At 38.3% G+C, this 51,761-nt stretch overlaps 2 protein-coding genes across 2 annotated transcripts; both read right to left on the reverse strand.

The window, feature by feature from the left end:
• Positions 1-6,126: 6,126 nt before the first annotated feature.
• CUNH5orf15 (chromosome unknown C5orf15 homolog) lies at positions 6,127-13,362 on the reverse strand. The gene is made up of 3 exons (XM_015824159.1): positions 13,208-13,362; positions 9,070-9,644; positions 6,127-7,798 (listed from the first exon to the last, which is right to left on the reverse strand). Exons 1-3 carry the CDS (start codon positions 13,344-13,346, stop codon positions 7,667-7,669), a joined length of 846 nt encoding a protein of 281 aa, XP_015679645.1. The 5' UTR covers positions 13,347-13,362; the 3' UTR covers positions 6,127-7,666.
• Positions 13,363-15,542: 2,180 nt separating this feature from the next.
• On the reverse strand, positions 15,543-37,013 carry VDAC1 (voltage dependent anion channel 1). The gene is made up of 9 exons (XM_015824170.1): positions 36,784-37,013; positions 27,134-27,203; positions 24,220-24,269; positions 23,659-23,811; positions 23,509-23,561; positions 20,582-20,809; positions 17,676-17,826; positions 16,918-16,975; positions 15,543-16,488 (listed from the first exon to the last, which is right to left on the reverse strand). The coding sequence occupies exons 1-9, from the start codon at positions 36,904-36,906 to the stop codon at positions 16,397-16,399; spliced, it is 978 nt and encodes a 325-aa protein (XP_015679656.1). The 5' UTR covers positions 36,907-37,013; the 3' UTR covers positions 15,543-16,396.
• Between the last annotated feature and the right edge of the window lie 14,748 nt (positions 37,014-51,761).

Genomic DNA, 51,761 nt, shown 5'->3' on the forward strand with positions numbered 1-51,761 from the left:
AACTCTCAGAATTCTGAGCCAGCATGGCTGGCTCAGGAATTCTGGAGGATTGAAGTCCGCAAGTCGTAAGGGGGCCGTAAATGCCCATCTCTGTACTAGAGGATCATCACTAGGCCTTCAACATCTAAAACTCAGAATTACGTAATGCTTTTTTTGGCTTGGAGCACCTTACCTTTCTAATTATATAAAATCTAATTATATAACTGTCCTTGTTTAGAGACTAATCTGTGTTCTAGGAAAATAAGTTATTGCAAAATATTGTTAAGAGTCCTTTCTAACAGCATATATATATTCCATTTTTTAAAACTGTCATGATTCTTAGTGCTTTTCTATGTTCCATTGTCTGTTTTAATGTTTTCTATTTGATCTACTTGATGTCAGAGGTAAAATATCTTAAAAACAGTTTACTTCCTAAGAATAGCAAGGAGCAGGCCAACTGTTCCCTTTTTTAACAGGCTGACAAAGTAGCTCCCAGCAGAGGTTGGATGTTCTTGGCTATCCTGTTATAAAGGAGGGGGGAAATGTATACTTCCATGCATCAACTATAGAATACAATTATACAGCAATTTGTGCTGCAACTGAATAGTAGTAATTCTCTGTTTACAACACTGAAAATATTAAAACAATCAAACAACAATTTTGATTCTACATTTTAGAATGTATTCCTTCACAGCTCTTCCCAGTCTCATTATATGAACCAAGAGTCAAATGATTAATTCCAGCATCAACTAAGACAGCCTGGTGCATTTTTTTACCCCCTCAGCAATCTAGATTACAGTGAATAAGCTCGTTAGGCTCCAGCAAGTGATTTTGGTTTCACACAGAGACCAAAGTTAGAAGTATTCATGGCCTGAATTTGGTTGTTTTGATCTCACTGTTGATCAATATAAATGTACAGAAACTGCATACTGCTTCATAAATTCTACAGATCTCTTCTTAACAAACAACCACTTGTGAAACATAGAATTGTTAAGCAGTGGTTCAATAAAGCTATTCAAAGTAATTGATCAGAATTATTTAACAGTCATTTTAGCAGTCTCCCTAAATCTGTATTTGTTACAGGATCCAATGATTACCCATATGTAGTATTTATTGAAAATAAAGATAAGTAAACATTATAAAATAATATTTAAGATGAACGTAGGGGAAAAGGTGCTCATAGCTTCTCTATTAGGTCAATTTACAGTAACAATAAATCTTTTTCAAGAGATTCCTCTCACTTACCCATAAATTTCTGTTTGAAACACAAATATGTATGATGTATATTTATGTATGTGTGTCTATTTGTTTATAAATACATTTGCCTGCCTCCTGGAAGCTAAAATTAAAAGCAAAGCCTGAGAACGATTAAAAAAAGAAATTGAATTGATAACTTCTGATTGTAAATAAGGTACCCCATTTTAAAATTAATTCCCATCTGCATATCATAACCAGTTATTTTTTATATATATGAACCATTTCCATGCAAAGTTTATACAGTAGCTACCCAGGGTCATACATTCCCTTGCCTCCTTTAAGCAGAAATCACAAAAGGAAGAAAACAGGGTGGAGATGAGGTCAGATGGATAGATATCTCCATGAAAAAGAGGTGAAGAAACACTGAATGGAAAAGTGGAGGTGGCAAGAAGCGAATAGAAAGGAAGCCATGTTGAGGCATCACAGAAAGGGTTAAAATTCACAGGAAGCAACTTTCCAGTAAGGGCTAATGCAGAGGTGTCTAACTTTGGTAATTTTAAGACTTGTGGATTTCAAATCCTGGAATTCTGGGACTTGAGGTCCACAAGTTTTAAAGATGCCAAAGTTGGACACCCTGGACTAAGATCATCCCAGAATGGTGACAATCAGAGTCATCATGCTTTTCAGTAGCATGTTTCATCTTCCACCCATTTGTCTTCAAGGGATTTTTCTATTCTTATTGTAATCAAAACAAAACCATCACCTCACCATAACGATTACTACTTCTGGATAATTACCTGGAGGGGGGGAAAAAAACCTCAGCCTTTTATCAGATAAATAAGGTGTTGCTTCAGAATATCTTGAGTGTTATTGCATAAGATTCGTCTTACTACAATCTCCTTTCACGCAATATCCAATTTCAATTGATTTTAGATCCATTATATAATACAGAATTTCATAGAAGACTGACTGAAGTAATGTTACTTCACTAGTGAATACAAATATGAACAGCAAGAAGTGGCTTGGAGAACAGCTGGCCTTTACAAAAATAGAAAGGGAAAGAGGATCGGCTTAATTCTTTAAATAATACTGAATCATCTTTCAAAATTCAAATCTGTTATTTATAAGAAGGTTATGCAGCCTCCACAGTGCTTGTTCTCCCATTCTCTTAATTTGGGTGACCTTCTTTCCCTGCTTACATCAGCAGAAGGAGACAACCCCTACCATCAGGCAGCAAAGGGTTTATTGCTGGTGGCAGAAGCTGAGGCACAGTAAAGGCAGATTCCTGAGGTTTCCAACTTTTCCCCTAAATATGCTAATCTATCTATGGCCCTTTATACTAGCTTTCTTCCTTGAGTTTGATGGAGGATGGCAGCCCAGTCAGCTTCTGTAGACAGAATAGGAAAGGTACTGACAGCAGAATACCTTGGGCCAGCCTAGCAGAAATCTTTCAAGGGATCAAGTGTAAAACAATGATGATTGCATTTTAAGACAGGGAGTAAACTTTAAAAAGGACACCCAACATCCATTATGAAAGTCATATCAAAAGTTTTCACCATAATAGTGTGAAAAGTAGGTAAAGGTCATCATAGACCAGTGTTTCTCAACCTTGACAATTTTAAGGCATGTGGACTTCAACTCCCAGAATTCCACAGCCAGCATTGGCTGGGATTCTGGGAGTTGAAGTCCACATGCCTTAAAATTGTCAAGGTTGAGAAACACTGTCATAGACCATCCCTTTGTCTACTGATATATGGATTGCTCTTATCATGGTCTCTACCACAATTGGCAGTCTGGTACCTTCCAAATGTTTTAGACTATCAAAATCTTTAGTTAGTAGATTCAATATTATAAAGTCTATTTTAAATAAAATTGACAAATATCTGATGATAGTAGGTAGAATTCGTATCATTGTTTAACAAGTTCAGACGTAAATTAAAAACTAATTTTAAACAAACATTCATTTTCAGGTTACAGCAAGATAATACCACAAGAAATGTAATGCAGCAACCAAGCAAGAGTTGAAATGTAAAAGATGTATGAACTGTAAAGTCAAATAAGAAAGTTCCAATTTACTCTTGGATTTAATTATGCCCATCATCCTTCAAATGCAACTCTTAACCTTGACAAAATGTTTGCTCTTATTTCATGGGAAGGACAAAATTGACTTTTCTTTCTTTCTTAATTGTGAATAGTAAGATTGAGTTCTAGTGGTAATACACTGCTTCCAGCTAGTTATTTTAGGTATCTCAACTAGATAGCTTAACAAACTATCACTCCATCTTGCCTCTTACTCTCTTTTCCAGCCAAATGTAAATTCTAGAGTGGGGCTGATGACCTTTCATCGGAGAGGACAGATGAAAATCATGCAAAACGGGAGTGCAATGGGGGACATGATCAATGCCAATTAGAAGAGACATTCAAAACGTTTTATCTTGCTTGCCAGAATTATTCCATCTTACCTAAACAGATGACCCAAAACAAAAGGATGTGTGTTGTTATGACACAGACCTATTGTCTGAACACCTTTCAGTCTGTTTGGAAACTTAATTCCTCTTTTCAGATTTAACAGGTTTTTTTCAGGTTTTAAAAGTTGTAATATGTAGTCACACTGCCCTCTGCTGCATAGTCAGCAGATATCTTTTGATGTAAGGAAACAAGCTTAGTTTTATCGAAGGACAAAAAAATGCATGCTAAGTAACATTGAACACTATTCACTGACGAATGAAGGCATATATATGTGTCCCAGGATCCTGCATTATTCACTGGTTCACCTACGGCACAATTGCATTGTTAATGTAGCCATGCTTTACTGACTAAAGCAAACTGACTTATCACACTTCATGCTATACCATAAACCAGGGGTAGGCAACCTTGGCTCTTTTATGACTCGTGGACTTCAACTCACAGAATGGCTGGCTCAGGAATTCTGGGAGTTGAAGTCCACGAGTCATAAAAGAACCATGGTTGCCTACCCCTGCCATAAACCAAAGGTCCCCAACCTTTTGACACCAGGGACCGGTTCCGTGAAGGTTTTTCTGCAGACCACAGGGGACGTGGTTTCATATACTGCCTGCATCCCGTGGATGGGGCTTTGCTTGCGCGGACTGGTTTCTGGCATGCCACGGCCCGGTGCCAGTCCACAGATTGGGGGTTGGGGACCCCTGCCATAAACCTTGATTTACAAAACATTGTGGAAAATTTGGACTTTTATAAAGAACTAAAACAAATGGAGATCTGTGACAAGTTTCTTTACTGAACAAGAGTAGTGATCACAGACGCCCAGCAAAGAGTGTACAAGCCCTAAACAGTATATATTAGGTAGGCATAGAAGGACAGTTAAGATATCATGAGTAATTATCATCAAGGGGCATCTTCTCAGATGGTAGAGTAGTAAAGCCTTGCCAATGGATGGTGCACCATGAAGCCAGCCCACATTGCCTCAAATTTTTGTAAGCTCACATTTATCATAATAGTATCCTCTCTCAAAGCTTGGCATAGCTACTCTGAGGCCTTTATGAACAGGCAAAGGAACCATTTGTACCAGGATTCCCTCCAATGTGAAGATTCTAGCAAGATTGTGCCTTTCAGAGATGCAACTCCCTTGATGCTTCAAGCAACATATCCAATGGGCATGTCCATACTTTTGAAAAATGTCCTCTCAAATACTTTATGCAGCACAAAAATTTGGCTTTTGAAGGTGAAGCTACAGTATATGGGTTTCAACTGATTATCCTAGTCACCATTTCTCCTTTTGAAACTTAAGAGCTAAAATATTATTGCTTATTATCACTAACAGTCACAATCCTGCTTACCTCATTGCCAATTAACTTCTTCACATTTTAGAAGAGCCATTTAAAAAATTCAGTTAGTCAGCATTTCACAGGCTAGAAGCAGTTTAACTATTCCATGATTATCAAAACATGGGTCTTGTACACTATTTGCTGAGATAGAAAGGAAATTTATATCCATTCATTAGTAGATATCTGTTAATTGGTGGTGAATCTGGTGGTATACAAAGAGAGGCCATCTTAAATTAGAGAATATATAAATCTTGGGAGTAAATATATGAGAATTTATTGATCTTGATCTGTATTCTAAAGCAGATGTAGAAAACTGACAGAAAATGGCAAAAGGGCAAACTGCTCATAAGGTACTTTACATTTCCTGTAGGAAAGAAATCTCTGATGGCTGTAATGTTTTTAAAGTCAGTATCTATACAACAACCCAAGTAAAGATTGCTATTGGTATGTAAACACTAAGAGCAAGGAAAGAACTGTCTAAAAATGTTAAGGATTTTCTTGCTATGTTATGAACTGTCAGATCCATATCTAAGGGATAATTGATGCTAAATAATACATTAATCCATGTTATTTGCACAGATCTATGGTTTCGTCACTATTCAGAGAAACAATGCTACAAGTATTGGAACTTGGAACTGACTGTCTCTCTACATGGTAGCTATTTATTTATTTATACAAACATGTATGTCCACAAACTTATTTCTCCTAAAGTTATCAAATCTATTTAAGCATTCCTTGCAAATTGAAGTGGCTTTCACATAAAAGTCTTCCAGGTGTTATTCTATCATTTGCCAGTTTTATCCTCCAGAAATGGTACTATGCTTGAAAATTTATCCAGGTTCTATTAAAAAAAAGGAATTGTTTCTTAATCTCCAGTGATCTATGGGACAAAATAAGCCTCACAATTCAAAAATAAAACTGTGACATAAACAGCTAACCTTCACCTTACTGAAATTCTAAACTGAAGCTTACAGTTAACTTGTCTCTTCCTTTAGTCACTTTTTTCCACTAAATTTTATGCTGCTCTAGGGTTAGTAGCAATTGTTGTTGTTGTTTTTAATTTTTATTTATAAAACAATTTAAAAAAAAACATTGGATTTGACGTGACATTCCAGTATATACATTCTTATCAGATTATATTGTTGTAGTGTTAAAACTTTTATGCAGTCATAGTGAAGAAAGTATTTTCTACAAGGTATTTTATACAAATCAAACTAGTTATAGGGTTTATTTGAAAGATCCTATTAAAAATGGGTCAAGTTCATAAGAATTCTGAAAGAAAATAGTCCTACGCATATTTCTGTATTTTACTTTCTCACATTTAAGAATATTAAATTAAGCTCTGTTACTTAATTTACTAACAGAAAGAATACCATGCTCACTGCAAATTTTCTCAGTCCAGAGTTTAAAAGTGTTCATAACATTGCATCACTTGAAAATAAGGTCATTAGTATTTACAGGTTTTTCAGCCCTATGGTAGTTACAATTCACAGACAATAGTATTTTTACAGTAAGTGAAACTGCTAACAAAATATTTTACAATTTATGTCAATCAATATAAACAGCAAAATATGCATTCAAAAAAATTGCAATCATATCAGTAATTTGTCACACACTTCAAGCAAAAGAAATTTTCAAAGGTAAAGAAAATGGTGCAGTATTCTCCAAAAATGGGCAGTTTCAAATCCTGGTTGTTTTTTTTAACTACCTGCAACTAATTACTATGTTGTATTTATCAATAAGTAATTTAAATTATTCGAATCAACATCCATAATAGTCAATTTGTACAATGTAATGTTCCATTCCTTTTACATTCGTATCTTTTTTATATCCATATATCCATACTATGTCAAATTTTTTCCAGAACTTTGGAGAGGCATAGAGAGGGAATAAAGAGAAAAAGGAATCAATTCTGCCATCCATGTTCATCTTGCACTTGTTGGCAGAATGACACCATTGGATGCAATCTTTGTTTTTCAGATTTACCTCCCTTCCACATTCAGATTTACCTAATACAAAGAAAGATATGCCTCCATAAACTTTACTTAACATGCTAAATGCATTTTTTGGCACTTTCTAGCCAGAAAAACTTTGTCTTCATTCTGAATGGTACTTTCTTCTAATACACTGCTAAGTGCTAAGAAAAACTAAGATCAGATTCATCAGACATCCTATTTCAGAATTGTGTAAGATCAATGAATCGGCAATTTGAATGTGAAAAAAAATCATACTCTTTTAAAACATATCTTTATGCAAATGTTTCAGAGAAGAAATATTAACACAATCTTTTAAGAAATCATTTGGCTAGAATTATATTGATACACTGTATGTAGTATTAAGCAGTTTGCATTAGGAGAGAAACAGACAATTATCCAAATAGGGAATCTGGTACATTCTTTAATATGCTGAATATTGATCAACTGGAAAAGTTGTAGCTAGGACTATTAACTGCTCCAGGCAGAGAATGCATGAAAAATAAATCAACTGATGAACAATAAGCTGTATATACAAAAATAATGAAGTCCAACTTCCACCTAAATAAACATTTACTTTGCATATCCTCATATAAGGCTAAAACTTTCCAAGTAAAAAGAGAACACGCACATAACTGTTTATGGCAATCATCCATATTATATTTTGAAAGGCAAAGAAAATTCTTAATTCTGCAAATTTGGGTCATGCTACTTTTAAAAAATATATTCATTGGTAATTTTTAATGAAGGCATAGCCTCATTCACATTTTGATCTAAACGTTGATATCCAACTGTTCTGGAACACAGACCATCTCGCCATCTTCTATTCTGAACCAACAAAATTATCTGAAAAGAAAAGATAATTTTAAAGTTAAAACATCTGCATGTTTAAAAAGATTTATAACAATATTTTCAGATTATTCTTTGCAAATTTTATATACTTTTCATCAAGTCTTCATATTCACGTCAGGTTCTTAATAACAAGGTTATTATCCTTGACTGATAGGTTTCATAGCATAATTACATAAAATATATTTTGCTTGATTTTGCCCATTTATGATTGAGCCAAAAATGATTTACAATAATTTTTCCTTATAAATCAGTGCCAGCTTTACACTTTTAAAGGACAAACCTGACATGCTGCAATTAAAGAAAAAGCAGAAATGAATGATAAACCCTGATACATATCCTTATGTCATTCAACAAGATCCCAATTATACTGAGACTATAACGATGGATAAACTACAATAGAAAATCCAATGTCCTATAAGTGAAACCGAGTGCAGATATGGAAGAAAGGATTTTTATTTCCATGGGTGCTGTACTTTTTAATTTGCCCTAGTCTAGGTTACATCTGTGAATCTAAAACCTAGTTAAATACACCACCAATAGCAGGTCTGATTAAAATTTTAAAAAAGCTTCAACAAAAGAATTTACTGTCTTCTTAACAAAGACTTGTATATTAGTACAGATATTGTAGAAAATATAACTACGGACAGAGGAAGACAAATCTCAGATTTAAATAGGTTTATAGACAAAATCTATTCTGCCACCTTGAAGTAGTTTTGTCATAAATCCACAATAAATAAAAGGAAGCTATGAACAGCAATGATACTTACATGTATCAGAAAAACAAATGTAAAATTTATGATAACATTTCACAATTTATGTAATATGTTAACCTGCACATTAATTCATAAAATGCTGGAACGTTTACTAGCTTTCTGCCTTAATATTTATTTTTCCTAGTTTGCTTAGACTTGTGTTTGTTGTTATTTTTGTAAAATATTAGAAATGCTGTGTAAAGATTAATTTCAAGCAGATTAACAGCCACTTGGAAATTCCAGGTGTTAAATTATCTCACTATTCTGCATTAGAAATCTATTTAATCTGAAATTTTCTGAAGTTTGCGACTTTGCATTTTATAATTTAGCGTATTCAACTTTTCTTAGCCCTTATTTTCCAGAATAATCAAGAAAATAAAAAAGATTTAATATCTGAGTATGAGATTTTCAGCTTATAAAATTTACCAATAAGCTAATTAACTCTCTAAATTTCAAAATAACAATATTCTAATATTAATATCAAACTGAAAATTGTTAAAAAGCCCATCCTACCTTTCTCTTATTGTGATATGTGATATAAACTATAGCAACCAAAAAGGCAAAAATAACAAGGTGAAAAAAGAAATGACTGTCATCTTCCAATCCTGAGACTGTAGTGTCCTTCATGTTATGAGCAAATGATTTTTTATTCTCGAAGTTTCCCATCCCTGAATCTTCTGCAAATTCTGACACATCTTGGTCATCTTGATTATTCTGAGAGTTAGAAGCTGCATCATAGATGACATAATCTTTAGGTTCTTTTGCTGTTGGTAGGGAACTAGTAAATATATTTCTGTCTGTCATGTCATATTCTTTGCTATCTGCATCTTCTGAAACATCAATATTTTGTTGATTAAGGCTAACAGTTTCTGAAGGTGACACAGGAGGCTGGACTACTTTATCTTCTACTAGAATGGGTGCATGTATAACAGAAGTATCAACTTTCAAAGAAGTTGCAAGCGTATCTTCATTTGTTTTATTCTGTATACTGTTCTCACTGGTTGCAGACATAACTGAGGATAAATTCTGGTTTTCATCCTTATGAATTGACTTAGCGTTCTGAGGTATTTCTGCTTTAGGTGTAGTATCTTGAAGAGGAAAAAATAAGAATAATTTAAAATCTTTAACAGATTATTTTACAGTATATAAGGATACACAAATTGATATGGTTTGAGGATTAACAATACCTCAGATGACAAAAATACATATATGCATACACACACACACACACACACACACACACACAAACGTATATACATATCTACATACACACATACATATATAAAAACTAACTATTGAGCAGCATGGAAATTTGTGAAAACAAGACACAGCTGCACAAGGCATTTTACCATATCAACACTATCTCATGGCTCATATGACATAGGTTGTATCTATATTACTATTAGCATTGCTTCTAGTTAAATGGTTACAACTTGATCCACACATAATTCATTGGTGGTTTGTATGACCCCACCTATAATGACATACCGTGTTTCCCTGAAAGTAAGCCCTAGCTTGATTTTTTGGGGGGTGGGCCTAATATAAGCCCTACCCCAAAAATAAGCCCTAGTTTTGGGGCGATCTACATGCCTAAAAATCAAGCTAGGGTGGGGTAGAGATTTCCATTGCAGCCAGGCTTCCCGTGGATCGACACTTGCTTCGCCCACTTCTTCTGCAGTTGAAGGAGCAGCTTCATTCTGTAGCTGAGATAGAGCTCCCGCCTGCATTTCACAGTCAGAGGCCTTTCCGGAAGACCTTTGCAGCCAAGAACCGAGCTATGGATTCCAATTTTTCTTTCCCAGAGAGCAAAAAGACAGCTAAGCTTGGAGTTTTTGGTATTCAGGAAAAGGACAAAGGCAGACCCTCCCTAGCAATCCAGTGTCTATTATTTTAAATGGGAACTTCCTCAAACCTAGGAATAGGTTTGGTTGCCTTAATCACTGTATGCCTTAATGACACAAATTGTGGAATGAAAAGGAAAAACAATGTCTATGTTAGTTCTCCTGGATCCTAGTGATTGTTAATAACAGGAGCTGGATTACTGTATCCATTAGGTTGGGTTGGTTTTATGGGCAGGAATATATTATCCATCCAATTTTATGTTGAGCTGAGGGATTCTTATTTTTGTGTTCTGACCTTTGTTCTGTAAAGCAGCACAAAGTTTCAATCTATCCCATGCTCCATGTATACTGGAATTCAAGTGTGTAGTATCTCAAATATATAAAAATAGTTTTAATTTATTAACATCAGAGAGACTGTGAAAGTCTTGAACGGATGGTTTTAAGATCAATGATAGAATTCAAACTGGAACTTAATATAATAAATAGTCATTCTTGAGTTAGAAAATCTGCTGATTATAAAGTGTACCAAATAAACATAAACAGAAGATTTATCACTATGGAAACACAAGTCATGACAGAAACTCTATATGTCTTTCATCAAATTAATGCGATTTTAGCTATGGCCTTAAATTAGGAAAGTGGACCTGGTCTTGCTGCACCTTGCTATATTCAAATTTGGTTAGTATAAAGTATATAGAACTACTTTTAAGGATGATTCCAAGACTTCAGCTAGGAAATATTTATATGTTCTGAAGAAAAACCAAAATATACTAGTCTTGAGCCATAATAATTAAGGTTTAATCTTACTGGACTTTGGCTACTACATAATATACATGCTGCAGTTAGGAACTCCAGTACTGCGCTAATTGTCAGTACATTTCTGCTCCTAATTCAAATCCTGACTTTGAACAGTAGTGTTGCCTAATGCAATACTGGTGAACCTATAACTCACACACCAGTGTTCACCAAACCCGACAACTATTCTTTGAAATCATACTCCATTACTGCACAATTTTTGGAGGCTGTCAAAGCCGCACAAGAATGGAGTTGTGTGCTTGCACAGCCTCTCAACCCTCTGAAAATGAGTTCTCATATTTCATTTTTTAAATTATTCGATGCTTCTTTATATAATACATAGCACCACACAAGATTAGGCTCTATCTTTTTTTAAAAAAATAATAATAAATCTATAAAGAATTGGTTTACTTTTGTTCAGGAGTGTTGGGGAGGGTGATATGCTAGCAGAGTCAAGTTAGGCATTTTCCAAATTTTTTGACAAGCCCAAAAGGTTTGCCATCACTGGTTAGCATCAGGCTAGAAGCCAGGAGACTGAGTTCTAGTCCTGCCTCAGGCATGAAAACCGGCTGTATGACTTTGGGCCAGTCATTCACTCTCAGACTAACTTATAACACAGGGTTGTTGTTTTAGGGAAAATAGGAGGAAGAAGTACAGTATTAGGTACACTCACTGCCTTGAGTTATTTATAAAAATAATAAAGGTGGGATAAAAAAAATCTATAAAAGTTATTTGAAAAATTGCTTACATTCATATGAGCCTGTTTGTGTTTAACATCAATTATGAATAGGCTGCTCATGAGTCTACCATTAAGATCAGTACAAATGGCATCACTCTACTAAACTGCCTTATGACTGCTTTTAGAAATTATTCTATTTTTCAATTTGTAGTTTTAAAGATTTTTTCTTAATGGGTACTTAAATTGTACTGGAATCTGCTCTTATCTACAATTATATTTAATAATATTATATTTCTTTATCATGTTATCCTATAAATTGCTTTGAGAAGTGCATATTCTTGAAAGATAGCCAGGAAATGGATAAATGTGTCCAACAGGATTGCCAAGCTACCCTTTATTCTTGAAATAGGTTCACTAACCAAACTTCCAATGCCCAAATATGCGTAATATCAACACAAGAACTATTCATAAATTGTATAATTATTCTATGAACTATTCTTTCCATGAATTAAGAATACATGGAAGTTGCCCTCTTTTCCTTTCCAGAAACCCAGCCATTTAATTTGCCTCAAAACTAAACAGTATTACAGCTTAGGTGCATGTGTGTATAAACACACACACGTATTACTCAAAAGGACGGTTAGAATTCCAGTAAAGTCATGCAATTCTCTCCGTTACACAACTACGGAGCGAAGACAGGCAGCAGTTGCACCAAAAGAGGAAGCAGCATACATACGTGCACATACATGCATGCATATACACAGTGTATAGGTATGTAGAAAGTTTGAGAAAGAGAGAAATGTTAAACACAGCCTTTCTTTCAGAGGTTGTACAGTCCTTTATACAGAACGTGTTAATTAGGCGGGAGCCAGGCTTAGGGCCACCCAGACAGACCGACCAATCCGAACCAACAAAAAGCAAGAAAGCGCCACTTTTCATCCCCCGAAATCTCCTCCAAAGCCCGAGAGGCCTCCATTCCCGGCAACGCCGAGATTCACCGGTTGAGGAGGAACAAAAGAGGCAGAGGCCCTTCCGTATGTACCGAGGCACAAGCTCCATCATCCCCAACCAGAACGGCCACTCCGCCGGGCTGTGGACGATAGGGCCGGGCGTGATCCAACCCGTCTACGCGGGTGCGCCGGAAAGAAGCAGGTTGCCCAAGGCTTATAAGAAAGGGAAGCAGATGGGACAGCGGCGCGGCCGCTGCGTGATTTTATTCCAGCCAATCTTCCCAGCCGACCCCGGAACTCGCCGCTTTCTCCATCAGCACTTCGCGCACGCCGTTTATCCACCTTGCCCGCCTCGCCGAGCGAGCGAGCGAGCGATCGCGGCTCACCGTCTGGAAGCTGGGCTCGAAGCGGAAAGGCCAGGAGCAAAAGAAAAAGCGACGTTCGCGCCAAGGACGACAGTGACGGCGCCTCCCCCATCGCGGTACACTTCGCTCTCCGCTCGGTGGCCGCCATGGCTGCCGCCATACCGTCGCCGGGGGACGTGGCCTCGAACAGACCCGCCCCGCCGCTTTGCTAGGCAACTGCGTTCGGCAGGAGGGGAAGTCTCTGACGAAACGGGCTCTCCTCCGCTGAGTTGGTTACGCTCCTCGCCCAACCTTCACTTCCTACGAAGGTGTATATATATATGTACGATGTCGTGCATAAAGCGGGGCCTCGTCTGAATAGGCACTTCCGGGTTTCCTCTGCAAGAATCTCTATTAGAAAAGGAAACTCGGTATGTGTCATTCTTCACGTTTCCATCTCTCACAGATTCTAATCTAATAGAAATCCGAAATCACCGAAGGGGCCGGGTATTTTTTTTCGGATTTGATGGTACAATATTGTACGCACTCTACGCTATTTGCCTTGGAAAGTAAAATGTGCGGTTCTTGGTGTTCTCTGAGCTTGTTTCCTTGCAGATGCTTTATTACCCAAACTAGGTAACACCATCAGTGCTAGTAGGGTATAGGGCAGGGGTAGGCAACCTTGGCTCTTTTATGACTCGTGGACTTCAACTCCCAGAATTCCTGAGCCAGCCACGAGTCATAAAAGAGCCAAGGTTGCCTACCCCTGGCATAGGGCAGTGATGGCGAACCTTTTAGAGACCGAGTGCCCAAACTGCAACCCAAAACCCACTTACGTATCGTCCTGTGCCGGGTGGGCGTGGCCCATTGGGTGGGCGTGGCTGCAGTGGTAACAGCAGACAGGGCTGGGCTAAAAAGTTCCATCAATTCCAACTTTGGGAGATCTTTTTTTTTTCCCACGAGTTGAAATTGATTAACTTTTTTTTTTTTTGCACACCGTGGTGGAGGCCTAAAGCGAAAAGGTTTTATAAAACCCAGCTGAAGGCCTAGGACTGGGGCGATGGCGCACGTGCCCACAGAGAGGGCTCTGAGTGCCACCACGGGCATAGGGTTTGCTCAGTTTATATTCAAATGGCTTGCCTTATCAAGTGATCTTAAATGTTTTGTTTTGGTTGGTTGGGTTGTTTACTGTGGCTGAACTAGCTTTCTTGAAATCTGCTGTAATAGTTGTTAAACTACAAGTCATTGAGGGTTATCTGTAATCCTGTGTCATATTTTCCCCACAACCACTCTTGAGAGTGACCAGTCCAAAATCACCCAGCCGGCTTTCATGCTAGAAACTAGAATTCACATTTATTCTGTAGCATAGTCTAATTCATATCTACAATCGTCAGAAGAAATTCCATTTTCTACTAGCAGGGTGGATACCTTGGTACTCTAACACTGATATGGCACTTACAGTGTTTCCTTTTGCATACACGCACAACACAAAATTAATATTCTTGCAGGAAATATCGAAAGGTACAGCTATAACTCAGCATTTAATTGATTCATGGATGTTGTCCTATGTTCAGAATAATTGAAGCAATTGTCTCTATAAGCATATTACCATGTTGATAAACCCAAAGGACATTATATTTGATTTGACAATAACTGTTTAACTGGCCTCTCATAACTTGTTTATTATGCTAAATTTCTAAAACTCCAAAATTCAAATCCTTTACTCAATAATTCTCTAATATTTTTCCATTGGCTTAGACTTAAATTATTTCCTGCCATGATGTCTACATCATTTTGCATTATTCACGGAATCTTACAAAGGGCCAGGTAGGCCCTTTTTGCTAAACATTTCGGTTTTCCTTTCTTGAGAAAAATTCCTAGGTGCCATACCACATTTATTAGAACTAGGGGTCCACCATTTGGAAAGACGATTAGAAAGGTTTTACAGCAGTCTAAAATCAAGGCAAGATCAAAAAATACCATGAATGTAACTTCATGTTCACCAAAGACAATTTTTGTGGATTCACCCAGTGACCTGACCAAAATCACCCAAAAACTGTTTTTACTTCATACTCGATCCTCAGTTGCTTTGATTCCAGAAACTGGAGTGAGCATGCACAACTATCTCTATGGGAGGATAAAAATCCTTACATATTGCTTTTTTACATTATTTCATTGCCAATTAAGGATGTTGAAATGCACTACAAAGGTGGGCAATAGTTTTTGAAAAGGTGTTCTATCAACTGTTTGTTCTATCATGAGCCGAACTGTTTCACAGATATCATAATGCTATTTCACTAGTTATCAACAGAAAAGCTAGAGTGTTTCATAAACTCCCAAATAGGAATGTTAAAATTACTTAATAAGACAGACACAATTAGAGATGAAGATGTTTTATTTATGTTGGAGGGAAGATGTACTTTATCTTTAAGTTTAAGTGGTGTCCAGTACAGCATTTAGGGTCTAGTTCCACACACACACAAAAATGGAAGACTGAAAAATGTATCCATTAAAACTGCTTTTTTTAAAAAAAAAGTGATAAAACAAAGTCCATTTTGTTTAATGCAGTGCCACTAAGGGATTACAACAACAACATGTTTTTTCGGTTCATTGCTCCGTTGTACAAGCTTTTCAATAATCAGTGCAATGGAAAGGATGTAAAATTTTAAGTAGGATTGGCTGATTTACATCAAACTTCCTACACACCAAAGTAGTACGAAGTGAACATTCTAAAGCACTCTAAAGCTGTTGGGTGTAAAAGAGAGCTGTAGGAGGGAAAAATGAGACTTAAATGGGTGTGATGCACCTGCCTTGGCAGCCTCTTGAATAAACATGAATGCTCCATTAGAGAATGAAAGCCTGATGACTTAGATAGCAGGAAACAAGTGTTTTCTGCACCCTGTGATGAATCAGCATTTTCATAGCATGAATTTCAGATGTGTCTTCCATTACAATCATCATCAATTTTACGAAAGGTAATTCCTTCATACAAGAGTTGATAAGCATGAAGCTCCAACCAACAATATATCCCAAATGCCCAGAACTAGAGAAAGTACTTCCATCTTTCTCTGAAAATACATGCTCTTGAGGTTTAGCCTTTAACCAGATTTAATATGACTGACACACAGCAATAATTGCATCCCAGACATAAAACATTGAAAAATACACTAAATCCAGAAGGTAGCTATGCTGTATAGTGTTTCAGAATTAGTGATGGTAAAATCCCTTCTTTTATGCTTCAAATTCCAGTCCTAGACCCAGCTTATGGCCACCTGCATTGATGTTCTTCCCATCCAGTAAAGCAGACAATGTCAATTTGATACCTAGGCAGGAATTAAGAGAAAAGGTATTAGCATAGATTTGGAAACATTGCAAGGATATTTCAAAGAATCTGATTAGGAAAAATATTGGAAGTTCATAAAAAGAAACTTATGTAGAGAAAGAGACATTTACTTTTCCTGATATGCAATGAATTCAAATTCAATTGCTGAAATATTTATATTATTAAGGATCCACCAGAATAACATCTATGATTCTTATCTATTTAGATTTAGTTTGGTGATAAACCATAGATACATCAGGACATAATTTTATGACTTCATAGAAGGTAGCATTTGCTGGCTTTCACACTTTGGCAAAGGTAGTAGCAGATTATATTTCTTCAATGAAATGAAAATTCAGAGCCTAAAAGAACTGATGGCACACAACAATTCAATTATTGGCAAAAAAAGTTTTAAATCATCTGTACATACCTGGCTTCAGAATCTGAGTATATCCTAAACCAATCAGACTGGAATTATTCACTTTAGCCTGCAAAACAAAGCCAATCATGTAACAATATTCTTTCAAAGTGTTTGCTGAATAGCTCATAAAAAATTCATCAAGAAAGTGAATATGTCAAATATTTTTGAATACTTCACTAAATTCAGTGAAAGTGCTCCTAATTCCATGTGTAAACTTTATAGCAACTAGAGATTTGCAGAGGTCATATTTTAGTTTGAAGTCACTCAATTTGGTCATTCTGAAACTTTCAATAATAAAAACTTTCATGTGGCTTATTGTTAACTCAGAACAAAAATATGGTAGTTCCATACACACTTCCACCCAATTATTATCGGGGTGCATGTGATAATACAGAAGTGTCAGTTACTCACAATACACAATCAGGCAGTGTTAATATACTGATATGGGCAATTCAGTGAGAGATAAGAAAGTTGCATACACCAAACTAATCTAAAGAAAACTAGAAAAAAAAAATTTAAGACCATGCCACTGAGTGGAAAGCAGCATTTTAAGAACCTGTATTTATGACAAAGTATATGGTACAAGTTTCTCTTTTCTCCCAATGCTTCTTTACTTGTTTGTACCTCATTTGATAAAGAAACAATTCTGTGAAGCAAGAAAAAGGCGTATTGACTAAATGTTGTAGTGAAATCATTTCTTCAAACAATTGCCTTTGAAACTGAAGGCTCTCTAATCCATCACTGTCACAGAATCAAATTCTACTTACAGAAAACGATGCATCTGAATCAATCTGATATTTGGCTGCTATTCCAAAGCGGGTGTTGCTATTTCCAGCTGTCCAAGCAAGATTGACAGCAGTTTCTAATTTATCATTCACCTTCTGATAAATGGAGCCTCCAAATTCCGTACCATCATTTCTATAATACATTCAAATGCTACATGTCATGAGAATCTTATTCATGAAAATATAAATTAGCTTTGAAAGATATTTTAAAACACTTTAAAAACTCACCTACTTCATCAGTTAAGTTACAGAAAGATTTGCATAATCCTAAACAATTTAAAGAAAAATATCCCAGGGGCCCAGCCACATCACGTCCCCAATGCAGTAACAATTACATGTATTTTTTGCATGTTTATAGCTATTGCAAATGTAAGTAAAAACAGATGAGTGCTTCAATAAGAGTAGTGACCATTTGAAGCTACAACAGCACTGAAAAATGTGACTTATAACCGTTTTTCACACACATGACTGTTGCAACATCCCTATAGTCTCATAATCAAAATTCAGATGCTTGGCAACTGGCATGTATTTATGAAAGTTGTGGTGTCTAAGGGTCATGTGATCACCTGTTGTGACCCTCTGACAAGCAAAGTCAATGGGGAAGCCAGATTCACTTAACAACCATGTTGCTAGCTTAACAACTAGTGATTTGTTTAACAGCTGTAGCAAGAAAGGTCATAAAATGGGGCAAAAATCACTTGTCTTGCTTAGCAACAGAAATTTTGTTGCTCAATTGTTGTTCTAAGTTGAGAACTACTTGTAAAGCAAGAGTAATATTTGAACTGATTCCTTTGCTTGTGTATTTTGGAATCTATTTAAAAATACTTAGGTGTCTAGAAAGTTAACTTTCCATGGAGAATGGAACATATTCATGGTTCTTTAGTGGCTTTCATATATTTTTTTCTAAAGTACAATTGGGGTGCTAACCCTAGAAATACACGTGATCCGAGTAAAGAAATACGGTGTAGAACTAAATCTCCCTAGACATCATTCATTCTGCTTTTCTATCAATTCTTTTTTAACCATTTGCTTATGCAGGCCACTACACCAGTTTTTTTACTATGACCACATGTGGCACCTATTGCCTGCAGATTCCATAGCAAGTGTCAAACACCAAATGAAATTCATTTAATTGATTACCAAAATCTCAGGATACGTTCTATCAAACCTTGCAAGATATGGATAAGAAAACCAAAATCTGATAAGGTTTCATGATTTCCTGAGATTCTGCAAATTTATTTTAGTACCTTTCCAGGGATTACTGGCAGTACTCTTGTGGATCAATTCAAATGGATCATGTCCCAAACTTAACTCTCTTCCCTTTTGTTTAATGGTTTTAAATTTATTCTAAAAAGTATATTCTACTTTCAGAATGCAATACATGTTCAAAGTTGCTAAGTACATAAAACCATAAAACAGCAAAACGGTGTACATTTGACCTAATAATTTCTCCACCATCAGTTGAGCTTGACTCCTGGTGATTTCATATGTTGGATTATGTCTATGTTTTCTTGGCAACTACTTGCCTTTTTTCAGACATTTTGATGACTTCTCGTATGAACCTTAAAACCATGGGATTTCTTAACAAAATACTAAATGGCCTGACCCTGTTTACTTTTACAATAGTTGGTCAGTAATGTAGCAAACAATTTGCAAAACCATCAAAATTTAGTAAAACTATTGAAAATCCTTAGTTAATAGCCTGAAAGCTTCTTAAACAAAAAAATCATTTGAGCTATTCTTTTTAAAAATGAAACAGCTGATCAGCTTACAGTCCCATGCTTATGAACTCCAAATGATTTTAGGGATTAAAAAAAAATCTTAATACAGATGAATACGAAATGTATGTAATATTATCCCTTCACGAAGCACCTATCTCATATATCAGCTGCTGTAGTCGGATACTTTATAATGGTCACTCTGATACTATACATACATTATTTTATGGTAATCATATTCTTGCTCCTGAAGTGAAAGATTAGAACAATATTACACTCATTGACAATGATCTTTTTTTTAGATCTTCTCCTTCCATCTGTGCTGTAGTACGACTTTATTCATATAGGACAGCTTCATTCTGACAGAAGGCTGTGGGACAGCAAAGAATATCTGTGCTTGACCTTACATGATTTTCCTGACAATAGAAATCAATTGTCAGAATTCTAATTATGTCAGCAGGACCCTAACTGTGGATAATGATTTTCACAATGTGGTACTGGTTTCAATAAGAATGTTAACACTGAATAAAAAAGGGTTTCCTAAGTAATCTACTGAGACTCAAAACAATGTCCAGGTTACCTTCAATCACAAAATGTTTTAAAACTGCTGCTCTACTACCTGAGACAGGAACCTGCAATTACATCTCCCACATCTTTTAGATTTTGGTTTTTATAAAACCCAGGAGGCATATATCCAGTGGTAAAAGACCACATTATGGTCTAAAATATTTGTTTATTCCTAGTCTGCCATATACAGATATTATACCGTATACACCATTATGATGCACTCAGAAAGTACTAGTACTACTTCAAAAAGGCAAAGTAAGATCATAAAGCAGAGTGAGCAAAATGTGGCCCACTAACTGTTGCCTAAAGTTCAAATAATATTAACCTTACCAAAGCAGGATGTGGGATTCTGAAAGTTATAATTCAGCAATGGAGGGGGGGGGGGTCAAACTATTCCTTATTTGGAAAATTATACAAGTATATACACACATGCAAGATTCATCCTTTCTAAACTTGTATTTAGGGCACCCAAAATATGTTTATCTTTTCCATTTAAAAAAAAACCTAGAAAAACAATATATATGGAAAATAGTTTCCTTCTTTTCACAAAGGTTTTTCTTTTTGTTATAAATTGTCACCCACCACAATATTATCTATACTTACACATTAGTGTGAAGCTGGAACTCATCAGTTTTATAGCCAACAGCAAAGTTACTTTGCGTTATTCTGGTTTTAGCTGTCTCAAAAGTCATTTGGTAGCCAGCTAGCCAGCCTTCATAGCCAAACACAAAGGCACCACGTACTGAAGGACCCGCAATATCAAAATCCATATCACAGCCCACATTGATATGTTCCCTCTTGTATCCAGACTTGATTTTAGCATTCTTCTTTCTAAATGGAAAAACAAAGTTTTATATTGCTATTTTTTAAATGTTCAGGCAATCTCTAATAGCTATAAACTAGAATGAGACACACATTTTGACTCTGATCTCAAGAGCATACCTTGTTTCACCGAAAGTAAGGCCTACTCCAAAAATAAGCCCTAGCTTGATTTTGGGGGGTGGGCTTAATAGAAGGCCTTCCCCCCAAATAAGCCCTAGTTTGGGGGCGAGGCACACACCTAAAAATCAAGCTAGGGCAGGAGGGTGGAGCTGCCCCACACACCCCACACACATTTATCTTGCAGCCTGGCCTCTCCTCGCTGGCCAACTTCTTCTGCGGCATCTTCTGTAGCCGGGTCTGCATTTCTCAGTCACAGGCCTTTCCGGAAGGCCTCTGCAGCTGAGAACTGAACTATGGATTGAACCCATAGCTCGATACTCGGCTGCATAGGCCTTCCAGAAAGGCTGCTACTTCGGCCGCAGAAGAAATGGACCAGCTAGGCGGGGCTGTCGGTGCCGGAGGCGAGTAAGACATCCCCGAAAAATAAGACCTAGTGCCTCTTTTGGGGGCAAAAAAAAATAAGACCCAGTCTTATTTTCGGGGAAACACTGTATCAATCAAATAGCATATGAAATAAACCAATTAAAAATGTATGGTACTCTACTTACCACCTGGTATCAAAATGCTACAAAGTTCATTTGACTGACAGACTTGCTTTCCATAATACCAGGAGATTTTTCATAGCCCATTCTTGGTTTTCATGTGTTTTCCCTATTTTGGCTTAGTAACACAAGATATGAATGGTCAAGCCACAACATCTTTATTTAACTGCAGCAGGTTACAGGCATGTCTGTGTCCTCCAGCTGTATATATGACTACTAGTAATACAATAACATATTATTGTGTACCCAATTGATTTATTACTCTGAATCAGATGAGAGAGCTATACTCATTGACCTCAAAGAGTAAGAAGGCAGAGTGGTGGTTAAGCTGAGGCTGGAATGGTTTGGAAGGGTTTGATAAAATGGACCTTCAAACAGTTTAACGTAGAACAAAGCATTGTGTAATCATGGATAGACATGAAGAAAGGAGTGGAAGAAAACAAACCAAGGGGGCAACTAATAGCTGAACCTGAGAATTAAACAAAGTAGATGAATTGGTAAATGCAGAAGAAAGGAAAAAATGGCAGGTTGAGAGAGGATGCCTGAATTTCCATCAGAACTATAAAGGGAGGTCTTATGGTCCAAAACAACTGAAAGATTTCAGGCTCCTGTCCTTGAGGTACTCCAACTTCTGGATGTTCCTCCAGAGTATTGGGCAGAAGCTGGAATGATATACCTTTGCATGTAAGAATGTATCACTGACAGACTCTTCCTCCTCTAAAAGCAGAATGATATTGCACTGGTAGAGACAGGAAAGGTAAAGGACAGTTCTACTAGCAAATACTACTTGTCGTTCTTCTCCTCCTTACCATTCCTGCTACTAGCAGCTATTTGGTCGCTTCTCTGTGCCCCTTCTAAATCCGTTCTTCCCACTTCCAAACTCTAACCGAGGTCCAAAAATAAACAAAAAGAATGTGACAGGAATTTCCTAAACTCCCCCCCAAAATAATCAGTAGTCCGATAGCAGCTTTTATGGCTAACAAAGCATAAGCTTTCTTTTAAAAGGGCAAAAATAATCGGGGGAAAATAACTATTTCCCCCATACACTGTACAATCTATAAGGGTTTGATTTAAAAATCCGACCTGAAAAAAATAAGCCTCCAAAATAGTATGGCTGATATATAGAAAGGAGGAGGCTAACAGTTCAGCAGCACTAATGAAATCTTGCACTGCCAACTTCTGATACATCTATTTATTATAGGCAGAAATTAGCAATAATTAGGGCAAGAAGCTAAAATATTAAATATTTTTAAATAGCATTACAATTCAGAGCTTGAATTAATATATGTAATGTGTTAGAAGAAAATGGAAGGAGTCAATTCTTGTCCGAAATAGTAGAATTCTAGTCTGCTTATTATAGCTATATAATAGCTATATTATAGCTATATATAGGTACTGCGGGTATGCTAAATATTTCATTCCAGTTTGGAGCACTAAACTTCATGAAATATCCCACCTCAAGTGCAAAATGCACAATGCTAAGAATTCTGGGAATGTGTCAAGCTTGCAGAAATGCTGTTCTAACACTCTGCTTTTATATTCAGAACACTGAATATAATACACTTCTAAGCTGTATGAGGTTTCCTAGTCATAACTAGTCATTTTGCAAAACTTCCTGCTTAAAAATTCTGAAACAAAAGACTTTGTACACCTCATAAAGTTTTGTATTACTAGCAATGGGCCTTGCTCACTTCTAAACAATGTTTACAGTATTTAATAAAAGAACAGGTAAACATATGAACCAGTTTGCAGTAATGGTTAAGACACAGGCCAGAAACCGGGAGATTATGAGTCCTAGTTCTGCCTTAGATACAAAGCCAGGTGGATGACCTTTAGCGTGTCACAGTCTCTCAGCCCTAAGGAAGCAATTGCAAACCACTTCTGAAATCTTCCTAAGAAAACTTAAGGAATTTGTTCACGCAGTTGCCAGGAGTCATCACTGACTTGAACGCAAACACATACACGCATGTGGTAATCCAGATTTTCCACAAACTAGGTAATCAATATTAAATATTATTCTATCGTTGAAATGTAAGTATTACTTACCCAGTGTTAGGTGAGAATGAGGAGTCAAAAGTCAATTTCAGTCCATGTGTCAGCTGGAAAAAAAAATCCAGTAGTTGAATATATAGTTTGAAAGCAGTTTGTTTAAAGATTTGATCAATTAAGGTATTTTGCAAGTGAATGGTCACTCACCTGGTCTTCTAAAGTTATTTCAGTTCCTAATGTATTGTCCGTGTTCCACTTTTCTGTAAAAGTCAAGCCATATTCTTTCCATCTGTACTTAGTTTCCAAACTTCCAGTAACTTTGCTTGTTTCTGTGTTTGCAGAACCTGAACTTGTAAATTCCTGAGGTCAAAATAGAATATCTTTATTCACAATGACACCTTAGATGAGATAACCATTTTCTGTGCTAGGATGAATGTTATAATTTATATGAAAAAAATTCTCGTTGTGATTTTTATATTAGTTGCACTAATTCTAACACCACTAGAAATGATAAGCATTTGCCATTTGAAGTAAGTAATGACCAATATCCCTCACCCTCCAAGCCCATATATTGTAATGTGTACAGTAATTACATGAAGGGCATAATCTTGAACAATCCTGATTCATGTTTCTGTGGAAGTTGGATAGTTACAAAAGAACCCCATGTTATAACAAGGTGAAATACAAGTTAACATCCAAAATGGTCAAAAGATAAAATCCAAGCTTATGTTTAAATATCAAAATGCACGCTCAGCTTTTCCTACTCACCAGTCCATTTTCAGATTTTGTTTTCAAATCCAATTTTATTAAACCAAATCCTAAAGAAATAAAAATAGGCTGGTATTAGAAACACGCAAGACAAGAGAAAATACACTGTAGTTCTCATTATAAATTTGATCTTCCTATGCAGGAAGAAGGGCATTTAATAAAGCAGGTTTATTTAGTTTTGTTTGGGTTCTTTTAGTCACACTGAATATTGTCCTACTATAAGACTACTGAAAATATTTGGGGCATTTCCAAATGAGGATGTTGCAATGGTCTTAAGTGTGAAAAACAGTCATAAGTCACTTTTTTCAGTGCCGTTGTAACTTTGAATGTCACTAAGTGAATGGTCGTAAGTCAAGGACTAACAAAGAATAGCTTTTAGGCAGTACAAAGACATTCAAACTGCAACCTGTGAAAAACAAACTGCAGAACAGTCCGTAAGGCTCTGTTAAGGTCTAGGGTGCTAAAGGCTGATCCAATGGGTGGTTAGGAGACTCAGGAGTCAGGAAACAAGCAATCCTGAGACTGACAGGCCCCAACTTGGCAGAGTGCCCAGCCTAAGGATACCTCAGTAACTTTTCAGGAACATGCAGAACTGTTGTGCTCAGTTATTTTAGAAACAAAGGCTTGAATACCCATAACTGAGCCATGCCTTCAGAGACACCACCAGGGCCTGGCCTCTTGGCTGAGAATAACTGCCATCCTCAGATCTTCTGCCTTGTGTCCTTTTTTCCTGCTTTGTCTCCTGCATCTCGGCTTTTTGATCCAGATCAGTTAATTCAACCATTTTTGCATTTGGACCCCTGGACTGTCTTGGACACGCGTGCAGCTCTACATCAGGATTCAGTTTTAGACTGAACTAACTGCCTGGTTTTGAAACAACATTCTATTCTGCTATATATAATGTGTCTACTTGCTACATATGTGCTGTCTACCTTTTCATGCGACTCCTTGCTATTTGTATATTAAGCTGGCCTGTGTGTGCTCAGTCTAAAATGGAATAGAAAAGGCTCCATAGCAGGTCTTTTCTTCAGCAGCAGAAAAGATGTGGCCACTTAATTGTTAAGTCAACTGGATTTTTCAACACTAAGGCTCTAAACCCCTTCAATAAAAAAACTAGTGCTGTATGCTGTTTTAGTGCTGTATGATTTGAACTTCAAAAATGACAGTGGCCCTTCTTTACTCAGGGAATAAGCCATTGCTTGAACGAAGAAAATAGAAGAGGAAAGAGAAAAGAAGGCTGAAAACTTTCTATTATATTACAAAAATTGTTAAATTACTTCAAGAAACCATATTTATGCTTCTTCCACCAGCTTGTCCTTAAACAGCTAGATTTGCAATTTTCTACTTATTTATTGAAGAATGAAAACAATGAAATTTAAGTAGATACATTACATATTCTGATTACATAATAAAGACATAACTAGACTAAGATACAGGCCATCCATAAATAACAACTGGATTCTGGATCAATAATGCGATTCAGTTCAAATAGTCTAGCACAGGGGTCCCCAACCCCTGGTCTGTGGACCAGTATCGGGCCGCGGCATACCAGCAACCGGTCCGCACAAACAAGCAAAGCCCCATCCGCAACATGCAGGCAGCACACAAAACCACACCCCCTCCAATCCGCGAAAAAAACCTCTCCCCACAGAACCGATCCCTGTTGCCCAAAAGGTTGGGGACCTCTGTCTAGTATATATTTCTACATTGATAAGAGTAAGGAATGCATTGCTAAGGGAAATGTCATGAACTTAATAGCTGGTAACTACATAGACAAGGTCCATGTTGTTGCCTTAACAACAAATTTGCCTTAGCCTTCTGGGATGCTTTTCTAAGTTACATCCCCGGGAGTTTTGGTTGTCTCCCATCTACTGTAAGTACTAACCAAACCAAACCCTATATAGTTTTTTTCCCCCCAGAATTATATAAGAAGAACTAGGTGCTTGCATCTTCTACAATAAACCCAAACGCAACATAAAACTCTCATACTCAGAGTCAAATGCTGCTACATCTCAAATAATAAAGCACATGAATGATTACATAACTATCAAAGAGGCCATTAAACCTAGATAGAAATGAGAAGTATAACACATTGATTTTCTGATTGATAATTCAAGTTCATTTTGTTTTAAAATCAATTGAAAGCAATACAGTATATATTCTAATTATATCCATTTATTTATCCATCAATTTTATTTCTATATAGCTTCCCTATAGCTAAGGAAGCCATAGAGAGGTTAATTCACTACATACGATATTTTAAAGTCTAACAAAATAACATTAAAACTAAATTTAAAATACATAATTAATATAATGGCAATGTGAATCAATACATTGGACTAAGCCAAATTGTGGTTTACTTGGTTTTAATTAATACACTGAGATATGTAGTTTATAAAACAAACTATGGCTCAGCAGATTAATTAGCTACACAATGATAGTGCAATATACATTCTTCTTTGAGCCTAATGTTGACCACCAAAATGCCATGTGGTGTGTGTAATGAATTTCATTGCCTATATTGTGTGCCAATCACAAGTAGAAAATATTAAAATATTGTAATGTACTTGCAAATCATGACTATTTACAAATTAAGCAATGTTCCCACTCCAAAAAGAAACAATGATCAACACCTTACAATAACTTTTTCCTAAGAGACCAGCCATTTGTAAATAAAGGAATTTATATAGATTTTACTCCAGAAAAGTAAGAACATTCCAGAAAATTCATGTACAAAACTAATAAATGTAAAGTATCCCCATCTGCAATATCTTTCTTCTCAAAAAACATTAACAGGGCAGATTGCAGAAGGCATTCTTGATGCATGTTATAGACTCCTTTTATATCCTCTACTGACAGAAATTTCATTTGGATGAAAGTAATAGAAAATAAAACTTTCACTTGCAATATTTACCATATCCCTTGGTGAAGATGTCGCGAGCAGCTTTTCCTAAATCAGCATATGGAGGAGGCACTGCCATTTTCTGTTAAAATAAAAATGCCACAATTATGTTTCTGCTATCAGCCCAAAAATCTGCACTGTATTTATGATTCTAAAATATAGTTTACCAGGAAGCAAGCTGAAGTTACCTATAGCAAATAATTTCCCTCTTTTGGATCCCAAATTCCAGTTTTAGCTCTGCGAGGAATTCAGAAGCCTTCAACACACTTAAATCAGTTTTGTGATCAAACTGAAACCATTATTTGTTATAAAAAATTAAAACATTCAATTCAAATTCAAAAGATTCAATGGCTTTATCTATTTTGATTCATGCAAGGTTCCCTACACCAGGCACTGCCAAAAACAAAGCTTTGAGTCCATGTGTCCTAGCACAACAATTCTCTATGGCTGATTCATACTCATGCTTTGAAATCATGGTGTGCTGGTGGGAATGCATGGTTGATTTGTAACTGTTTTTTAAACTTGGCAACTTTTAAGATGTGAACTCCCAAAATTCCCTAGCCAGCATTGAAAAAACCATGATTTATAGTTTCCTGGTTCTTCTTTGTACCAGGATCCTGCCCAAGCTTCTAACCAATCCATGGAGGAACAAGACAAAAGCCACTAAAAACAGGAGAACCAAACTAGAAATTTTCAAGTAAGTCAGAGTAATTTTGCTAATCTGCAAGCCTGACTCTGGCTTGGACAACAAACTCTAGCTTAGCTTATTACAGGGGTCTTCAAACTTGGCCCTTTTATGACTTGTGGACTTCAACTCCCAGAATTCCTCAGCCAGCATGCCTGAGGAATTCTGGGAGTTGAAGTCCACAAGGACCATGTTTGAAAGGGCCATGTTTGAAGACCCCTGGCTTATTGTTATTACCCAGAAAATGCTTTGGATACATGTCAGCCCCACCCCCCAAGAAAACCAGACAAGAAACATCACTAGATGAACTAAATCTACATTCTTGTCAGACTACAGTAACAGAATCTTTCAAGTTTGAAGGTACAAACTTCCCATCACCACTTTTAACTGTTTGATCCATTAAGGTGGGTCCTTTCTAAGTTTCTTTCCCTGGCTGTTAACCTGTTGGGGGGTTCCTGCCTCTCTTGTCTGATTGTTTCCTAGGCAGCAGTTTTTCCCCTCAGATAATTCACACATTCCATTGCAATATAACAGTATCCCTCTTCTTCCAATTAAAAGTTCATGTTTTACATTACCTTTCTTTTCAAATATTCCCACCAAAGAAAAACACTTTCTAATTTAAGTTGTTTGATCTTCCCCTTACAGAAGCAGAACAGCCATAATATAAGCTTGGATGACATAGCCAAGAAGGATTCAATACACGAGGCCCTGGAGATTTAACTTATCTAACTATCTGCGAAAAAGAACCACGTTATCTCACTTATGCATAATGTAAAATGGTTCACTGTATAAATATGCAGGTTTCACCCTCAGTTCTTTAATGAAGCAGCTGATACAGGACTCTTTAAACTGTATAGGTTGATTTATTTTGCACTCACCGCTATCTCTTTGCCTCTGAACAAGCAGCAGCTAAGGAAGCCTATTGTTTGGCAAATATTTTGTTATTTAGGGTTTGCATTATGTTAATTTTGTTCAAGCAGAAAATAAATTAAAACTAGGAATGTGCAATAGGTATAGATGGTGAGTATTCTAAACTGGTACAAATCTCTAAATCACATGGTTGGAAACATCAGGGTTTGAATTATTGCTCATTTTGGCTCCGTAGGAGAACCAATTTATGTTATAAGGGTATTACAAATGCAGTGATGCCTAAGTATTTTAATAGGTACTTCCAACATGAAGCATTAAATGCCAGAGCAAAATATTATTGCTAGATAAGTTAAAAAAAATTCTTTGCTAATTTTAAACCATACCTAAGAATTTGTTATAAGGATGTCTACTAGGGCTACCAACATAGTCAAGGTTCTCAAATTATATTAGCTAAACAAGGGAGCAACTGACTACTTTGAATGGGGTTACCAGATGTTGGGGCAAAAAGAGGACATGTCCTCCTTTTTGTCCTCATATCCTTTATTTAGCAGGCATAGTCTTGAAACCAAATATTGTCTTTTTGAGGATCTAACAAGCTACATCTTCCTGAATAGTTTTTTTTTTCCACAGTGCAATACTTTCCTAATTACCATAGTGCTAACTGAAAGTTAACAAGCTAGGCTCTGTGACTCAATTAATTGATTAGTACTCTCCCTCCCCTTGCAGCTGATGTCTGAAATTGGCAAGATGTTAAATTAGTTACAAGCTAAAGGCTTTTGCCTCCTAACGCAGTTTAGCCCATTCCTGCTCTGAAGAAACTGACACTGCAAAAAGTAATTTCACATAGATGTAGGCCTAAATATTTTTTTTGTAAATTTTGTTGCAGATGCCAAGAAAGCTAAACAGTTAAGCAATTAGTGTGTTCTCCTTTACACACACATACACACACACACACACACACACACACACCATTTGTAGTCCTTTCAAACTGGCTGTGGTCCTCCTTTGCCTGTTCAGATATCTGATAGCCTTACTTTGAGAGGACATCTTCCAGATCCCATTGATGTTCTTCCCATCTTCCCCCCTTCCTCAGTATACCTAGCATGGATATTGTTCAAATAAACAGAGGGACATTTTGAAAGCGTTGACAAATGATGTTTCCAGGGCATATGTATTCAAAACTCAAATTCATACATAACAGAAGTAGGAAAAAAATCTAACATGACTATAAAATAATGAAGGTTGCCAAAAAATAATTGATTGATTGATTGATTGATTGATTGATTGATCGATTGATCGATATGGATGCACATCTCACTCTAGAAGGATGAAAAATGCAAAAATACCCATTATATTTTACCCTGGTGCTGAAGAAAAAGAAAGAACATCAACAACAGCAGAACTGAGAAAACAACACAAAACAGCCAACTGTTCAGTGCCTTATAAAAAGCTAACAAGGCTGGGGCTATCCAAATTTCATTTTATGTAAAATAGTATAATTTTAATTTATGTCTTTTATATAGTTTTATCATTTGTATCTATTAACCTCCAAGTCACTTTGACAGTGAGACGCACAGTGTGTACATCTGATAAATATTGTACCAATACATTACTCCAATATTGATTGCTAAAATTGGCAATTCATTTTCAAAACATTGTTGGAAATCCAACAATCAATTTGGATCATTATTCCATATTTGGTTGCATGCTGTAAAGCTCAGCCATTTTGAAAAATAATATATAATGAAATGAATCCTAAAAATTGAATCTGCCATTTATCTACTAAATATCAGTAGACCAGGGGTGCCCAACCTGTGGGCCGTGGCCCACTACTGGGCTGTGGACGCTTGGCCATCGGGCTGCATGAAGGGATGGTTAATGCATGTGCACATGCACTCACCCTCCCACACTCACGCTAGTGCCACCCCGGGCATCCTGCCGACAGTAGCACCACCCTGCCCTGAGCATCCCACTGGCACTAGCGCCGCTCCGAGCATCCCACCAGCACCAGCACTGCCCCAGAGCATCCCACTGGCACTAGTGCCACCCATAGTGTCCCGCCAGCACTAGCACCATCCCATTTGCAATACTCGCGCCCACACAGCCCCATTTGCATGTGCGCATGTGCTTGCATGTGGCCATTTGCGTGTGTGCATGCGCTCACATACGGCCCATTTGTGCGCATGCACGTAGCGGTGCCTGCCTCCCTTTCTGGACCACCAAACCAAAAAGGTTGGAGACCTCTACACTAGACTTTACCTCCCCACAAAGTATTCTAAAAATGCTATAAGGATACTTTGTATTACCCATCAGAAAAAAACAGACATAAAAGCCTTTCTATAATCAGTAAAGTACATAAAGACTTCTTTTTCATATTCTTTATCAGCAATAAATCTTATGTTCCTTGGCCTTCTCTAAAGTCAGCATGAACATCTGCCATCTCTTCTTCCATGAGATGGAAGATTCTAAGCATATTTTTTTTTTGCTAGCATGTGAAATAAAGACTATTGTATGATAGTTTGCACACTCTGTTAACTATCTTTTTTTGGTATTAAAATGATTGACCTCTTGCAATTGTTGCCCGTTATATTGTTCTCCAGATTTGTTTGTATGGCTCAGTTAGAAACTTTACTAATTCTTCTTGCTAGTGAGTATTCTATCAGCTCCTGTAGCTTCCATCTGGAGCGCTGCTCTAACTTTATCTTCTAGTACTAGAGGTTCTAGTCAGAACCTCCTTTCTAGTCAGGTTCTAGTCTTGCTACACCTTCCATTTTGTTTTTCATCTCCCAAATAATAAAAAGTGTGATCTTATGACTGAAAATGTCCAATGCCAGCCCATCTCATTTTATCTAAAACATCCATATGTAGCTGTTTCATTTCACCTTCCTCTGTGTTAAGTTTTCACATGCTCCTATTGTAATTCTATCCTTCAAGTTTTTCCCTATATGACAGCATCAGCAACGAGACAAAGAGTTTAATCTAACCATGTGATAAACTTGATTAGTATTTGGAAGGATCTTCACTTTCTCTCAGTAGTATGTTGAATATTATCCAACCTGACAGGCCCATTATTCAGCACTATATCATCAATCATTTTATATTTTCAATCCATAGAGTTTTCCTGGTAATAATATAGGGGTGATTTACTACTGCCTTCTCATACACAATATGAATTAATGTTTTGCCATTGTCCCTAAAGTGACATCTGCTTCAAGCTTCCAGGTGCTTTAACTTTCATCAGAGCATACAATTGGTGTGAAACCTAGGTTTGGAGCCACCTAATATATGAAAAGTAGTCTTATCTCAAGAGACTTTTCTTGTTGGAAAAAATAGTTTAAACCAGGGGTTCTCCAAACTTCACTTTAAGATTTGCAGATTTCAACTCCCAGAATTCCTCAGTTCACCATTCATAAATGAACTGAAAAATTCTGGGAGTTGTAGTTCACAAATCTTTAAAGCTACCAAGTTTGAAAACCCCTGGTTTAAACTATGAATAAAACTACCAGAATGAGTTCTCCTTGAAGTCTTTCAAAAATCAAAACTCCTGTCTGACAAAGTAAACTCTGGCTGGGTTAACACATCACCCTAAGCCACCAAAGCTCAGTTCACTCTTTGGCTAACCAAACCAAAACCATAAGAAAATATAATGCAATGTATGAAAGCAGGTGCCAAAGCTGAATATATAAAATATATTATTAGCAGTTCCAACTAAATCTCAGGAACTTCATATCTCTGTTTTCACCAGAATCCAAGCCTCAAAACAAACCTACGTCCAGATAAATGTTTGTAGCTACTGTTTCCCACCACCCGGACAACAATTTTATTCCACTGCCTGCTTCATAATTTATTGGTTCAGAGCTCAATTCTTACCTATCTTGGCACTGAAGAATGAAAAGTTAAAAATGAAATTCTCAAAATGCTAGTGTACATGAATCATCATTTTGGAATAATGAAGAGCAAATGGTTCAGGGGAAAAAAATAATATTTTGCCCCCTTAAAAAAAAAAGGCTTCATTTTTTATCCTTGTGAGCATACAAAGGATCTTTCACAATTTAAACATTTTCTGATGTTTTGACTTAGCTTGTAAAATAGCAAGGACTGAAATTCCAAACGCCAGTAGACATTAATTCTCTGACTTTCCTCAGATGGCATATGTATAAAAATGTCACACGTGTAACAAGATGAGAAGAAGAATCTATCACAAACTATTTTTGTTTTTGCGCATAAAGGGTCATAACCCATGGAAAATGTCCATTAGGCTGATGGAGAATAAATTATGGAGAATTACAGACAGATCTAGACTAAATGATGTTCAAAGATATTTCCAACGGTGGGGGTGGGCACAATGTATTGTAGAGTGCTACAGGACTGCATCCTTACTTCTCCAAAGACATCTCTGTATCCCTTTTCTAGTTTTCCACGTTCTCACAAAACATAAAGTGGAGAAGCAACAGCTTTCAGAGAGTTGCTCCCAAGAGCAAAAAATAGCTACACAGCAGCCAGAAAACTTATCATGGCAGTGAACCAGTTTTCCCCACCCCAGCACTACATTATACAAAGCAAGAAAAAGCTTAACTGAAATATTTTTCTTTCAGTGTTTCATAGCTGATACAGAATTCTAGCTAACCAACAGCCACAAAATAGAAAGGCTGATGATCCTGAGACGCTGATATTGCTCATGCAATCCAAATGCTGTGAGGGCAACAAATTTGCACTGCAGGTTCCCATGATCCTGTTAGATTTTACAGTACACAGTTTTTAGAGCAAGGAGAATGTAATGAATTGCAGCTGCCACAAGCAGTGCCCTGACTGCAGAAATTATTTTTAGCCATTCACGTAGGAAAGGTTAAAAGAAACAGCCCTAGAAAAATGAAGAATGACAGGAGAAATTCAGTGATGTTTTCTTGTTGGAAAGAAGTGCAAACACTAGGTTCTTTTTAAAAAATACCTTTAAAAGATGGATGAAGTATCTTTTATTTTTAAAATGCAACCTTTTGTGCTTTCTGAAGACTGCTTGCAGGATGGATGGATGGATGGATGGATGGATGGATGGATGGATGGATGGAAGTTCTCCCTGCAGCTATTTCATTATTTTATTAAAGTAAGAGCAAGCAAAATGATGAATCTCACACACTCCAAAGAGTTCCTCTACTTTTTTTTCCCCCTTATCAGTGCAGCAGAAATGTACACCTTGATTCTGTAGAGTTTTATGACATAGGAGAGAACGGTCAGCATAACTCTCAATCAAAAGTTGTTTTCTGACTAAGCAACACCAATGCTGCTCCTAACTTTATTTCAAGTTTTTATTAGAAAATGTCCCATTCTGCTCTATTAAAGTCTTTGAACAGATACAGAAGGCAATGGAAATTAGCATTATAGCACAAACACAGAGTTATGTGATTCAACCTGCAGGTCAAATTGCACAGGTCTACTTTTGAAGAAAAAGGGGAAATTGGGAGACTAACTTTTGTCCTAATTTCCTGCACCACAAATACCTGCATTTCTGCAAAACCAGCCTGTAGAGATTACACAATTGCATGAATTATATTGTTACTTTGTATGAAGAGAGAAAAACCTTTTGCCAAATATATTGTTGCATTTTACTGCCTTTATTTATGCTTGACTATCTCATCCAACGTTCAACCTAATATAGACTGATTTGCACTTTTCTATAGCTGATAAAACAAGGAAATGTATATGTATGCCCTTTCTGTTTCCATATTCAAACTTGTTGTTCATGCTAGTTTTATCACTGCAAAACTCATGCTACCATATCGATACTTATTGACAAACCCTGGATGAAACATTGTAAGCATGGTGCCAAATTGCAAAAAAGCTGAAGATATGGAAGGGATAGAAATCATTAAAGTGTTATTTATCAAATAAATAACGAGCAGATTTCTGCAACTTATTTAGAAAATAAAGCAAGCATATATTCTTAAAATATATACTCTCTCAAAGTAACAGCTGTGATGTGGATGTAGTTTTGGGCAATTTACTAGCCATATTTGCATTTTTAAAATTCTATTAAATAAAATACTGAATCAGAATCCTCTGCCCTTATTTTTAAACATACACGCACACTTGTTTGACTGAATAAGACAAGGTTTTGAAAGGATAGCATGCATATTTTGAATAATGTTATAAATTTTGCTAAGAGGGCTAATCCAGTTGCTAAGGAGGCATACCTAGTTACAAAGATACTCTGGTCTGCCTCTCATAGATGGCACTCCTTTTCCTAGGTAGGTGAACATACTGCAGCCTCCACTATTTTTATGTTCTAAGAAGGCCTATGGGATCCATAGGAATTTTTGGAAATGAAGGCATACCTAATGCCAGTTCTGATTTTTCCTGATATTTCTCCTGGGCTTTACCCAGGTTAATTTTGGAGCCCATTCAAGGTCACTGAGGACCTACAACGCAGCGATACCCAACTGCATCTATCAATCTATCAGCCAACTGCAACACTGATAGCATTCCAAAAAATCTAGGCATAATTCATTAGCAAGGGGTTTCAGATGTGATCCTTTTTATATATTAAACTGGCATCAAATGGAAAAGCAAAATGCTGTTGAGTTATAGTACTCTAATCAATAAAATTAATTTTCCTAAGCATCTGGTTCAGTTTGGCTTTCTTGGGTGGAAGGAAGGAAGATTAAAATCAGAATAAGTAAAAAATATATACATCGATATTTAGGGTTGCCAGGTGTCCACTATTTGAGTGGACAGTCCACTTTTTTCACATTATGTTCACTATTTTTTTTCACAAAATAGTGGACATTTTTTTTATTAAAAAGCTTTATGATGAAATGGTACGTAATCTAAAGCTGTACAGTCTACTTTTTTTACTACTTAACCCCCACCGCCCACCCCCTCGCTTGTCCGCTATTTTTTGGAAACAGACCTGGCAACCCTATCGATATTATTTGCAAATCTGGTTGCTGTCTGCCTCCAGACACTTTTGAAGACACGCCATTCTCTGCCTTCTATTGTTGGGAAATCCTTGGGAAAACAGTCAAATAAAGTCAAATAACTTTTCTGGACAAAAACCTCAGGATTTCACTTCATCACCGCTGGCCTTCTTCCTACTGGGCGTTAAGGGCAGGCAAGGTCATTAAGGGCACTTGGAGGGCACGGGAGGTGCTGAAAAAGAGGGAGTTGGCCAGGGGGAAAGATAAGAGCCTGAAAAGTAGCCAGCAAGGGATCCGCTTGGAACCGAGTCCTTGTGAAGGAGCTGCTGCCTGTGGTCAGCGACATGGCTGCCCGACCTTGCTCGCCTCCTTCCAGGAGGCCTGCCGCTTTCCACAAGCGCGGCTCGCATTCCGCTCGGGGCCTTTAGAGCGGCCGAGAGAGAGAGAGAGAGAGAGAGAAAGCGCGCACATGGGAGTCAAATGACGAGTGCTAGGCAAGGAAACGCTTCGGGAAGGTCACCGAGAACTCGGCGCGCGCAATTAAGAGCGCAGCAAAGCCACCAAATCCCTCTCTGAAAACTCTCCCCTCGCAATTTCCAGACAGGCAGGCAAACGCACCCGCTGCTGCGGCTGCTGAAAATAGGGATCAAATGGCAAGCAAGCCGCTTTCTGGGAAGGGGAGACTGGCAGAGGAGGCGCCCCTTGGGGGAGGGGGGGGGGAAGCGAGGGGGAAAAAAAGAGGGAATTGCAAACGTCCCGAAGCAGCTACGCCCGAACTTAGCCAGGGGATGGAACTGATGCCCCTCCAACGCGCTAGGAAACGGACGTGAGAAGCGTGGCTTGGGGCGCGCCCTCTCCCAGCGTGCGCGGCCTTGAAACACTGTCGGGCAATCAGGGATCACGGTTGGAGGGCAAGGAAAGTTGTCCCCAACCATTCCGAATGATGGTCTCCGGAGGCCCGGCGTGACTCAGAGCTTCCCCCCCCCATCCCCCGCCATCTCTCCTTCCCCGGCATCTTTTCTGGCGCTGCGGGCGTGGAATGGCAGCAGATCCAAGCGCGCGTTCGCTCGTTTCCCGCCTCCAACGAGTCCCCCGAGCTGCCTCTGTTCCGTTTTATTCCTCCCGAGCCTTTGCGGCGGGCCCAGGGCCGGTCCATCATGTCGTAACCCGACGCCTAGGCGCCCTGCCCGCCTTACCGCGTGCTCCCGGTCTTGATCGTGACTGCAGCAAGGCTTCGGAGGCGAGACAGCTGGCGAGACCGAAGCGGCGACGGAGGAGGAATGGAACGGGGCGGGCTTCCCCTGCGCTGAGCCCAACATAGCTAAAGCAAAGAAACCCGGCACGCACCGTGTGGCTCTGGCAAGCTAACAGATGGAACCACCCGGCTCGCAGAGGGACGTGCCTGCCCCGGCGTCGCACACGCTCGCCTGCCCCCAGGCTGCGGATAGGCTGAGGGCTAGAGCGAGGCAGGACTTTGCCGTGCCAAGGCGGCGACTTCGCCAATCCAAGGGCGTCGTCTCTTGCGTCTTACGCATCCGGCAGTGCGCCCAAGGTGCCAGATGTCAGGAAGGGAAGCTGTTGGCTGCAACGCGCGCGATCGGGCGAGCCGCCGGGCACGGTCGCTGCCTTTGGTGCTGTAAATGCAGAGGTGGTGAAAAAAAGAACAAAGCGCCTTGTTGGTTAGCCCTCATCCAAGTCCGTGCAGGTCAACGGCTTGGGGAGGAGATGTACTGAATTAGGATGAGCAGTTAACCCTTCTCTTCTGGACCTGTTGGTTTAGCTCCGTGAATAAGTAAGCAAAGTGCATTAAGCACACCGAAGGGGAAAGAGAGTGGGGGGTAGTAATGAGATGCTATTGGTTCGTGCGATAAGCCAGAATTTATTTCACCATAGTTTATTGAAGAAGACACAATTGGCTTGGTTCAAGCAACACAGATTCCAAATCGCAAGATTCCCTTAGTAAGCTTTACTGATCGAAATATGGCATATTATGTGATGGACAAATCCAGATGCTGTCATTGTTTGCTTTAACCGTATTTATGGCTTATGTTCTTTCAGGTCTTCCAACAGTGTATTCATTGCCATTGTAACTAAGTCTATCCACCATGTTGCTAGTCATCCTCTTTCTTTTTACTTTTCCCAAGCTTAGAGCCTTTTCTAGGGCACCTAGTTTTTGCATAATTTATCCAAAGTAGGATAATTTGAGCCTGATCATTAATGCCTCAAGTAAAAACTCTGGATTGATTTGTTTGATGATCCATTGGTTTCTTTTCTTGGCTGCATTGAGCATTATGTGGTCTTTTTGAAACAATATGGAATATATACCTATTTTTCAAGGCATAAACACACACATATATATATATTAGTAAATAAAGCTTTAAAAACAGATACTCATTCCCATAGAACAAATTCTTATTTATTTACATCAATTTCTGTGGCCTTTCTAGATCTCTTTATTTTCTGCCTCCTCTTTCTTCCCTTTTACTTTGGTTTGGGTTTTTTAAGAAATATTTCTATGGTGAAACTCTGGAGTAATACTTTGCTGAAATTTAGAAACATGTTGCAACTCTTCTTCACATTACAATGACCAAAATCACAAAATGGGCATTTGAAGTCATAAGAACATTAAGTCACACATAATACTGGTAGAAAGCAATAAGCATTACCAGGTTTGGATAATGAAATGTCTGCAAGAAAACATCCAAGCTTAGAAAGCACCAAGGACGACTCTGTCTATCCAACCCTGAGCTACAAATACTCTCATTTATTTATTTGTCACATTTACATATAACTGCCATCTCACAGAAAGTGATTCTGGGCAGCATACAATGATACCTACTTTTAAAAATATACTCAAAAATGATTAAAACTAATTAAAGTAGTATTTTACTAAACTATAAGTAAAGATAAAAACCGAAACCACAAGCAGGAGAATGTTACATATAATAAAGCCAACACAAGGACTCCCAATTATGAAGTGATTTAGCTAGACTTATTGTAAAAAATACATTTTAAGAGCTTTCTGGAAAGCCATGAGGGTTAGTGCCAAACTCAACACAGGAGGAATAATGTTCCAGAGGGCTGGCACCACAGCAGAAAAATCCATCTCCTAGGCCCCATCAAATGGAACTTCATTGTAAATGGAACCTGCAGAATGCCTCTTTTGCCAGACTTGACAGAACAAGAAGATGTAATCAGCAGTCCCTCAGATAACCCAACCATGTGGCATGTAGGGTTTTAAAGATCAAAACCAGCACCTTGAATTGGAACCAGAAGCAAAGTGGCTACCAATGAAAGTCATGAACCAGAGGCATAACATGTATCCTCTTAGGGCACACATAACTGCCTATGCTGCCTTTTTTTGCACTAGCCAGTGGTGGGATTCAAATATGTGAACAACCGGTTCTCTGTGTGGATGCCGCTTCCAGAAGTCCATTCTGGGCCTGGCAACAAAAAATTAGCTACCGGTTCTGCCAAAGTGGTGCGAACCGGCTGAATCCCACCACTGGCACCAGCTGCAACTTCTTCAAGGGCCGCCCATGTAGATTGCATTACAATAGTCCATACAGTAGGTGACCTGAGCATGAGTAACCTGAGCCTCACAATCCAGGAAAACAGAGTTATGCAAAGGTTCTCTGGCCAGCTACTGGCAGCTGCTCCTCAAGCAGGAGTTGTGAGTCCAGAAGGATCTCCACACTGGAAACAGGGTATGTCTGGGGTAGTGCCACCTCATTTAGTATCAACGATGGTAGTCTAGAACAGTGTTTCTCAACCTTGACAATTTTAAGGCATGTGGACTTCAACTCCCAGAATTCCACAGCCAGCAATGCTGGCTGTGGAATTCTGGGAGTTGAAGTCCACATGCCTTAAAATTGTCAAGGTTGAGAAACACTGGTCTAGAAGACCCTAAAATCCAAAGTCACTGTTACATAGTAAGGGCTGAGGGCAGGGTGTAAGGTCCTGCCTCAGCTAGTACTCCCAAGAAAGCAGAACTCTTGAAACAGGCATTGTTTCAAACAGGAACTTTTATTGAGAGTCAGTGAAAGCAGAAAGGCAAAGCAAGCTCTGAGGAATTCCTGCATAAATCATATTAACATTTCCCTTCACAAACCCCTCCCTCCAGTATCCACCTGTCCAGCGCTCTTCTAGCCAATCCACAGGTGTGAAGTTGTTATGGGAACCAGAATGATACGGGATGGTTCCGAGGCACTGTGTCTTCTTTTTACAATGGCTCGGAGATAAGGCAGATGGCTCCTGGCACATTCCTCCCCCTCTTCATACCCAAAGCAATACATCAAAAGGTAGAGAGAGCAAAGTAAAGGAAATACATCCATGAGATCCCCTCCGTCAGAATGGCAGAGCCCCGAAAATATGATTATGAAGGAATCCTGACATAGGGTCTCATTCCCAATCAGCACCAACCGGTATTGGGCTCTGAGGAAAGAAGAGAACCAGGTCAATACTGTGCCGATGGTACTGAAAGTCACTGAGAATGTCAAGAAAAGTCAGGAAAGATGCACTACCTCAACTCACAACCACCAGAGATCATCCAAAGGCGTGATCAATGCCATTTTCATCCCAAGCCAAGTGGCAACTGAAAACAAGTTCTCTTTTACTGGTCTCATCTATCAGAACCATGACACCAAGACTGAATCCTGACAGAAAATAATCCAGATAATCTGCTTCACCCAGGATCCGCTAAAGCTGCTGCATGATTATTTCCCACACAACCTTCCCTAGAAAAGGGAGGTTAGACAATGAATGAAAATTGTCCAGTATCACAGGATCCAGCCATCCAGGAGGGGCATGGATCTAAGGGGCAGATAGCTGCACTCATGATCCTAATGAACTTATCCAATTCTTCAGACCCAACAGGGTAAGAACAGTATCTTACTGACCCTATACTAAGGCTGGCCTCCAACTGGGAACAAATCTGAGTGATTTTATCCAACAGATGCTCTGAAAATTCTTCTGTTCAACTTTGCAGATGAATCATAGAACCATAAGGCTGGAAGGGACCTTGAACGTCTTCTAGTCCAACCCCCTGCCCAGGACAGAAGCTCTTATTCTATCCCGAATAAACAGCTGTCCAGTCTTTTCTTGAAAACCTCAAGAGTGGAGCTCACACAATTTTGGGAGGCAAGCTGCTCCATTGACTAATTGTTCTCATTATCAGGAAATTTCTCCTTAGTTCCAGGTTGGATCTTCCTCTAACGAGCTTCCCTCCATTGCTTCTTGCCCTGCCCCTAGGTCTCCAAAGCACCCAATAAGTCCTATCTCCCTGCATTGATCCACCCCCCCTTCCCTGTGAAAGTCCTTAATCCAAAGAGTGAAACATTGTGGTATACTGCCATCTCTCCCTGGGACAGGTTGATTTGTCACACTGAGCTCCCCAAGAAACCACTAAATGTCACCACTAAATGACATTGCAAAGTAGTGACTAGATGATGTCGCAAACCATAATTGGGCAACTTTCACATTGGTGCCAGAAACAGAAACGCTGCTAGGACCCATGCCAGACCAACTAACGACTGGGTTGCCACCCATAAAAGATACAATGAGGGCACACTCCCTTTAGCAAACCTCTTTTCAAGTGGCCCCAGGAAGCTCCCACAAGAGATGTAAATCCATGGGAGTTATCCTAGAAGTGATTAGGGCAGAAATAACAATTTAACCTGCCTTGAACTGCCTACATCAACTTGCTCTCTCAGATGATGGAGAACGTATAACATTATCATGGCCAATTACAATTATTGCTCTACTTCAGTTTTTGTGACTTTGTACCTTCTGATGCAACTCAATGCCTTCCCTTTAGGTTTTAAGACTTCATATAATATTCATATTCATACAATATTCTCTCTGGTGCTTGATTATAAAACCTCAGTACCTGTCAAAATCTGTAACCACAGAGCACAATCAAGGAAGCAAAATTCACAGGGTCTTTTTTAATGAGTTTTAATGCCAAGAATTAAGGATGGGAGCCCAGACTTGTGACAACTAAGGCAGCCTTCTTTTATCAGTATGTTCATCTTTGAAGCTTTTGAACTTCTTTTCCACAGGCTATTTGCATTATAGGCCAATAATCTATTACTTTGAGACGTTAGTAATGGTCTCTGATTATTTCTGTGTAGAGGTAGTGCTCCTTCTCAGACTCAACACTTGCATTCACGTCATCAGAATAAATAATGTGGCTGTGCAGATGATGCAATTCAGCCCATGGCAAGCCATCAACAATGTCAAGATACGTAATGCCAATTTCCCCTTGAGTCAGGATTTATTCCTTGTGGCCCCCTGAATATATTTGGCAATAGTATGAAAATGGATTCCCAATTGCCTTGTAATAAGATTTTTTAAAAAAACAACCAGTTAGAGGCCTGATCTCTTATTCAGATTGTAAGTAGGTTCAACTCTGCTTAATTTTCTCAAGATTAACCAAGGTCAACTTAGATCAGTGGTTCTCAACCTGTGGGTCGGGACCCCATTTGTGGTCGATCGACCATTTCATGGGGGTCGCCAAGCAAGGCTGTCCACCATTTTTTTTGTCCATTTTTTTTGTCCGCCATTTTTTCCCCCTTTTCCGGCGGGTGCCTTACCTCCCTTGGGCTGGGCCAGCTGGTGGTCGGCCTGCTCCGTCTCTGCCGCTTGCCAGCTACGCCTCGGCCGGCGCAGGGGGCAGAACCACGCATGCACAGCACTCCCGGGCAGGAAAAGTCCTCGACTTACGACCGGTTGGGTAGTCCTCGACTTACGACCGGTTTAGTCCTCGACTTACGACCGGTTTAGTCCTCGACTTATGACCGGTTTAGTCCTCGACTTACGACCGGTTGGGGTCGCGGCATTAAAAAGGTTGAGAACCACTGGCTTAGATGCTATCACTGCTGTGTTTCATTCATGATGGACAATAACTTAATAGCACTTTTTTCATGGGGATGTCACTTTCTTTGGACACTAGAACAGAGCAGAGCTGAAGAAATTCCTGAAGTCTACCCAGAAGTGTTGTGGACTCCTCTGAGTTAGAGGCTGAAGAAGGCAGATCTTCCAAACTGTCAGCCCAAAAACCTGGCAGGCAACCAAACCCCTGAGGCAGCTCCTGGAGATAATGAGCTTCTGCAGCTGAGGGCTGGTTCAGATAAAGAGAGCCTAGCCCAAGACCATGCCAGCAGCTATAAAGGGCAAAACAAAGGTGATCAATACATCTCTGTGAGAAGAAAGAGCAGCAGTATTTGAGGCTGTAGATAAGAGCAGCCTCCAGGCCCTTGTCCAGCTATTACAGCTAACTATCTATTTCTGGATATGCATCCCTATTGCTCACGAATTCCTTGCAATCCATCTGGAGCAACTTATGGAATTCTTTGACATTAGAAAATTAAAGTGTTACAAGAAATACTCATATCTCCACCTCTGCTTTCTCCTGCTAAGTGATTGTTGATGGCTCCCTCAAGTTTCAAGGCAGGCTAATTACTCTGGCTAATCTCTGGCTAATTACTCCCCCAGTACCCACCTTATGATACAGCAACATCATACCACTGTCCATCTTATATTTGCCTGGCTTTCACTTTGCGTGAAAGAATAAAACGAGAACAGAGTGCAACAGTCTGTCCGTTGGTGGATGAGAACTGCCAGAATCACAAACTCTGGTATTTCACTGGTTATCCATTGGCTTCCAAATACAGTGCAAAGTGCTAGTTGTTATCTGTCAAGCTTACCTGGTTTTGGGTCTAAGGACCTGCCAATTATCTGCTTCAAGTCTATCAACTCATTTGGTGTCTGAGTTCCAAATTGAGATGCTGAGGATCTCCCCTTCCATGTGAGATTTAGGAAAAAAGGACACAATGTTTTTCAGTCCTGGACAGTTTGATAGCTTAGCCCTAGAGATCCTTATGACCCCCCTTCCTGACAGTCTTAGGAAAGTAGTGAAAACAGAATTATGTTCTAAAGCTTAGTCTATAAAGCTGCTGGGACTTAGATGCTGAGTCAGAGCGGACATTTTTATGGCTTTGTCTATTTTATGATGTTACAAATACAGTGTAAAGAACTGGGAGTCCTTATAGAGCTGATGATCTGTAAATAATATAAATTAGCAGTACATGCCATAACGCATTACAGCCTCACATATTCAAATTGTGCTGCTTGAGTTCTCTTTGGTTGCTTCTTTCTTTTACTGTCTGATTCACCACTGGTTTGTTAAAGTTGCAGTTTAGGAAGAGGGGGGGAAAGGTTCAAGTCAGTCCCTGCAGTTTTGCTGGCAAGATTTCGGAAGTGGTTTTGCCATTGCCTCTTTCCTGTGGCTAAGAGACAGTACCTGGCTCGGTCACCCAGCTTTGTGCCTAAAGTGAGACTAGAACTCGTGGTCTCCCAGTTTCTAATCTAGTACAACAACCTGATTCTCTTATTAATGTTAGTTGCTTTAAGATTTTATTTTATTTTTATTTAATGTCTATACTATCTGGTGCCACTTTCTTTCTACTGGCCAAGGTTGTGGATAAAACAGCTTCCAGATATAGTGCTTGTACACTTAGTTGCTACAGATCATTAGTTGCCATAGCAAAGGGATTTCCACATGTTCTTAATCTTGGAGGCATTATTTCAGTGAAAAATGGTTATTTTAATTTCTGTAAATTCATATCAAATGTCTTCACCTTTGTCCATTAACAAGGGAAGTCCTTAGGAAATAGTCTTCTATGATCCAAAGATGCAGTTTGTCCTGGCCAAATGGTAACTGCAATTTGATCTGACCCCAATGTCAGCTATTTCAGGGTTTTATATGAAATGCCCTAGAATAATTTGAAGCAGGCCATCCTTCAGTAACTTTCCTTTCTTATAATGACACAAATGGTCATTATATATACTGTTATATATTTTGTGGACAACTCTATGTATACCTATAAGGAAGATACTGTATATGCCTAGTAAAAATGAAAACATGCTTTGGTTATTATGCTTATCTCCCAGAAGATGGCAGTAAAACTCTTATTAATTTACTTACACCCATCGTTTTCTTTTGGAAGAATAAATTGATTGTGCTATGGATTATTCTATGAAATTAATAACGGAGTAGATATTCTCCAACATTTGTGCCATCTCACTTCCTATACTTCTTCTGGAAAGATTACTGGCACTTACAGACCTCCCACAGCTGTATGGAAGCATACATTAGAAGGCGGTTTAATCGGGGATTCTGGGAATTGTGATCCCAGCTTACGTGGACAGCATCAGATTGAAGAATAGGGGAATAGCTTCTCAGAAGTCAAACTATGAGGCAATGTGTTGAAGGTTTATTATAACATCTTCTCTATTAACAAATTGCTTGGAAACCTGCAGGAATCTTATACAAGTATATTATCCCCATACTTTTGCACTGTGACAACCTTGCTAAAATTCTCACATGTTCCCGCTTATAAAGGTGATTTTTAAAAGCAAAGTGTTGTATTTTATATTCTTTTATTTTTCACAATACAGTGCTGACTGTTTTGTGCATTTCCCAAAGGAATTAAGTTACTAGCCAATGGAGAAGCAGAAGCAGCAAATGATGAAATTTAGAGAGAGAAATTCTGTCCTTGGGCTTGTACTTTGTAAATCTGCCTCCAAAACTGAAGGGGATGTTTTACATTCAAATCGTATTTCATCAGTGTGTACCTGGAAGGGACAGTGCTGTTTTTTGTAAAACCAAAAAGCCTATCAGGTTCTTATCTTTTTTAAACCCTTCCATTCGAAGTGAACTAATGGCCATCTTGGTTGTTAGGTTAAGAACAAAGGATGTAACTATGGATGACTCTTCAAAATTTGTCATCCTTAAAAATGACTACAGTATGTGACACACACACTGAGCAGCTTCCCAACTGATAGGTGGTAGAATAATAATTGGTGCCTGATAAGGTGGGTCCACTTATGCACATAGACTGCTTGCAGGTATGCTTCCATTTAAGGCAATGATGGTGTTTTTTGTTTGTTGCTGGGTTTAGCTTTATCTTAATGTGTTGTATAAACCAAGTGATTTGGATTTCTAAAACATGGTTAGCATAACTCTTCCCCACACAGCACGTTTCAGACATGTTGGACTTTCAGCTTAAAAAATGGCCACACTGGCTGGGAATTATGGAAATAGAAGTACAACAGAACTACAGATTTCCATGCTGAAGATGAGTTAAAGTGTTCTGCAAAGCCATTGATATTGTGATATTTCCTTTGACCACAATGAAATAAATTATGATTTAGCACATATTAAAAGTTGTAGCTGTCACTTATATTTATTATTACTGTATGTTATTGTTTTCTAGGATTGGAGAAATAGAGTAACGATAATGGACCCATCATAACAATGTGCAGTAGGTTAGTTTAATATGCAACTGGAAAATTCTAAGGTAAAGCCAGGAATCAAGCATGAGTCCTGATGACAACATGGACCCACCCATATTGTTGTCTTGGCACCAATATTGAAGCAGACTCCATAGCTCTGATGCTCTTTCTATATAGGTGCAATTTTGTGCAATGTTAGCAAGGGGGACGTGGCATTCTTTTATCACCCAGTATGTAATAACTAGATATTACTACCAAAATATTGGTTCATGCAATTTAAAACCCCACAATCTGAATCAAACAGATCAGAGATTGAAAAGGACATTCCAGAAGCACATTTTGAGAAGGCTTTTAAGAGCCTTGAATTTTTAAATTACTCCATGGAAGAACATTTCTGTATTTGTGGCTATCTGAAATAAGGTAGGCTGTGCAGTTTTGTTTTGTTTTGCTAGACTTTTTTTTTGCTTTTTCCTTGATTTCTCCTCTTATTTTTATTATGATTTCCATGCTACTTACCCATACACCTTGTATAAGTCTATAAAAGGACCATAACCTTTGCTTTTGCCTCCAGCACTGTCAATAAACCAATTTATGCTTCAGTGTAATGTGTCCTGGTCTCTAGTTTAAACAAATATTTCCTGCTACAAACCTGCTTCTTTTGCAGAAATGTAAAACTATTTGAAACAGGCAGATTTTCCAGTTCCTGTGCCCAGGTACCATCCACCTACAGGGTCTTCATCTTGTCATGATTCAGCCTTAATTTATTGGCCCCCATAATCCAGATTCCAGTTTATGACATGCACAGCCTCTCGTTTCAGAAGTCACAGTGAAATACAGCTGGATGTTATCAGTATTTTGATAGCTGCTAGATGTGAAGCTTCTAATGACTACTCCAATATTTCATATAATGCTAGAGAGCGTTAGAAAAAAATATAGTTTCCCATTTTCAAACACTCTGAGAACATTCTGCCAAGTAGGGAAAATTCACTTTAGAAGAATGATTCCAATCTTCATTTCACAAACACAGTTCAGATGGAGATTATAGCCAAGAGTATCAAAAATGGCCAGGGTGATTCATAAATAAATATGCAACTGGAGAATTCTAAGGTTTATTTTATTTATCTCCTGCTTTATTTTTTTTATTTTTTAATGCATGCAAGGTGGTAAACATATCTAATACAGTTAGTCCTTGACTTAAAACCACAATTCAGCCCAAAATTTATGTTGCTAAGTGAAACCTTTGTTAAATGAGTTTTTGCCCCATTTTACGACCTTTCTTGCCTCAGTTCTTAAGTGAATCAATGCTTCAATCAATCAAGTTGTTAAATTAGTAACACGGTTGTTAAGTGAATCTGGCTTCTCCATTGACTTTGCTGGTCAGAAGTTCGCAAAAACTGATCACATGACCCTGGGACACTGCAACTGTCATAAATATGAACCAATTGCCAAGCGTCCACATTTTGATCACATGACAAGGGGGATGCTGCAACAGTCATAAATGTGAAAAATGGCCATAAGTCATTTTTTTTCAATGCTGTTGTAACTTTGAGTGGTCACTAAATGACCTGTTGTAAGTTGAAGACTACCTGTACTCCTTACTCCTCCTATTTTCCCCACAACAACAGGTGAGGTGAGTTGGAGTGAGAGTGATTGGCCCAAGGTCACCTAGCTGGCTTTCATTCCTAAGGTGAGACTAGAATTCACAGATTCCTAGTCTCCTACAGAGAGTAGATCTGATGTAGCATATTTCTAGATAAGCTACTCCCTGCCCTTTGAATAATGAGCAGTGTTTGTTTTTTTTAAAAAAAACTCACTGAAAGAGTTCATTCTAACCTGGTTGAGATAGGGGATAAAAAAAGTGCACCTACTGTAAAATAATTGTTAATAATGTCTTGAAAATAATCAGAATTTCTAAAGTAGCAGAGTCTCAGATTTAAGCTGCTTTTATGAAACAGACTTCTTTTCGGCAGAGTCCTAGAATCTCTGTGAACCACACTGTTTTTGTAACATTAATTCCATGCAGTTGTTCTTAAATGCTTTAAAAACAAAATGGATCACACACAAATAAAAAGTTATTTCTTCCAAAGTCTTTGGCTTCTGAAATCATATGTTTTCTATATACAAATAGAAGAAAAGAAACACCACAAGGAGTTACGTGTCACAGAATAGTACTTTGAATTGCCTCTCTAGTCTTCACAAGTGCAGATAACTCTTACATGATGGGCCGTGGTGGTGCAGTATTGAAGGTTAACTCTGCCCACTGCCAGGAGTTCGAATCTCACCAGCTCAAGGTTGACTCAGCCTTCCATCCTTCCGAGGTCAGTAAAATGAGGACCCAGATTGTTGGGGGCAATATGCTGACTCTGTAAACCACTTGTAAAGCACTATAAAGCGGCATATAGGTCTAATGTTATTGCTAAGTGCTATTCTCATGAATTTTAGATGGCCACAAAAGCCTTTCAAAGCCTCATGGGAACCGTGCATGTTATTTGCAGAGCTGTAAAGCACTGCAAAGTGGTATATAAGTCTAAGTGCTATTGCTATGGGAACAGGAATCCCTATAACAAAATTAATGGATCAAATGTGCCCTACTGCTGAAATGATTATGTTTATAAAGTAATGAATGTAAGGTGATCCTAAGTGTATTCATTCAGAATGTAGGCTCACTGTATTAAGTTAGACTTGTTTTATACAGGATTAAAGTCTTGATGTATGAAGACTGGTGACCAGAGGAAGGAAATGTTGCCTATAGCACTAGCTGGAATTCAGAGCCTTTTGCAATGCCTAGAAACATATGGGCACCAGATAACATACAATTGAGAACCTAGATCAGGGGTAGACAATCTTGGCCCTTTTATGACTCGTGGACTTCAACTCCCAGAATTCCTGAGCAGCCATGTTGAAGTCCACGAGTCATAAAAGAGCCAAGGTTGCCTATCCCTGACCTAGATAATGGTCCTTTAAGCAAAGTCATGTGATCCTGTTGTCCCTTAAACAGGCTGCTACTGAGCAGGCCATCTCTCCAGTTGAAGGGTTTTTTTTTACGCTATAGAGGCCTATGGGCCTATGAAATGTCCAAAGTTACAAGCTGGTCAGTGATTCTTTGGCCATCTTGGTGGCCGTCATTTCAGTAAAGGAGGACAGATGGTTTCTTCAGTTAGGCTATAGATCTCAGCATCTACAGAAGTAGACAGCAAACAGCCATGCTCTACTAGGATAGGAGGAGGGGGAATGATAAAATGGGCATCATAATGCAAAACAACTAGCATCAGAGGTCAGGATGCAAGTGCCTAAGGGTGAGATTTGCAGCATGATATTTCTTAACATATCCATAATTAAGCCTGGAATTACAGTCTAAAGTCATGCCAGTCATTACGTGGGTCACCATGCGACAGTGCCCATTTTTATGACCTCTTTTGCAGTGGTTGATAAGTGAATCCATTGTCTGCAATGGCTGCTTTTTTCCAGAAACAAATGTCTGTTTCCTGCAAAAAATGTAAACCATGGTCATGTAACAGAATATTACATAAGAGATAAGATAAGATAAGATAAGATAAGATAAGATAAGATAANTTTTTTTACTGTGGGCACAACGGCACACATCAAAAATGAAATTTAGTTGCATCTTCTCTGTATTTAGAGCTATCCTTCAGCATTTTATACTGATATGTACTGAGAACCACTACTACTTCCCTGATAGTTGTCAGAGAAAATCACAATGAATAAACAAATATAAATGGCCATTTTAAACTGTCAGACATTTAGAGTTAATAGCATGCTATGCACACATATTGTCTGTAGGGGGAGACAAAAACCTTTTTTGACAAGATGATATAAGAAAAGAAATCTTGCTTCAAAAGGGACTTTTTTTTTTCTTCAAATGGCCAACTGGACTTTCTTGATTTTTCTTGAAGACGTTCAACTTCTCATCCAAGAAACTTCTTCAGTTCAAACTAACTGGAGGGGAATGGAAGGAATGAAAGTCAGCTGCAAAGAGTATAAATCTTTCCATTCCTCTCCTGTTTGAACTGAAGAAGCTTCTTGGACGAGAAGTGAAATATATTAAAATTAAAAAAATCAGAGAAGTCAAATTGTCATTTGGAAAAAAAAAGCACTTTTTGGGACAATCATGTCTAAGAACTTCCATGGACAAATGTCTAAGAACTTCCATGGACAAATCTTGCTTCACTTAACACTTAGCAAATCATCATGATATGCTCCATAGATCAGAAACAGCAGGATCCGGCCATGTCTAGAGTTCCTTTGAAGCTGAAGATGCATTTAGATTCTATTTGTGAATGGCACTGGAGCAGCCATTCAGTTTTATAGTTAATACCCTGATGTTATCAGTTGGATAATTAAACAGTGATGTTTGCTGAGTGCTTCAATATTACCTTCCTTAAAATATCTACTTTGTTTTTAGTTGGCAATTTATAATCATGTTAATCAGGGATTCTTACTTAAATGCTTAACTCTGAGTTTTAGTTTTTCCTTTAAAAAGTGTAATAACAGATTTCATAATTTTGTAAGAATCTAATAAAGCAGAAAAAACAAGATTTCCATGATATTTTAGATCCCATGTTTACTTATTTGTATCTTGCTATTTTTTTTAATTGTTCTTATATTTCATTTATCTTTCATGGTTTACATTCTTCCTGTGAGATGTGTAATTAAATAAATGAAAAAATAGAAAGCATATGTTTGTTAGTAAATGTGTACATACACACACGCACACGCCTGCTCTGTACAGAAATAAAATTAATAGAACCATTGTGTCTAGACCAAACAGAACACGGTACTCAATTCTGCTGCAATGGTAAGATCACACTTGAAGTATGATTTCCCATTTTGAGCAGAATTATAGTATAAAAGGGGCATGGAAAAGCTGGGCTGGATTAGAGAAGAGCTAGCAAGATGAGAAGAGTCCCATAAGGAATAGTTAAAGGAGCTGGATGTTTTTGGTTAGCAAAAGAGAAAACTAAGAGGAGATACACTATGATGCAGGTCTACATACAGCTAAAAAGCTGTTTTGTAGAGGGGCTAGAGACGTGTCCTCTGTTGAAACATTGATTTAGACAAGATTGAAATTAAAAGAACTTCAACAAGGAGAAGGGATACAATGGTCAAGAAGGAACAAAATTTCTGGTTGAAGAAAGGGAGAAGTTGGGGAGGAGTGTCCTAAAGGACAAATTTAGATATGCTAGAGAGGAATGTATCAAGAGAGAAGAACAAGGAGAAACAATTAAAAGTGGAATCCCTAGTAAGAAGGTAACATGGGGGGAGAGCAAGATAGGTGAGGAAGAAATGGAAAGAACATAGTCAGGTTAATCTCCTCCCAGGTGTTGTGTAGAGAAGGTAGCAAGAAACTCCTGTACTGAGGTCCTCACAGTTGTCTCTACAACTGCAAGACTATCAAATATGTGCCTAAACACAAGGAAGAGGCATTAGAGGAAAAGAACAGAGCCAAAGCTTGTGGCTGAGATATCAGGGAAATTAGAATCTCTGTTCTCTTGCTTGTCCCAGAAAGATCTATGAAGAAGAAGCTCAAGACTTTGAAATAAAAATTTTATGTACTGAAAGAATGCAACTCCTAAGGCAGGCATGTCCAAAGTCCGGCCCGCGGGCCATTTGCGGCCCGCGGACCGGTTTAATCCGGCCCGCTAAGAGCCCTCCCTGCTTTATTTAAATGCGGCCCTCCCACACTTGTCCAGCGGCCCTCCCACACTTGGCCATTTTGTATTGGTTATAGTACATTCTAGCAGCTGCTTGTTCAAGGACTGGCACAAAAGGCCGTGGCTGAAAGGGTGAGTATGCTTCCAGAAAACAAGGGCTTTTGAATCAGGCTAGAGACGTAAAGGCAGGGGAATCTAAAGCAAAA

This window comes from Protobothrops mucrosquamatus, unplaced genomic scaffold (genome assembly GCF_001527695.2).
Source record: "Protobothrops mucrosquamatus isolate PMUCROS unplaced genomic scaffold, P.Mucros_1.0 scaffold_186, whole genome shotgun sequence".
Taxonomy (NCBI): domain Eukaryota; kingdom Metazoa; phylum Chordata; class Lepidosauria; order Squamata; family Viperidae; genus Protobothrops; species Protobothrops mucrosquamatus.

What these genes read in the sequence shown, in the direction of transcription:
- CUNH5orf15 (XM_015824159.1), bottom strand. Translation starts at nt 13,346, where the DNA reads ATGGCGGCAGCCATGGCGGCCACCGAGCGGAGAGCGAAGTGTACCGCG. An exon ending in TCGAGCCCAGCTTCCAGACG is followed by an intron (nt 9,645 to 13,207) that starts GTGAGCCGCGAT and finishes TTCCTCTTCAAG; the next exon opens with ATACTACACCTAAAGCAGAA. An exon ending in CATATCACAATAAGAGAAAG is followed by an intron (nt 7,799 to 9,069) that starts GTAGGATGGGCT and finishes TTTTCTTTTCAG; the next exon opens with ATAATTTTGTTGGTTCAGAA.
- VDAC1 (XM_015824170.1), bottom strand. Translation starts at nt 36,906, where the DNA reads ATGTTGGGCTCAGCGCAGGGGAAGCCCGCCCCGTTCCATTCCTCCTCC. An exon ending in TCATTCTCACCTAACACTGG is followed by an intron (nt 20,810 to 23,508) that starts GTAAGTAATACT and finishes TTTTCCATTTAG; the next exon opens with AAAGAAGAATGCTAAAATCA. An exon ending in TACTCAGATTCTGAAGCCAG is followed by an intron (nt 16,489 to 16,917) that starts GTATGTACAGAT and finishes ATTCCTGCCTAG; the next exon opens with GTATCAAATTGACATTGTCT.